The following is a 72,089-nucleotide window of genomic DNA, read 5'->3' on the forward strand; positions in this document are numbered from 1 at the left end:
ACTCTAACACCCTGGAACAGCTGGTCAGCAGGCCCACTACAGGTGATAACATATTGGACATGATCATCACCAACATAGGGTACCAGTGTTCCACAACAGACATAAACCCTCACTGGGAATATCAGATCCTGGTGATCACACTGGACATCCACATCCAGCCCCCACTCCCAGTCAATGAAACCACTGTGAAGACATCTGCAAAAGCAAACTGCACACTTCCCAAGACCAAAGTGAACAGTTCCGAAGACCTCTTGCTATAGGATAATGGTATGCAATCTGCAGAAACATTTACAAGTGCATCCTATGAGCATCTACAGAGATGCATGGAATGAGACATCACAAATAAAACCAAGATACACTCCTCCAAAAATTGGACAACAAGCAGGTGTTTGTTGTCCATAAATAAGCTAGACAAGAGAAGGAGGAAATAAACACATGATAGATCCAACTTCACTAAAGGAAAGGCATCACTGATCATTGTCAGGAAGAAATAATGATTGCTCATAAAATAATCCAAGGATGGTTTTTAAAGACAAATAGCCAAGGAATGTAAGAATAACAACCACAAAGCCTTCGGTCGCTATACCAGACATGTAGGTGTCAACTTCCAAATATGCTGTCAGCTACTGAAAAAAGGAATGAAATACACCAAACCAACTTTCATTGCCCACATCCAGGGGTACAGGTTCAGTGTAAACTCCCCCCAACACCCCCAAAAGGGCCTGTGTCCATCACAGAAGGATGCAGAGACCCAGATGTCATGGACATGCAGGTAAAGACAGCCCTCACCAAAGCTAAGAGCATAGCATCATTGTGACTGTATGTTGTCCCAGGCTGCATCTTACACTAGGCCCATAAGGAACTACACCCTCACTCACATACACTGTCCAGACTCAAGCGTACCACAGGCTATGTACCCAAAGAATGGCATACAGTAACAGTCATCCAGCACCACAAAGGGTGTGCCAAAACAGAACCTGGTAACCATTGCTCAATATGTCTACTCAGCCAGGTCTACAGAGCTATTGAGCAAATTGTCATAGAACCCATACACTGAGACATTGGAGATCTCCAGACACTGGACTTTACACAACTTTGCCTTGTTAAAGGCAGAGCCTGGCTCCCAAACCTAGTTGACTTATTTAAAACAGTTACCATGAACATAGATGGAGGTGAAAGTAGTCCACACAGCCCACCTGGACCTCACTAAGGGCTTACCACACCATTCCTCACACTGTCATCATGGACAAGTATACCAGCTTGAACATTAACAACTATGTCATAGGATGGGTGCCCAAGTGGCTCACAGATCAAACACATGTTCATAGTTGCGGGTGCCATGTCCAACTCTAAGCCAGTCACAAATGGCATCACACAGGTCTTGGTCCTGGGTTCCCACCTGTTCAGTAGATACTGCTCAGAGGTACAGGCGAGCACGGCAGATGTATGGCTGAACAGGTTTGCAGATGAATGGAAACTGTGGTCCATAATTGACTGTACAGCTGACACAGACATCCTCCACAAGTGTCTTACAGAGACAGATACCTGGTGTCAAAACAATGCCCTCAAGCTGAATGGCAAAGAATGCATAGTCATCCCCTTTGGGTAATACAAAGTGCACACAAATTACCACATAGATGGTAATGTACGGAAAAAGTCATAATGGCCCTGGGGACACAGGTAGATAGTAAACTCACCTTTGATGATCACATGGCCAAAATCTTTAGACATTCCTTCAATGTAGGCCATCTAATGTCACCTAATGTAACTTACTTCGTATAGTCTGATGATGTCACCATCCTACAAATATACCTGTGGAAAAGAGAACTCCCAGTAATATGTATAGCGCGTCGTGTTAATGCGTACTCCTCTGGTATCATGAAGTAGTTAGGTAGGGGTTTGAATCTTGTACTGGACAACTGTGTGTGTTTGTGTGTGGTCTCCTTGGGAAGGAGCAACCTTTTAGGAGAGTAGTGAAACACCTCAAAAGTGGTAGACTAACCTTTGTCAAGTCTGATGATGTCACCATCCTACAAATATACCTGTGGAAAAAAGAACTACCAGTAATATGTACAGCGCGTCATGTTAATGCGTACTCCTCTGGTATCATGAAGTAGTTAGGTAGGGGTTTGAATACTGCACTGGACAACTGTGTGTGTGGTCTATTTGAGAAGGAGCAACCTTTTAGGAGAATAGTGAAACACCTCAAAAGCGGTAGATTAACCTTTGTCAAGTCTGATGATGTCACCATCCTACAAATATACCTGTGGAAAAGAGAACTCCCAGTAATATGTATAGCGCATCGTGTTAATGCGTACTCCTCTGGTATCATGAAGTAGTTAGGTAGGGGTTTGAATCCTGTACTTGGTGAGTGTGTGTGCTGTATGTGTGTGACACTGTTGGTCAATGTGTTGTGGTTTTGCTTTTACTACTGTATGACATATCAGTATGCATTGCACATGTGAGCTAGCTGTGTGGCAAATACATATACGTACATGTTACCTCAATGATTGCATGTGTGGGAACCCTGCTTTCTCCAAGAACACAGCTGTCATATTTGCCAGATTGTGCTGCTGCTTCCCAGACCTTAGGTCACATCTGTATGCTTGTGACAAGCCCAGCCACTGCAGTGATCCCTGGCCTAGGTCATCTGTGTCACACAAAGTCATTACGGTTCCTATTTGAATGTGTGAGGGTTTATGGCTGAGGTATATGTCAGACCTGTTCAAACGGAGCAAAGTCTGTCAATGTTGACTATTCATAACAGGTGTTGAACAACCTTTGTGGATATGCATGCAGACCCCTTATTGCTTATGTGATCCACTGAGGGATCTGAAAATACCTTTGGAAATGTGATTAGCAAAGGACAGATGATGTAACACTTGGTTGCATGTACACATCGGTACCTGTTCATCATGCTGTTGGCTACTACCTATGTGGTACTGTGGGGATAATATGTTCCGTAAAGGTGGATGATTATGCTTAGTTTGGCTTATAGCTTTTCAGCATGGGTTTGACAACAGGCATCTGTCTGTATGATACCCTTGCAGGATGTGTGTGTCATCTGGAGAATGCATTATAGGCCACAGTATGCATTACCAGATGTGGATGGACATATCCCTACTGTGATTGCATGTACCTAAGAGAGCTATATGCCAAACAGGAGTGGTGTCAGTAATGGGTGCAGGTGAATACCAGTGGTTACTGGCATAGTATAGTACCTAAAGGATCCAAATGTGTGTCCTACATCTGTGTGTCGGTTGTCAAGACATCATCTAACGATTGGTTATGGTCAGGCTGTGGAAGTGATGTATACTACCAGAATTCAAAACAATGACAGATAGTAACAGTATCACCCACAGCACAGTGTCAAACCATGTTATACACACATGTGTAGTCAGGTTCCGAAATGTGTGTAGTGCAATGCATACTGGCCACCAATAGAAACTATGGAGTGTTACTGTGTAATACAGAGCATGTCACCCTGGCCATGTGTGCACTATGCACGTACATGCAGACAGTACACCTCCACCATGTTCACAACTGTACACCTGCAAATCTGTGCTACACACATCCCACACATACTGTCCACTCTCTAACACATGCTGCCAATACTGCACACATCAACCAAGTGGCACGTGGCCAGGCAATACACAATTGGAACCAACATTGGTGTAAACAACACTGCAATGACAATCATAGCATTAACGCATCATGCCTGCTCAGCTACACCTTCAGGCATATCATTACACTGTACTGCTGACAACATGCTAACATTGCTATACTGCTATAAAGACATCATGTGCATCAGCACCATGGTAGCCTGTTCCTGCATCGATGTTACAGATGACAGGAGGCAGCACAGGTTTCATCATATGCACAGGGTGTGTTGTTGGTTTGCCAGAGGCCTACAGTGAGCCACCCAATCGACATGTATGTGTGTGTGTGAGGGGCAAGAATACTGGAATGGGCTAATGTTGATGTAATGTGTGTGGGTATGTGTTAGCCCTAGGTGTCTGGAGTATGTGTGTGTTTCTGCATGCACACAGTTCCACCATGTGGCTGCCATATATGGGTATTTGTGGGACAGCCACAGACTGTATCTGCAAGGCTTCAAAGATCACCATCTCAGGCCACGGATATGGTACCTGTGCCTGGCAGGGGTGCTACTGACACTATCAGGTACTAAGCCAGACTGGGTACTATCCCCAGAGGTGGATGGATGTACACTGGACACAGGTCCCTGCTGGGACTGTCCAGAGCCACGTGCACATGGTTTTCTAGGACGTTCTATGGACAGCCCATCCCCAACATTGCTGGGGTTGGTACTGGCACTATGGGAGTGGCTGTGGCTTGAGGGACATCCATGGCGACTGCCAGCTGCTGATGTTGCTGGCATACATCCACGTCGATGACTCAACCATCCCGCACTGTCTTGACACATGGACAGGACATTGCGGAGGATATCTAATGTCTCCCCCCAATGTCTATCAGTGACCTCGGTGTAATGATGGATGGCACCTGCTAGGTCATGGATATGGTCAATGATGGCAGTGTTATGTGCCCTCTGTGCCCTTAGTCCCTGTCTGGTGTACTGTTCCATAGTGCCTGTGCCTCCATGACAGCCTGGAACATGCGTGACATTGTCAGACCTGTGGCACGTCTGCCAGTGGCATGATGAGCAGCAGTGCTCCTACGAGAACCCCTGGACATCTGCCTATGTGGTACCCTTCCAGACATCTGGGGATGGCTGCTGTGTTGGGATGCATGTGCCATGAATACCACACTGTCCTGGCCAATGCCAACTGTACGCTGTCCCTCAGCTATGGGCATTGGTGATGGATGTATTGGCAGTATGACTGTATACATGGATGGGGTGAACAGCTGTGTACTGTCGATTGGTGGCCAAACAACAGACCCTGGCAAACATGCCTGTGCCTTAACACACCTATCATCAGTATCATTGTTTTGCTCGGTGACATCAGTTTCCCTGCTGCAGTGAACCAGCCCAAGGTCAGCACCTGTGAGAGGAAGACAGGAAACACACTTTATGACCTGTACATGATGTCGGCACACATGCACACATGAACACATGCACACATGAACACGTGCACACATGCACACATGCACAAATGCACACATGAACACATGAACACATGAACACTTGCACACAAATGCACTCATCACTAAAACACACACACACACACACACACACACACACACACACACACACAAACCACCATCAATCCAGAACATACTCAATAGGCAGACAGTTATATCACACGTGTCAGCATGCAGGACGTGTGTTTCCCAAGAGCATGCAGTGCGGGTGTTGACAGCCCTTGCCATTAACACTATACATGTCTTTGATGCATGTGTGTTGTTGTTCAGTGATTGGCCTCACCCTGGAATGATCTGTGTACATGGGCACGACAGTGCTGTACAAGGATTATAAGCTCTGCATTGTTCTGTGCACCATCTCTCACAGGTATACATACCATGGCTGGATGTGTATCTGTGTGTCACATAGATATCCATTTCTGATTAGAGCATCTGTGTCTTCAGCAGATAATTGTGGACACAGGATTAGCACATGCATGCTATGTATACACACAGGATGAGTAGTGCAGGTTTACCTGATGGAATACCATTGCTCAACATGTCCATTGTACAGTGGTTATGGTGAGTGTAGGACATATTGCAGACATGCTAGTGCCAGACATGACATGGCATGCTACAACACAACTGCAGCATTAAACATCACACAGACACAGTGTGTGTCATGTGACCTATACACTCAATAGCATTAAAAAACATATATGTGTCACTTTGTACAAATAGTGATTGCTATGCATATTGTGTATAGGTGCCTATGTTTGCACACACACAACATTGAGATGCATAGCAGGTAATGCTATGTGTAGTACTGTGGTCACTGTAACTGGATGGGGTGTACTACCATGAGCCATCATCATGCAGCATCATGTGGTCACTCAAGGCTACTAATGTGTGCCAGACCAGCACATACCATGCTGTACCAGAACTGCAGTACCATGGCTACATTCACCATTTTACAGCCAGTTGTTACATCAGTTTGTAAGGTGCACAATACGGGGCATTGCCTAACATGAATGTGTAATGTGTCGAAGAGTGTCGCACAGCCACATGTGAGGCATCTACCCCTCAGGTATATTATGTGTGCTGTGTGGATGAAGTGTGGGATACTGTTGTGTGACCTTACAGTGGGCGTCTGAATACGCCATGTGTAGCATGTTAACGTGTACTGCGTATGACAGTGTTGTGTATGTTGTGTGCATGTGTATCGACTCTGCCTATCCAATGTCCACATCAGTGTTGCCACAATTGTGTGGAATGCTCTGTGTATTGTATGTGTTTTAGGCAGCTACCCATGTTACTGGGATGTGCATAGTCTCACAGCAAACATGCACAGCATGCATTATGCGTATGTGTGTTACGTTTACATGGCCTACACCTCACCTATGATATGCACATTTAATTAGCAGTATTAAAGGTAGAACACACTCACCAGCATGGGTCGGCTGCCTTGCTGTCACACCAGAGGGACCTACAAGGATATGAGACACTTTGTCAGTGGCAACAACTGTGGCATTGCTACTGTGTGCTTGCAATCGTACAGTAGTACAATGGTCGACAGTCACAGGCATACAGATTGTATTCCTAATTATTACCATTGCACAACACTAGGCACCACATCGTCTAACTACTCAGTACACATCTCACATAAGCATGCTCTAACAATTGAGGTAGCAGTAGTCTACAGCTATGCCATGTTACCAGCATGCTCCATGTCAGCTTGCTGGGTGACTCCAGCCTCCATGATGACACATGTTAGTTATTGGGGTTGTTGTTGGCCAGGAGCCACCTGGCTCAGGAGCAGCTCCTCCACTCTGGTGAGGGGGGTTGGGTGGCTACCCCCCCCCCCACCTGTGGCAAGCTGCTGTCTGCGGATATCAGACGCACGCTGCCGGACATGTTTAATTAAATCACTGCAGTGATGGCGTACCTGCTCATATGTCCAGTTATGCATGCCTATGTCATTTACCCAATGGACAAGCTCTTGCCACAGCGCAGTCCGCTCATGCTGGTCCTGGCTGGTTCTAGAGAACAGCAGGGCATACTGCTGCACCAGGCTGGATGTTATGACCTCTTCCTGCACCGTGCTATAGGCGGGATTACGATGGTGGGACATAGCCCTGGAAGACAATGAAACAATATGTGTGAGCAAGTCATGAGGCACACGTATATTTCTTATGTACAGATATAAATTAACTGTCATATATAGCAACCTATTGGCTGTCAGAAGATACACACTTTCAATACCACATGTCAGTACTCAACCCACAACTGCCTGACAGTGCCTGGCACAATCTATATATCAAACCAAGTTTTGCACAGCAACAAACTTACAACAGTATATAATACTATACAACAGTACATGGCACACTGTATGCGACACAATGCACAACCTAGACACAGGAGGTATATATCATGCTAATGCATCATGAAAAGTGTAATCCATTGCAATGATTGTAAAGTCCAGTGACAGTATCACTGGTATACCACACTAGTCGTTGATGGCAGACCCCTGCCGAACATATGTGCACATTCATGAATATAGGTGGCATACTGCTGTACTACACTATACATGTTGCTAGATACTCACCTATATCCTGTAACACACATATGACCGAGGCCATGGTACAGGCATACACACACACACACACATCAGACATACATATCAGACACATAGGTATGGCAACACAGGTGATCTTTACATGTGTACCTTACAGTACTGTGTGTCAGTAGTTACGAGACCGTATGCCTGAGGTATGTAATTTGTGAGGACTACAGGGAACACATGGAACAGTGGTTCCAATCAATGTGAATGTACACCATACTGTGCTGTTTAGGCATACAGCCTCAGGTAGTACTACAGTTTATACAGGGGTTGGATTCACCAGCAGTAACACTCAATAAGCATGCATGTACTGCTTTGGCCTACAATGGGCACACCAGTCGACAACAAGGGACTATGTCAGAACGTATGGCATACTGCTTTTTCAGCCTAGCAATTGTATACACATCTTTTGCTGGGATCACAGCTATGACACATAATACCATGACAGAAACAGTTTCCCACTAAGCTATCACACATAAACCAAACTCTGACACATTCACAAACACATTCACCATCACACTCAGTCAAACTCACATAGCAATTATTGCAACAAGTACATGTGGGTGTGTATCACTTCATAGGTAGGTAAGAGGCTATTGGCCCTAGGGCCTATAGAAGCCTAGCCATACGCTACCCTGGCCTTTGACACACAGGTCATTGCATTTCAAGTGGCCCTGTCAAGAAGAGACACAGAGGTTAAACACCAACGTAACCAAACCAATGCACAGACTCAGGAAATACGAAAAAAAGCAGCAGAGCATGACCCAGGAACACTGATTTAATAACACTTTATATCATCAGTAATCAATCAATTTAATTTAATTAGTACTCCTTATCTAATTAAATAAATCTAATTCTGAATGCAACAGTTTTTAAAAAGATAGCAGATTAAAACATAACAAACCTATGAGCCTGTTTTTAATGTTATTTTAAAATGTTTTAAAACTGTTTTTAATATATTTTAATCTATTTAAATCTATTTGATGCACACACACAATAAATATAAAAATATAAAAATAAAAATAAAAATATATATATAAATAATTTTAGCAAACAAAAAATAAAACTGATAAATTTACGCTTAATGTAACTGGTGGCCAACAGAATTTAGCAGGAGAACCTAATGACATTGAAGAGATGCCTCTTCGTCATAGCGAAAGGCTTACGAGCAACACCAGTAAATCTGTTAACATTAATGCTAACAGGATTGACAATAGTAACAACAATTACTTTGAGGAAGGTGCTGTCAACAATTGTGATAATGCTAATAACCAGCAGGGTTTTCCCAGGAACAACAAAAAAAACAGACAAGTCAATGGACAGGCGAGGAACAATCAGGGCAATTTCAGGAACCGCAGAGCCCAACACAGGAGATGACAGACTATTTCCCTGAGCTAGTGACACTAACTGACTCTAAAGGGGACTTTAAAATTTATAACTACACTTCTTTTGTCATTGACTCTAATCTTGTTGAGTTTTTTGCTAGTGGGTTATCATTTGTGCCTGATATGCCATTTGACTTAGTGAAAACCATTATTGATCTAAAGTTATTCGTAAGAAAACTCAATTTGAAAGTACTGTTGGGGGATGGAATACTTCCATCTGGTACCCTGAGAGTTCCTAGCACTTTTAACCCCCCACTACATGACACACTACGTCTGTTTGAAAAGATGTGTGAATATGATTTCACTCTTAAGGTGAACAAACCTTCCTATAAGCGGCACTATAATATTACTAGAGATGAAAGAGAGTTTTTAGTGTTGTTAAAAAATTGTAACATAAGAGTAATGAAGCCGGATAAAGGGGGTGGTCTGGTTTTTATGGATAATGTTGTGTATGTTCAGAAAATGGTTACACTACTAAATACTGTTAGCTATCAAACTGTGAGTATTAATGAAGTCAACACTGCTTATGTGAAAATTAGAGGTATGATAGAGGATTTATTTTTGGAAAGAGTTATAGATACTGACTTGTATCAATACTTAAATGTCTTAGCCCCTAGGCTACCGGCCTTGTTTGGCATTCCAAAAACGCATAAACGTTTAGTACAACCTCCTTTCCGTCCTATTGTGGATGGGCATGGTTCTATTACTGTTGCATGTGCTAAATATGTTGACAGTATTTTAAGACCTTTAATCAAACAAGAATCTCAGATTTGTAAAGATTCTTGGAGTTTTCTCCAAGAAATCAGAAAGATTCCCTTTGATGTTAATTCCTGGTTTTTGACTATTGACATTAAGGATTTGTATACTGTCATACCACAAGAATTGGGCATTCAATGGATACGTGAATTCCTTTTAGATAAAAAAATAGATGATAACACAACATATTTAGTTGAGACACTATTAGAAATAGTCTTAAATAACAACTTTATGTCTTTTGATAACAAAATTTATGTTCAAAAATCAGGAGTGGCCATGGGGTCGCCCTGTGGAGGGAGTTTAGCCAATGGAGTGCTGGCATACTGGGAGAGGAACTTTCTGTTCACTGATGCTGGTTTTAGGAACAATGTCACCTGGTACACGAGGTACCAGGATGACATGTTTCTTATTTGGAAAGGGTCTCCCTCTGAGGTGCCTAAATTTTTAGACACTATCACAAGTACGACATCCTTTTTGGAGTTCACTTATAATTTGCAGAAATCCAGGATTAATTATTTAGATATTTTGATTATTAAGGATGAGATCAATTTAAGATACAAGAGCCTTATTTATCGAAAGCCCACCTACTCTAATGCATTTCTGCATTTTACGAGTTCTCACCCTAGTTATCAGAAGAAGGCAGTGGTTAAAGGCCAGATGGTAAGAGCAGCCAGAATGATTTCTGAGTTGGATGACTTTTTGCTAGAATGTGAACATCTGAGTGATATGTTTGCAAATAGGTTATCCGGCATCTTTGCTTGTTGATATCAGAACAGAAGTAGTAAACAAAAGAAAATCAGGGTTTTATAAACCTATTCTTTCCTTTGATGTTAACATTCTGGAAACTGCTCCCTCTGTTTTACCTAGACCAGGGGCTGACAACAACAATCAGTCTAGTTCTGGAATGAGATTTCTTTGTACCTTCTCAGTGGATCACTTTGAAATTAGGAAGGTGCTCAATAAATATTGGGCCTTGATTACTGAGGATAGTTACTTGTCCCACAAGTTAGGTGAGGTTCCTCAATTAACCTTTAGAAGAGGGCGGAATGTTAAATCTTTGTTAGAGTTTAAACCACAACCCTCAAGTCAACGGCTTTCAGGAATGAATAAGTGTGGGGCTTGTAACCAATGTAAACATATCCTCACTGACCCAAAAGTCAGGATTAGGAATGAAGAATACAAAATATTAGGAAAACATAGTTGTGATACTACTGGAGTGGTCTATTTAGCCTTATGTCAAAAATGCACTGCATTTTACATAGGGAAAACAGAAAGAAAGCTTAAACAGCGCATTTATGAACACATTTATGCTATAGCTAGGCAAGATTTAAATAATGCTCTTGCAAGGCATATTCATAACTATTCTGGACACTCATTTAAGTTCACAGTTTTGGGTAGAATTCTGGTGGACAACAAAGGTGGCCCTTGACAAATTCACTTGGAAATAAATGAATTAGTTTGGCAGCTACATACATGTGCATATACTCATCCAGGCTTAAATGAATTTGTATCTATTGCCTGTGTTCTAAAATCATTATCCACTAAAAGGTAATAGTTTAATGTGTAGCATGTTGTCTTTTTGTATAAATTAATGCATATATCCCCATATATAAAAACATGGCAACAAGTTGTGTTCTTTGTTTTAAATGAATTAGGTTTATTAACCAATAGGTTTATTAACCAAAAGGACGAAGGTTGTTTGTTTTGGGATTATGTAATTATCTCTTTTAGATGGTTTTAAATTTAGTATGATGTTGTTATAATGATATTAATATATAATGTTTTTTAACACATCTCAGTTATTAATAAAGTGTATTTTACATAATATTTATACATTTATATACACATACTGCTATATTTATATGTGTATATTAGTTTGTTTTTGATGCAAGTACACACACACACATACATATATATATATATATATATGTATATGTAAATGAATTGAACGGTTAAATTTATCAGTTTTATTTTTTGTTTGCTAAAATTATTCATATATATTTTTTTATTTTTATTTTTATATTTTTATATTTATTGTGTGTGTGCATCAAATAGATTTAAATAGATTAAAATAGATTAAAAACAGTTTTAAAACATTTTAAAATAACATTAAAAACAGGCTCATAGGTTTGTTATGTTTTAATCTGCTATCTTTTTAAAAACTGTTGCATTCAGAATTAGATTTATTTAATTAGATAAGGAGTACTAATTAAATTAAATTGATTGATTACTGATGATATAAAGTGTTAGCTAGTTGGCTTGTAATTTTGTCTGAAGAAGGTGAGACACTGGGCTCGCCGAAAACGTGTTTTGTGCTTACAACATTTTTCTTATTAAATCAGTGTTCCTGGGTCGTGCTCTGCTGCTTTTTTTCGTATTTCCAGAGACACAGAGGTGATTGCCTGGGTGCATTCACTATCTCCCATACAATCTTCATGAATATTTATGACAACTGCTAATTAGGAGCTTTGTTTGCTATGGCTAGTTGGTTTGTTATGGAGTATTGGATGTCTCTGAGATGCGAATCTATCCCTCCAGCATGTGCTGTTTAATGTGGTCAGAATGTTTTGATCCCTAGAGCATGTAGCACGTAGAGATTGTGATCTGTTTACGTGCAGCATTTCCAACAGCTCTGATTTTTACATAGCTTAGTATGTTAGGCAGAGGTCACCTCTGGGTAGGTGGTATGCGACACTGTGTAGTTGTGGGTTTGTGAGGTGGTCTGCATAGGGCATCTGTTTGAGGCTGGTATTACTCTTTGTGAGGTATGTCTTTGTCATTTCCAGTTGCTGTGGATGTCTTGTGAGGTACATACCACATGGGGAATTATACTCTATAATGGGCTTTATGTGTGATGAGTAGAGGGGAACACTGACCTATATTTCCTGGATGACACACCTTTTGTGATGAGGTGTGGCAGGTAGACAGATTACATGACTAGTGTGTCATTGTGATTATCGAAGGGGAGACTACAGTCCACCTGTGTCCCATGGTCTCATCACATTTTTGGTGTTAAGTAGACTACCACCTATGTGGTAGCTCATGGGTATGGAGTTTTTGCCAGAAGGGATGTCAATGCAGTTTAAACATTGAGCTTGAGTCCATGGCTTTGTCACCAGCCATCTGTCACAGTAAATATGTCCCTGTCTCTCTCTCTCTCTCTCTCTCTCTATATATATATATATATATATATATATATATATATACACACACACACATAAATATGAACATACATTGGTGTACATACAGATATCTATATAGGCACATATATGGTCCACCTTTCATGGTGGGAATATCAATTATGCGAAGGTTGTGAGGTATACTGTTATGTACTAATATTGCACAGTGTTGTGCAGAATGCATTGAAGGTGTTCTTAGCACATGTAGCTTTAGCAGGCCTCACTGGCTGCAACACTGCAAACCTGATAATTCATACCCACAGCGTTTAACCACCACATGTCATATACCAGCACTGTATGCTGTCTTGTTTGCCACACACTACGACCTACATAGAAATATGCACATAACAACCTTCAACAACATATATATGTCCATCCTTCACAAACAGTTGCAGTATGTCCCTTGCTCTATGCACATGTACAGATGCTAATATATCTGACACACACAGATCTCTCCGTATGTGTGTGCCATACACACACAAAGTCCACACTGTTGTAAGTCCATGTACCTCACAGCTGACCTGCTGGGCCTTGCTGCAACATGAACAGGTGTCACATGTGAGCACACAGTAATATTAGAGGGTTTATATATAGCTGCAAATGCTAGAGTAGCATACTAGCCTGGTACAGCTGTTGCCAATGCTAAGATACACATTAATATGACTATTATGCATTTGTTACTCTGTCACATCCTTGTTTATATAATTGTATGCGCTACTCCCCCAAACAGCCATTGTACACACTACTGTACAGAACAGAGATAACATGGATCAGATGTTTGACATTTAATGCTGAACTACATATATCACAGTCATATCCCACTGCACACACCTACACACCGATTTCTCCAAGGCAGTAGTTATGCAGGGCATCTATGCATAGATACATACTGCTGCCACATATGGATGATTCAAAGTATGTAGAGTACTCTTCAAAAACATCTACTAAATGCCAGTAAATACATATCAGTTACATACCTTTACTTTGTATGGGTTTGTATTATTACGTTCCGTGTGTGTAGTAATACAATTTTTTTTATATTTATATATTTTTTTTTTTTTGTTGATTTTTTTTTTGCTGTTGCTGTAGCTGTTGCTGTTGTTGTTGCTGGTGTCTGTCTGTCTGTGTCTCTCTTTCTTGCTTTATTGCTTGCTTGCTTTCTCACTCTCTCTCTTTCTCTCCGTGGCTGCAATGAAATGATTGCATGTGTGGACAGCAAGTACAGCCTGCTTTTAGAGGTATCTGCACATGTGCATGTGATGGCCTCTGCACCAATTGGTGGTCACCATTTGGTAATTGCATGCAGCCTGCTGTGTGGTAATTGCAGTACTCACTATTATAGCAATCCAATGCTATAAATTGCTAGGTCAGGTAGGGGTAGGCCTTTCATCTTTCCAAAGTGGGGCCCATGCTTGTTTGCCGTAGACACCGTAGTGTAAGTCAAAAGGTTGGTATACTTCTAAATGTTGCTAAGGGTGTAGCCAGTTATTTGTATGTTGACTTCAGACCTGAATGTTGCCTCTTCCAGTACACAGTTGACAGTGTAGAATTGTACTCACCCCTAGAAATGCTAACACAAGATACATGGGAGTATGGAGTTTCCTTACAACATCTACAATTAGCTGCCATACATATGTAGTTATTGAGATGTTTCCATTTTGGCACATGAACTGTTTGGGTACATCTATACTGTGGATATTAATGTACTCACTTCTGCAGTGTTTGTGCTTTTTATTTTGTTGACATTATCACAGGATGCTCATGAAACTGGACAATTCCAGTACTGAGTATGCCTACCTACATCCTTGCTGTACCTTAAACACACTAGTATTTTGTACATTTGTGTAGGGATTGTCCTGCTATGATACTGTGTGGGAGCTGTGAAGTGCTGCTGTAGCAGTATTTACTGCAAGAATGTCTGGTTCTGTTATCACAGTCATGTAATGCAATTCCACAACAACTGCTGGTATAGTTACACAGAACAGGTTTTGTGTTATGGCATTCCTACCTTTCCTTTATATTCACACATTCTGATGCATGATATATATATCTACTGTGGCCTAGTGGTACTTCATGCAGTCTAGTGTGTCCAAGGTCTGCGGTTCGAGACTGGCAGTGGTGTTTTATTTTGCTGCTGAGCAGAACAAGGCCCCTCATATGCAGGGTGACTAAGGCACTTTTAAGCAGTTGTAAGTGGGTTTGCATGGGTTTGCGTGATGCTTAGCAATACTTAGCTAAGTGCACACTCACACAAGCCCGCTAGCTACTGCTTAAAAGTGCTTACTCCCGCTAACCCCCGCACTAATTTCTTTGAAAGAAAAGAAAATGGGGAGATAGGAAAGTGGTGAAAAAGGGGCACAAAGAGGGAAAGACAGTAGGGAAAACAGCTTGGGATGTGCAGGATGGGTGTAGGGAAGGTCCATAGCTGACCATTTCTTTAACAGCAACAGCTGTACATATACTAATAATTTGGATGGAATTTTGAAACCTTCCACCCCTGAGAGAGGGGTGAGGACAACAAAGTATGTTGTACTGGCAATTAAATTTCAGTTAATGTGTCCAGTGGACATGTGTGCAAAATGGGCAGCTATGTATGGGGCGTAATTTTTTTGTGGGAGCAGATTGCCCATTTTTTTTCAGGTGAGAGTGGTGTGTGGGGTAGGGTAAGTAGGTATATTTGGGGAGGTAGGTTGGGGAGGTAAACAGACAAGACAAACAAGATGCATACAGGGGCAGAATATGACACATTGGGTGGGTGAACACCATTGACGGGGAAGGGTGTTTGGAAATCGCAAGCCCATGAGCCCACAGATGGCAACAGTGGAACTGACATCCCCACCCATGGGCAGTCACCACTACACTTTAACAGCCCGAAGGGTGGCTGTGCTGGGGGCTGCTTAGGAGGGGCAGGCTCACCCATCAGTCGTGCCACTCTTGCCTCGAGCTGGCATAGAGGATCAGTGACTGAACGCTTGATCTCCCTACGCACCACAGCCCGGACCATTCGGAGGGTGATAGGTGGCCCTCCTCTGGCCACGCTTGCACAGGGGGATGAGCCCCTTCCCCTGCAGTGCTTCCACCTGAAGGTGGCACAGGGCCACCAGAGGAGGAGGTCCCGGGCTGGGCACCGGACATGCTGGTGCCAGGTGCCATCGCCAGCTGAGGTGGGAGAGGAGGGTCCACTGGGACCGGCCTTCCCATACGTTCTATGTTTAGTAGGATTTAATGACAATATGGGTTAGTAACAGACAACAGCATTCCAAATTAGTTGTAACAGCATGCATTAGTATTCCCATTAACCTAACACACAAGAATTCCAACAGTTGAACAGCAAGCATAACACATGCATATTTAGAACAACAGTGGACATTCCAACAGCATGCAGGGTTGATTGGTGGCAACAGGTCACCAAGATTGCGGTATGTGAACAGGGCACATGCATCAAAGTACATGCAGATATTTATAAACCAATAGGACATATGTTCCAACAAAGTTTGTCAGATTACACATACCCATTTAGGTGTGGAATGGCATTATTTATGACCATAAAGTAGGGTGTAAAAAGATCACTCCATTAACAACTTATATATACTTATAACTTTACTCTACATTCCTACTGACTGCAGGTATATATACCCTACATGTATTATTACACTAGGCAGTGTCCATTAAATTGTGAAATGGGTTTTGATAGTTGTTTATATACCTGACCTGTATCTGACATACAAACTGTTCAAGATGCAGATGTTACTGCTACATATTTATATATTTCATTTATATTCATATATCTACATATCTGGCTGTCTTCAGGTGACATTATCAGCTACATTTACACAGACCCCTACATTTCTAGCAGCACACTGACATTTGTGGGGAACACAATCACAAGCTACTCATGTGCCAGATTAACCTGTACATGCTAGCCATGAACCAACAGTTGAGGACTGTATATATGCTTAAGAGCTACTGGCATTCCCTTCATCCACTTTATATGGACCTACACAAGTGTGGATTGACAGCACTTAATACAACTGTACTATTTCCATAATGCAAGGGTACAACAACATATCAAAGAAAGTGACATGGACACAGTCCAGGAATTATACATTTATTAATTACATTACACACTTTTGTAGTGGGTCCCTCATTCATTTCATATTTTGGTGCATGCAGAATACTTTTATTCCAGACTTATTATACCTTTATTAATGGGTTACAACACTTTTTCACACTCTCTCACTTATTTTATATTACAATACATGCAGAGACTTTATTCAAGACTTATTATATCTTTATTAATGGGTTACAACACTCTTTTTCAGGCTCTCTCATTTATTTTATATAATAATACATGCAGAATAATTACTAACCTGCCTGGTGGTGCAGCCTTAGCAGCCTATCTGCATAGGCTTGCCGATTTGCAGCACGGACACCTGCAGCTGTGAAGTAAATGAAGGGATATTGAGACATACCTATCCATTATATAGACTACAGTAGCATTTCTTACATACTTCATTCCATGGCTACCTAATCAGTAGTGGGGCATCTTGCATTTCATGGGCCTCCTGTATCCATTGGTTCAGTTGGTCCTGCTTCCGTCTCTTCAGATCTGCATGGTGGTGACGGACCTGCTCACCAGTCTGATGGACACCTGTGGCACTGGTGACATCCTAAGCTAACCGGTTCCAAGCCTCCGCATTGTACTCTGTCCCTTGGAATTGGCTCTGCAGGAGTCTTGACTCATGATGATGAACAAGGAGCCAAACCATGTATTTTGACTCCTTGATGCCCCACCGTTGCGCTCGAAAGCGAGTACCCTCTCCAGCACCAGCCATTCTGACTGCAGATGGGAACTACAACCAGTTATTGAGAGTATTCCCACCTATGGAGCTTAAATATGCCTCATTACCCGCACTTATTTGTGATTGGCCATTTTTGAAAATTCTCAGCTAACAGCAAATCTGCTTAGCAATGGTTAAACTTCCATTTATAAGTAGATGTATGTTAACAGTGCATGTTTATGCTAAGCTGTCATGGCTTAGTGGTTCAGTACTTATGGTGCACAGTGTACCGGGTTCGAGCCTCGTCATTGCATTTTATTTTACTACTGTCCAGACAGGCTAGGGGGTGTGGCTGTTTTTAGGTGACTTTGCTCAGCTTTGCTCTACGTTGCTCCATGTTGCCCAACGTTGCCCGACGGTGCGCTGGTTAGTGCAGTGCACAGCTCCACACAAACCTATTGCACTAGGTAAAGCGCTGCTTAGCTATGGGCAACTATATTGCGCTGAGTACAACACTGCTTAGCTATGGGCAATTATATGTCAATATCCTTAATGCTGCTCACCTTCTTATATTTATATATATACATTTTGTTCACTAATACATTGGCCATTTCAATGCTTTTTACTAAAATTGCATTCATATGTGTCAGGAATTATTTTATATACTAATTTAAAACATAAAATAGAAAGGGGAATGGTGGGACTAGAACCGGGAATGCCTCCTCTTTGGGCGAAGGCTCTACCACTACGCTATTGCTATTGGGCTTAATTTGCATAAACATTTCTTATTATGCTCTTCGATGTCGAAATTGCTAACTGTAGCTAAGCAATGGGCACACCCACGCAAACACGTGCAAATACGGGCAACTATATCGGGAATTATAAATAAAAAAAAAGTTTACATTTTACAACTACAAAGGGGTTTAGTATGTGGGGATGTGTAGTATTTGCTATGTGTACATTTCAGTGGACTCACTCATTGCACTTGTCATTTTCACATTTATATAGTTGCAGGGGCGTGGATATTTGGACTGCTCGGCAGTCTGACACGCCCCCTGCAGTCTTACACGCTCCGTGTTAGCCTTCCAGTTGAGTCAGCGTGCTATCATGCATATGCATGATGCGCTGACATCTAACTCTTAGACGGCAGTCTCCAAGTAGGACTTCGTTCATCCTACACAGAGGATTACTGAATCCCCCCAATGTTATTGGCTAACAGAGCTCTAGTATTCCTCTATGGTCTTCCACATTTGCTGATATACTGATCATGCATATCAAACTTAGACTTCCCAGTCTTGCATAGTACATCAATGCTGATTAGGAAAAGCAGTGGAGAAAAGAGAATCTCTGTTGCTGTTTTTTTTTTTCCATGCCATTATGTGCTCAAGAAACCTAAACAAAGTTCAACATAATGGGGGGAACAGAGTTCCAAAGATATGGACACATTTTATTGCTCTTATAAACTTAGAAAGTTACTGGAATAGGTTTTATGTTAGCATGTATTTTTCTGAAGGATATGAAGCATAAACCTCAGAAGTCTGTCATTATTTAATGATTTCAATCCACAGTGCCTTGCAAGAAAACTACATTTTTATGAGGAAAAGACCAAAACTATGTGATAAAAAATGGACATTCTGTGAAAATCTGAACTGTTGAGAGATACCAGAATCTTCTGAGACTTTAGGAGCGACAACACAGAAATACAAGAAAATCAGGTATGTTTCTGTTCCTTTAGTTTTGCAAATTGTACCTGATTCTTTTTGTATTATAGTCTGTCCTCTAGGCATATGCCAACAGAAAAGTCTGGCCACTCAATGGTACTTCAGTGGCCAGACATTTTCTATTAGTAGATACTCAATTTACAACGGGCATGCTGATTGAGCGGTCCAAACAATGTGTACATTTTTGAATGGCAATAATTATAGGTTCATAGGTGTGTACTAGGCTAATGGCCCTGGAGCCTTTACAAACCTAGCCCATAGGATTACCCTGACATCGTGCCACCAGACCTTAATTCCCAGTGCTTCTGTCGAGTAGAGCAACTGGAGTGATCCCCAGGGTGAATTTTCTATTTCCCATCCAGTACAAACGGAACTTCATCAGATACAAAACCTTACACACTTCCCCCCTTTTTTATATACAATTCAATTGCTTAATCACAATCAATTAACTTAAATGAATTGGTTAGTTAAATGTGCTCTCAAGTTAAAAACACATTAATATGTTCTTTTAAAAATATATTGCTATGTATAATACATAAATATTTCTCCTATAAAAACACATATATAATAAACATTTCAACTGTTAAAAAAAATATATATATATAAATAATAACTATAATTTAAGTTAATTGATTGTGATTAAGCAATTGAATTGTATATAAAAAAGGGGGGGAAGTGTGTAAGGTTTTGTATCTGATGAAGTTCCGTTTGTATTGAATGTGAATAAAGGGAACGAAAGCGCTTATAAACTTACTCTGCCTGGTGTCTGGTTCTTTTCAAGGAGAAGGTATCCTGTGACATTTTTTTGTTGGATTATTTGCTTCATGTGTTTTACTATTGTGATATTGATGTGCATTGGTACACAGGATACTTGATCAAGGAAAGACTTTGACACTTTTTTGGAAGCTGTCTCTGAAGAGAGAGACAGCACAAGCAAGTATGTTTTGTGAACTATTAACTTTGATACTTTTTTGGAAGTTGGCTCTGTAGAGAGAAACTATAAGCAAGTATTTTTTTTTTGTGTATTATAGACTTTGACACCTTCTGGGAAGCTGGCTCTGAAGAGAGAAACTACAAGCAAGCGTGTTTTGTGAATTTTAGACTTTGATACTTTTTTAGAAGTTGGCTCTGAAGAGAGAAACTACAAGCAAATATTTTTTGTGAATTAGAAACCAGTGTTTACTGACAAGTTCCTGGCAATGGAAAAGTCTGTGGACAATATTAATAATGATGACAGTGTAAGCCTTACACAGCTTTTGGCTTTAATTTCCCAAATTAATACTAAAGTTGATTTAGTATTTTCCAGTAGAGCAAAAGAAATTCACACTGCTACAGAAATGAATGTTAGTAATTGTATTGCTGTTGAAAAGTCTCCTGGTGAGTTGCAGGAAGCTAGAGTAACCTACTCGGGGGCGGTACTGAGAGATGTGAATGCCAGTGGAGTAGGTGAAGTGAATGGAAAAGGCTTGCAAGCAATGGGTGATGGAGAATTCCTCTCCTGGCTGAACAGGGAACTGATACTATCGTGGGATGGATTCAGGGGCCAGCCAAGAGAAGGTGATGATCCAGTTTCCAATTATAAACATAAAATTTATAAATTGGAAAAAACTCTGAAAAAATTCAGGGGATTACAGCTTGACAACATGTTTTTCGAAGACTGTATATGCCTGGGAAGAGTACCGAAGGGGCTAAGAATCTGTATGTTCCCTAATAACATTCAGAGTGGTTCAGTTCTATACGGGGAACTTTTAGAACTGTTTGACCGGACAGGCATTGACTTTATGAGGTTACTAATTAAAGCCAATGCTAGAATAATGTGCAATTTGAAAGATGAAATTGTGACATTACAAAGAGAAATAACTGCAGATAGCCTCTTTGAGACAAACAAAGGGGTTTATTCCATCATCTTCCCGAGGGCTGAGCAACATGAAAATAACATTAAAAAGAAAAAAGAGAAGCAGCTGAAAAGAGACCAGGAGGAATACAAGCAGAAGAGGGCGTACCCGATTCCAGGTGCAGGTGGTCGGCCAAGAGTTTCATTCGTAGAAACGGATGAAGAAGTTGTGGAAATTTTGCCAGGAGATGAGGTTGATGAACCGGAGGTGTTTGGTGAGCAAGAGACTGGTCTAGAGCAGGATTCTCGACCATTGCCAAGAAGGTCTGCATGGCTGAAAAGCAAGTATGGTTCCTGGACACCCAGAAACAACAACAACAAAAAACAGTATTGGAGAGACTATCATGTGCAACAAGGGTGTCAAAACAGAAGGAAGGGGAGACCACCACCGCCACCACAACCATTCTACCAATGGTAAGACCACTTCAGTTTGTTGTTAATGACAACTTGAAGTATTTTTATAACTGTTTTAGTACTGAAGTGATGCATAAGACTGTTGGTGATAAATGTGTGGGGAAGATCGATTATACAAGAATCCACAGTGAAACAAATGAATGGTCACTTGTGTTTGGTGGAAATGACAGCACTGAGTGTTATACTGACTTCCCTTGTACTATGCAATTTCAAGAGAATGTTGCTGATACCTGGGACATTGGAAATGGACTGAATACTATAAATTAAAGTTTTAGTAATAAGGCCTCATTGTTACAGTATGCTGTAGAATCTAATGATTTATCTAATGAAGCATGTCTTAAGGAACTGTATAATGATTTTGATGTAAATATGGAAAAGCATTGTGTTGAGATTACACATGAGACATGCTGTGATGAATCTTTGGGGAACAAACAAAATCTAGATGCATTGAACCCAACTAATGAAGGAAATGATATATTTTTACAGCACGATTTTGAGTTTAACAATGTCCCTGCTGAAGCTATGTATAATGACAATAGTAACAATACAGGGAACAGTAATGACAATAATGAAAATGGAAATGTTTGTATTCTGGAATATAAGGGCCTTAAGATTTATAATTACAGTGGAATCATATTAAATAACACCCATGCAGAACTATTTGTAAAAGGGTTTACTTTTATCCCATAAAAACAGAATTATATGGTTAACACCATTTTAGATTTAAAAATGTTTGCAAGGGCCATAAATTTAAAGTTGGTAATGCAGAATGGGAAGGAGAGTGATGCAACCAGAGTAACCTTAAAAAGAAAAAGTACTTATAACCCCCCCCCCCCCATTACCACCAGTGGCCCTTTTCGAAAGATTGAATGAAACAGAGTACAGGAATCTAATAGGGAATAAGACTAGACGGATTAACCAGAATTTAACAAAAGATGAACAACAGGCATTAACAGAGTTAATGAGGAACCAAGAAGTAAGAATCATGAAGCCCGATAAGGGGGGAGGGGTAGTTGTAATGGAACATTATGACTACACCACTAGAATGATGAAATATTTGAATGACAGTTCCTACTTTAGTGCAGCATCACTGAATGAAGTTAACGTCTTTAATGCTAGATTGGACATGATTTTGGAAGAACTTTTCCAGGAATATACCTTTAGTGAAGATGAGGTGAGATACTTAAAGGTGAACAATCCTGTAACCCCAGCCTTCTTTGGGATTCCCAAAGTTCATAAATCATTAGGGGATCCACCAATGAGACCCATAGTGGCAGGAGGTGGGAGTAAAACAGAACCTTTAGCAAAAATGCTAGATTTCCATTTAAAAGGATTTTTTGAGGATAAAAAACATGTCTTGAAGGACTCTTGGCATTTATTACAGTATATGGCAAAGAATGAGTTCAAGGAAGAAGTTATTTTCTTGATTATTGATATTAAGGACCTTTTTATTTGTATCCCACATGAAGAAGGAATGGAATATTTTCAGGAAGCACTAAGGGAAGGAACCAGATTTTCAAGGGATACGGTGTATGTCTTAGCTACCCTCATGGAATTGGTTCTGAAAAATAATTTTGTGTGGTTTCAGGGGGAATATTTCAAGCAAACCCGAGGTGTAGCAATAGGTGCAGCAGTAGCCCCTATATTTGCTAATATTGTTCTTTGGTATTGGGAAACCAAATTTGTGCTAAATTCAACGGTTTAGGAAAAATATCTTTAGATATTATAGATTTTTGGATGATATTCTAATATTATGGGAAGGTGGGTTTGATGAGGCAGATGATTTTTTGAACTATATCAATGCCACTACTGATTTTTTGAATTTTACTAGTAAAATTGAGAAAGAGGCAGTTAATTATCTGGACATCCACCTATATAAAAATAGAAGGCGTGGATGTTATGAATCATGTATATATATATATAGGAAGCCCACCCATTCGAACAGTTATCTGCACTTTGAGAGTGACCACCCATTTTGGTAAAAAAGAAATCTGGTAAAGGGCCAAATGATTAGAATATCAAGACTAACAACAGATGACAGCAGGTTTAAAGATCAAATGGTAGAGTTAAGGACTATGCTGGCAATAAGGGGTTACCCAACTAGTGCCCTAGAGGGACAGGAGAGTTATGTAACAAGCAGGAGAGAAGATTTTTATCCCCCATTATTGAATAAACCTAAGAGTTTGTTGAATGTTAAGAAGACAGAAGAGGCAACTACTTGCCGTGTGCTAACATATAATGAGGATAGTGCAGAGGTCCGTAAAATGGTAGAAAAGAACTGGAATTGTGTTTTTTGGGGCATATGGATTAACTGAAAAACTGGGTAATAAACCAAAAATAGTTTTCAGAAGAGGACCTAATATTAAGAACTTATTTGAAAGGAAGAAAGACAAAGATAGGATTCCATTAGGTAATATAAACAATGCTAAAAAATCACGATATAGAACTGTGTAGGTTTCATTTATTTTTATATTAAAACTTCAGACAACCTCCTATTATTATCATCACTTTTATAACTTCCTATACATTAGGTAATATGAGGAAGTGCAATGGCTGCAGGGAATGTAGGTATATCTATGAATGTAGGAATATAGTGACAGAGGGTCACAATAGAATAATTCCAGTGACAGGGACTTATAATTGTAATACAAAAGGAGTTGTCTGTGTGGCCTTGTGCCAGTCATGCTGTGCATATTATATAGAAAAAACAGAAAAGAAGTTAAAAAAGCGAATTTACCAACACATTTATGCAATTAGGAGACAAGATAAAACAAATGCTTTATTTAGACATAGCATAAATTGTAAGGATTTAAAACAAATTCCTCTTCTGTGTATTGGAAAAGGTAGGTAGACAGGAGTGGGGGGTAATTGGCCCTGTTTTTTAGAATACAGGGAAACACACTGGCAGGGGTTGTTGAATGCTACAGTTTTTCCTGGTATTAATGACAGGATTTCTCTATGGAGCTTGCTTCATTTAAAGGCAGATGATATTAGATGAAAATGGTTTAAGTGGTTGAACATAGAAGCAATTAAGTTAGTATAAATATATATATATATATATATATATATATATATATATATATATATATATATATATATATATATATTTTAACAGATGAAATGTTTATTATATATGTGTTTTTATAGGAGAAATATTTATGTATTATACATAGCAATATATATTTTTAAAAGAACATATTAATGTGTTTTTAACTTGAGAGCATTTAACTAACTAATTCATTTAAGTTAATTGACTGTGATTAAGCATTTGAATTGTATAGAAAAGGGTGGGAAGTGTGTAAGGTTTTGTATCTGATGAAGTTTGTTTGTATTGAGTGTGAATAAAGGGAACAAAAGTGCTTATAACCTTACTCTGTCTGGTGTCTGGTTCTTTTCAAGGAGAAGGTATCCTGTGACACATTTTTTTTGTTGGATTATTTGCTTCATGTGTTTTACTATTTTCCATCTACTCATCAAGGTTTCTCTTGAAGAGGGTCAGTGAGGTGCTCTGTTTTACATGTATAGGAAGTCTACTACATAGCAATGGCAGTCTCTGGGTTATGAACCTGTCCCTCCAGCATGTTCTGTTGATTGAGGTAATGAGGTTGAGGTCACTGGAGCATGTGGTGTGAAGGGATTGGGATTTCTTTAGATGTAGCATTTCTAACAGAGCAGGATCAGACATGGCTTTGTATGTCAAGCAGAGATCGTCTCTAAGTAGGCGATATGAGACAGAGAATAGTTGGAGTTTTTTGAGTCTGTCCATATAGGATAAGTGATTAAGGCCTAGGATCCTCTGTGTGAGGTACTTTTGTGGCCTCTCCAGTTGTTGCAGGTTTCTAGTGAGGTACATGCCAATTGGGGCTTGTATCGATGATTGGCCTAATGAGGGAAGAGTAGAGGGAGACAATGATCTCTTTCTTCCTGGATGCAAAACCCTTAGTAATGAGATGTGCCACATATAAGGACTTTCTGACTGCAGTGGCAATGTGGTGGTCAAAAGAGAGGCTGCTGTCAATTTGTATTCCAAGATCTCTTATAACATCTTCTGTGTTCAGTGGACTACCATTGATGTGGCAATTCATGGGAACCGGGTTTTTCCCAAAGGGGATGATGAGACAATTTTTTGGCATTGAGCTTAAGGCCATGTTTCTAACACCAGTCGTTGGTCTCAGTGAGGCCTTTCTGTAGGATATCAACATCACTTTGGGAATTAATAATAGCTGCCAACTTGCAATCGTCTGTGAACTTTGTCAGCCAGAGACCATTTGTGTTGGCCTGGACTTAAGAGAAGTAGATACCAAACAGGAGAGGACCCAGGACCGAACACTGTGGGACTCCACTCGTGACTGGTCGGCAGTCTGATTTGGAGTCCGTTGTGTTCACACTGTGGGTTCTATCTGTGAGCCAATTTGCAACCCACCTAATGATATAGGGGTTGATGCCTAGCTTAGTAAGTTTTTCTATGATTCCTGAAATTGCAAAAGAACAGCAGACGGAGTAAAAGACCAGTAACCAAATACAAAATGCCATCAACCTCTGAGGGAGATCAAAATGACTTCAGGATCAAGTGCTTTTGTACACTTGCTTTTATATCCTTCACTCATTTATGTCATTATTACATTGACCTTTAAGGAACCTGTATATAAGGAAGTGATGTATGGAGCCTTTTTAGATTCTGATGAAGTTCCTGTTAGAAATGAAAGTGCTTAATCCTGAAAATTCTGAATAATGCATTTGGCTTTTACTTTTGATTACACTTGGTGGATTTATCTGCAGTCATTTTAGTCTCCCTCAGAGGTTGATGGTGTTTTGTATTTGTTTAAATATGAAATTCTTTAGAATACATACTATAGTGCAGTGTGGTGTTTTTCACCTGGTAGAAGGGTAAAAGTGACCAAAAGAGTTGTAAATTTTGGGGTAAATAATGGTTGTGGACCATATAAGTGTTTGCAGTAGGGCAAATAATGAATGTTTGTGACCCAAAACTGTGCAAATACTTTTTTATTGTAGTTAGTGTTTTGTTCAATTCAATCTGTTGCTTAACAATAGAGAGGAACCTACTAGTATTATTAAGAACAGGTTTGTTAAATGAACAGTTGGAGATAATATCAACAGGGGACTTAGATAAGTCCAGATTTTGCTTGCCCTTGGTGTCCAGGACAGTGGCTCTTGGACAGAGACTCAACCGAAGTGAGGAAAGCCTTCGAGGACACACTGGAAAATATTCCTTGCAAAAGAAATCCAAGAAAGAACTAAAGTCTAAGACTTTTTCCTAGCAATATAAGAACAAACTAAAGGTACAGGTTGTGTATTTCATTTAAAACCACAAGACTTTACTTTACTTGACAGAACCTCCCTAATCTACAGTTATATATAATAACAATTTTTTTATATAAAGTTTGATGAGCTGAAGATTTATCTTCCCCAATAATAAAAGTCTGTGACTGGTACAGGATAGTATCCCCCTTATTCTGAGGTACACTAATACTAGTACATATAAGTAGTAGTGATGTGGGTCACAGCACTCCACGATATAGGGTGAAGGTGGGGTAAGCACCTCTCATGAAAATACTTTCACATCTTTAGATTAACTTTATACATTCACTATAGTTACAGGCAAATTGTACTTTTTGGCTCTGTTCCCCAATACTACATAGCCTCAAACTGAACCCCAGCTCCCCACTCACCCATTCATACATTCCCCAACTCTTTTTTTTAATTGGGTATGTTGGAATGTATCTCTTCACCAGAACAGCCATCAAACTTCTTGGTAAGTTAACTTCAACAGTAACTGCTAGACTTGGTGGGCAAGGAGTCTGATGGGAAGCATCAGTTGTGGAGCCTGGGAGCTGTCCTTCATGATAGAGCTAGTCATTTATCCTAGCTGTTACAGATGCTAGTGCAATGACATTGTTACATTGTTGCCATCTTCTGCATTATCCTGACATTTATGTGAGGCTCGTGCTCTCCAACAGCAATCACTCAGGTACTGGGAATTCCCCAACTCTCCTCCTGGACAGGAGAATGAGCTGTCAGCCATTTATTTCTATTTCCTTTGGATTGCCCTACTAGCAGCTTAAAGCCATTCCCAGACTTGGGTCACCAACAACTTATGCTGCAAATCATAGTTTTTTCACACTTGAGGTACTTGAAGTAATGCATTTTATACTCTTAGTATGGAGCTATATTCTTTATCTAGGATTTGAGAATTGAAAAGATGTGTGTGGTCTATCCAGTTCACTTCATCTAAGGGAAAAAAAATAATCCTGCTACACTGTACACAGAAGTCTCATTTACAGATTGCCTAACATTTTGTATGCCAGATTTCTAAAAATTAAAATGAATATGATTCAACTGCAAAAGGTTCATTCAGTTTGTTTTCTATTCCTCAGAAAAATCACTTGCTTGCAATGTCAAGTTGTGGAGTCTAGAGAAAAACAAATCTGCATATCTGATAGAGTGTCGCACACCTATATAATGGTACAAGTATAAATATAAGGAGTTGAGCGCTGTGTTTCCCAGATCTTGGTTGCTGACTTAAGTGACTGCTCTAACCATCACTGCATCTGGTTAATGGAATTATCTGCAGTGGACTGAGAGGCTTCCTGTCTTGTGTATTATGGCTCTGTTACTTTGTAACCATCCGCTAGCCTTACAACATCTTGACATGTAAAGACATAAAGTAAAACAAGTAAAACTAAAAGTAACAGGACTGCAAAGGATTAATTTGGGAGAATGCAAAAAAGAAGTAAATCATTATAAAGTATGAAGCTAGCTGACTGAATATGAAAAAGGGCATATATATATATATATATATATATATATATATATATATATATATATATATATATATGTATATGGGATCTGTACTATTGAGCAAACGGCCATTTCACCAAAAGTGAAATGGCCGAGCACATTTTAGCGAAAGTGCTTTTCACTGTAAAAGCACTTTCGTGGAAGTGTGGTTAAGTAAGTGTGAAAATGTAGGGAGATGGCTGGTGTCGAGATCGTAGCACAGTAGGGATAAGGGAATACTCCCTTTTCCCCGCTGTAGTGCGATCTTGGAGTGAGAATATAAAAGTAGAGGGGTGTGGGGGGCACAGCTCCTCACATGGGAGTGCAGGGGGGCTTATCCTCCTGCGTAAACATGAGTTCTGTGTTTTTTTTTTTAATTTTTTATTTTGTTATTTTTTTAGATTTTTTTAACACACTTTAGTGAAAGTGCCTTTTCAGTGAGGTGGGTGTGCCTACTGTAGTGAAAGTGCCTTTTCAGTGAAATGCACTTTCGCTAAAGTGTGTTCGGCCAATGTGGTTTTGGTTGTTAAAGCTTTCACTCAATAGTACGAGATCCATATATATACATATATATATATATATATATATATATATATATGGGTCACCTTCATTTGACCTAAAGTTAATTTGCGCGACAGAAATTTCAGAATTTCAGACAGCCTAATTGCCTGACAGTTCATTTGTCTGCCAATTAGAAAAAGGCAAGTAAAAGTTTTTTTCCTTTTCCCCACTGTAGTACAATCCTGGAGTTAGAATATATAGTTAGGGTGTGTGTGTGTGTGTGTGTTTGTGTGTGTGTGTGGAGGGGGGGCAAAGCCTTTTTCTACTTGTCGGGCAAATGAACTGTAGGGCAAATGAACTGTCAGGCAACTGGGCTGCCTGAAATATCTGTCGGGCAAATGAAGGTGACAGGTGACCTACATATAGATATATATATATATATATATATATATATATATATATATATATATATATATATATATATATATATATATATATATATATACACACACACCCAGAATGGCATGGCATAGATTATAGTAGGAAAGTCAAAAACAAAACAGATTTAGTGCCTATTGTTAATAATACCAATATTGGGAGGGTGGCCTAATGGTTAAGGTGTTTGCCTTACAAACACAAGGTGCAGGGTTTGAGTCTCCAAGGGATAATTGGCTAGGCAGTTAGCTTAGTACTAACCTATGAACCTGCATTCCTGCTGTAGAAGTGAGCAACATTTAACACTGATAATTACATGCAACCATTCTATATAACTGAGGTAAAATGACAGACTAAAATGATGAAAAAAAATGGGTGAATGTATAGCAAGAAGAGCTGAAAAATAAAATTACTTAGAAGTAACAGATGTGCCAAACTGCAGAAATGTATTTCAAAGTTGTGTAAAAGTATTTGTGTCAGAGATGTACATGACCATTTCTAGTAAAGCTATTATAGTTTCATAGTTTCAAAGTATAATACTAGGCTATCTGCCCTGGGGCATTTGTATAGTGATGTGGCAAATGTACAGAATAAATCTAGAATACTGTGCCTCTGTCTAGTAGTGACACAATGAAGGTCCCCTTATATGCAGTGACACAGATGTGACCCAACTGGGATCCTGTTCCAAAGCATCCTCCAGCATGTCCTATTTATACTTGTGTGGTCCTGATGGATTTGGATTTTTGAGGTGGAGCATGTCCATCAGATTCTGATTGGACATGGCCAGGCAGAGATCACCTCTGAGCAGTATGCTACTGAATAGAGCTGAAGTTTCTTTAGTCTGGCAGAATAAGACATATGTTGGAGACCCTTGATCCTTTTAGTGAGGTACTTTTGTGGTCTCTCCAGCTGTTGCAAATGCCGGGTGAGGTACATACCAAATGGGGCATTGTACTCAATCGTGGGTCTGATGAGGGAGGAATAAAAGGGTACAATGACATCCTTGGATCTGGATGTGAATCCCTTCATGATGAGGTGTGCAAGGTAGAATGTTTTCTAACCACTTTGGCAATGTGGGTGTCAAATGAGAGGTCGCTGTCTACTTGGGTCCCTAGGTCTCTGATTACTTTTTCAGTGGGTTGCTGGCTATGTGATAATTTGTGGGTACTTTGTTTTTCCCAAAGGGATGACTATACATTTTTGGCATTTAGTTTAAGGCCGTGACTACGGCACCAGTTTTCAGTGAGGCCTTTTGTAGGATGTGTGTGTCTGCTGGTGTATCACTTTGTCAGCCACAGTCCTCCCATGTTGCTTTAACATCTGAGAAATAAATGCCGAACAGGGTCCCAGGACAGATCCTGTGGGACACCACTTGTGACTGGCTTTGAGTCTGACATTGCTCCAGCGATTTTAACTTTATGGGTTCTGTCCTTTAGCCAGTTTGCAACCCATCTAGTGACATAAGGGTTTACTTTTAAGCTGTTTAACTATTTCTATGATGCCTGAGTGGGGTATTGTGTCGAAGGCCTTAGCCAAGTCCAGGTATGCTGTATGGACTGCTTTGCCCTCATCAATGGCTCTAGTGACTGTTTTGAATAAGTCAACCAGGTTTAAAAGGCAGGATCTGCCCTTTACAAAGCCGAACTGGGTGGGGTCAAGTGTCTGTAGGTCCCCTATGTCTCTGTTTATGAGTTCCATAATGATTCTTTCAGCATATATGCATTTCCCTCTCTTTTGATCAGTGTTTTTTATGAAGGGAAAACACCAAAGGGAATAAAATAAGTAATTTACGGGTATGTTGATAGTGAGACAATAAAGAATTATTGATATGCTGAGTTAAGCTGTGACTAGACAAACATGTCTGAGGTGAACTATTGGATTTGACCTCATATACAATCCCACAAAATAAGGAAGTGACTTTTGATTGCTTGTTTTCTACTTAATGTGTGCTAGCCCTGCTTTTAGAAGTTCTATTCTCTGCAGTAGTAATTTTCTGCATTTGAAACTAGTGCAGCAGGTTACCTCCTGGTGAACAATGATGGAGCTACTACTATTGCTTCTAGGCAAATTTCTTATTGGCCTCAAAACAATGTTTTTAATTGGCCTGTGTGTTCATGATTGTTTGCTTCAATCTTGTATGTTTGCAGACCAAACACTCTGTTGTGCTGGCTGTGACTTGACAAATGTGTCTGAACTGTACTGCTGGATTTGACTTCAAGACTGATTGCACATGATGTGAGAAGAGATGTGCCTTGCAGAGGGCAGTTGATGACTTGTGAGAACTACTTTTGACAATTACAAGTATTTGTAACATCTACTGCCACAGCAGCTCTATTAAAGGTGGTGTCCATCCAGGTGACACTGCTGATTATTTGTATAACTCTCTGATTGCTTGTCCAGCAAATGATGTGGTATACCCTTGTCAGTGTTGCACATCATTGCACACCACTGCACATGGCTCTAGGATCACCATTGATTAATTGCACATCTCATAAATAAATTACCATTGGCACCAGAGACATACACTGTCAATGCTGTAACACCCACCTTTCATATCATAGCTTGACTGTGTTGTAAAACTTGCTGTTAAAACTGACTGTTGTTAATTCTCTGTTTTTAATTAATATTGCACCTCTAGAGAGTCTGGCTGTGTTAGTAGGTTACTGGTGTTTTACATACACCTTGTAGCATCTGAACCATATTGCTATTTTGTTTATTGCTCTTATACATTATTCTGTTATGCCATCAGAACCAGCTGAGCACCTTGTTTTATTGCTCCTTGTCTATTCCAGTATTGTGGCATCTGAGCCTGCTTACTGAATCTTCTTACTGCAGCAGCCTTGCCAAACTGCTGATTCACTTCATTGTACTAACAATACTATGCTGAGCCCTAAGCCAATTCAATTCATTTATACACTCTACTCTTGTGGCATCCAAGCCAGTTTGCCCTTTTGCTTTACAGTACTTGCATAGACTGCTATTGTAGCATCTGACTCAGGTTGCTGATTTGTTTCACTGCTCTTGTGTACTCTGCTGTTATGGCATCTATACTAGTTTGCTAACCTATTCATTGCCCCTGTTGTGGCATCCAGCTCAGTCTGCTGATTCATCTCAATACTCAGAGTAACTCATCATAGTTACTATAATTGTACTACTGCTACCTGAGTTTGTAATATTCAATTCTGGCATTACTGTAAGGCTAGGTAAAATTGTATAATTCCTACCTCGTTTGTACAGTAGTAAGTTCAATATTCTATACCAGATTCTGGAAACTATGACACCCCTTTTAGCAGTTACACCATCTGTTGCCAACCTGTTGGCACTAGGATTCTGAAACAGTAAATTACCTGCCTCATGCTTATGAAAAAACACTTACTCATAATGCAAAATAAATATAGTTGTGAGAGGTATAAAAACATTTACAAAAACTGGAAGCCAGCCTCTCATCAAAACATATTGTCAGCATTCCCAGGTTTACAGCACTGACACCCATTTCATACCAGCATGATTCCCATCAACAGAAAAAAATTTCTTATTCTGAGGCACTCAAGAACTCTCTCCCTAAATCACAGAGGACTCCAAGGTGAAGGATGGGACAACACCCCCCTCATGTTCACACTTACATGCCATCTGCATGTATGGAACCATCCACCACTAACACGGATATAAGGGGTCACTCAGCTTCCAGGTCAATGCTTTTAAGGCTACCTGGGCAAGCCACTATGCATGGTAATATCTTAATCATGGGTGATTGTATAGTGAACGCACACACACACACACACACACAGACAGACACACACACAGACAGACACATACACAGACACACACACACAGACACACACACACACACACACACAGACATACACACACACAGACATACACACACACAGACATACACAAATGTACCACCCAACAGGCTGAGACAAGAAAGATGATGGAGATTTGCCTCTCAGTTACCAGGATTTGACAGGTCAAGAGCACTCATGTCCCTTCACCCCGGTACACATATGACATTGTTGCTGTAGATTTGGGAGCCAATGATTTAAGGCATACATCTTTGAATTATATAAAGAGAGACATGCTGTAGCTCATGGAATATGTGTCCAGGGCTGGTATGAAACTGGTTTTCAGCAGCATCCAACTATCTCTGAAAATAATGTCAAAATATAAACAAAAGATAATGGACTTCAACAACTGACAATCACTGGTGTCAATGCACGGTGGTTCACTGTATATTAGCTTGGAATGAGATGATTGATATTCTTACCTGCTTTGCCAGGGATGGCCTGCATTGCTTTCTTCTCATGGCTTTTGTATAACGGCCAAAACCTTCTCCACTCCAGCAGTATCTTTTTTAGGTAACGTCAGTCTCCTCCATTTACAAACTTAGATTGACAAAATCAGCACTGTGTAAAGGCATGACTGCTAAATATGAAATTGCACTCCTTACAAGCCTTCTTGAACTTAGAAAATATTGATATCAACATTATTACTAAAATGTGGTTGTAATGCAGTGATAGCACCCCCTTCCCTACTGACATCCAATGCCTTCCACTCTTTCAGACCCACCTGTTATACAGGTGATGTCATGTCCATGTTCCTACAAATCCCCATAATTTCAAGAATTATACTGCAAGACAAAGACCTTGAGCTCTTACACATCCTAGTAAAAAGATTTCTTACCCTATCATACAAGTATAGAACCTCCACTATGACACCCACAGCCCACAAGGCCTACTTAAACAATCTATATTATCTCTCCCTTAAACTACACTATTCTTCTTGTGAACTTCAGCTATTCTTCCATTAATTGGGAAACGTATATTACTACAAATAAGTATGCAAAGTGTTTCCTGGATGTCATCAGTATGAACTCTCTAGATTATATAGTGTACTGATTCACTTGGGTTTCAAAAGTATTTAATCTGATTATCACAAATATAGCCTCATTATATTGTGGTTCTGTAGTGCAGAGGGATGGGGCCCTGACTGTGACTCAGATGGCTAGGATTCAATTAGCAGTCATGGCTAGCGAGAATGAGGAGGGGGATGAGTGAAGGGACAAGTGCTGCTCAAATGCCCTGTGGGTTGGGGAGAGTTGTGGGCACTCAGTGCAACACATAGTTGGTGTGATTTACCTGGTGGAGACAAGGAAAACCAACAATCCTGCTGTGAGTGGGGGGGATCAAGGCTGATTATCATGAATGCCTCTTGCTGAATTGAAGGTATGTCCTCTATAATCAGCTCATTACTTGGCACTCCTTGGTGTTCAGTTGAGTCCATACATGGATAGGGTTGTTATAGCAAAAAGTCTCAAACTACCCCTTATGGCTGTCTTAAAGATGGCCTCCTCCCAGTCAACCTTCACCATGATGCTTGGGAATGAATGGGCTGACAGGCCAGAAGGGAGTTGATGATCAATAGACAGAAGGACAAACAGGGAAAAAAGTAGCCCTATTATTCTTTATATCTATATTTACCTCATCAGTAGTCAGTTCTGACCAGCCTTCAGTAGGATTTACCCTGAGGGCCAAACTCTACTATCAACATTGAAGATTTGTCAGAGGTGAATCTATTAAACCTAGTTGATGACTTGATGCAATTTAAGAGTGCCAACTCACCTCAAGGACATAGTAGTAGATGGTTTAGAGAAACAGTCAAAATCTGAAGTACTCTGGCAGGCAAGGCAGAGTTATTGGCCATCACTGGGTTAGGAGAAACCATGTAGTTAGCTTGATGGAGTTGATGTCAGGATAAAGCTTAGCAAAAGGGTGAGAAATAATATCTGGTTGTATATCCAGAGACCATGAGATTACATCAGATAAGGCCAGAGTACTGGGAACCATATCTGCCCAGGCCCAAAGGGGACTATGAGATGCCTTGTATATGGATGTTTTCTGTACGAAAGAAATTATTGGAAAGGGGAAAGGCATACAGAAGACCAGGAGTCTTAGAATGAACAAGAGAATTAGTGGGAGCCTGTACCTGTGACAGGATACAGGTAAAGCAGTTTGTTGCATTTAATATTGTGGGGGGAAGTAAAGAGATTACAAAAAACCTGAACCCAGTGACTAAATATCTTGGTTATCTCTGTGAGACTAGGAGACCACTCAAGGCATCAGGGCACAGTGACCGAGTCCATCAGCTAGATTTTTGATCTGTGTATTGCTTTCAGAAACTGCTGTAAAGACATTACCCACTGCCACACTCTAATGACCTAGTATCATGATGGGTAAGAACAAGCTTATTCTCGTTTGTTGAGGTATCATGCCACTGCTGCATTGCCTGCATAGATGGAAATCACATCACAGATGAGGTTGTTCTAAAGTGGTTGTAACACTAGGGGGACTACACTCATCTCTGGGACACTGATGTAAAGATGAGCCTTTTGATGTCACCATGCTTCTTAGACTGTCAACCCTTCATAATGCTTCTCCACCCCAGATAGGAGGTGTCTGTGGTAACTGCAGCTGATGGTAATGGAAGAACAAGGGGTCATCCCTCTTGAAGAAAAAGGGACTGAATCCACCATTTAAGATGGTTGCAACAAACTGAATACAGCTTTATGGGGTGATAAAGTGGATGGGTAGATTGAGACCACTGAACACTGAGTGTCAACTGATGAACTTTGCTATAGTATGTGGCATAGAGAAATAACATTATGGAAGCTGCCAGGGTGCTCAGTGTGCATAGAATGATAGAATATTGAAGAGTGTTGTATTTCAGACTTCTTGTACTTGTAGCCTGAGGTTGATCAGCCTTGTATCTGGAAGCTTTGTTGTTTTGTGTAGTTATATCTAGACTGAGAAGGTTCCAGATTTGAGTTTTCAAAGTTTATGGAGATACCCAAGATACAACACAAGTGGAATTAATAATGTATTGTCAGGATCAATGATTCTTTTGCGTTTGCAGTTAGAAGTCAGTCAGCCAGATACAGGAACTCATGGAACCCTTACATTCCAACCACAGACCTGCATTTGGTGAACATGGGGTGGGGGTGTCTGGTAAGATTGAAGGGTAATGTTAAGAACTGATAATGACTGACAGGAGGAACCTTTCAGACTGTTATGTAATCTTGATATAGTAGTACGTATCCTGAAGGTGTATCAGGTACATCCAGTCCTCTTCCAGTAGGAGTGATAGAATGGACTGCACCATGGCTGTATGGAATTCTGGCTTCTTTAAATGTGGATTTAAGGCACTTTTTTTGGGCACTAAAAACAATCACAAGTATGCTCCAGATCCTGTCTGGTCTGGTCTGGTAGGACCACTTGGTTGTTTTTTTTTTTTTTTTGAAGCAGAAGAAGAAGAAGCTGCAAAATTTCATAAGCTCCTGTCTTTTTTTTTTTGGTAGGTTGAGACATCTGAAAGGGCTTTTGCACTCTGCTTGGGGTTAGAAATGAACATTATGATATAGCCTCGGGATATTATTTTCTTCGCAAACGTGTCCTCTGTAAAGGACAGCCAAGTTTCTTGATGAAGATAAAATAATCCCCTTACTTTCTCCAGAGGGCAGCAATCAGGCAACTTGCAAGGTTATTGGTTCAACCATCCTGGGCTCATGTCCTGCCTTCTCTGCTACCAAATTGCCAAGACAGTTGGCAGGAGGGACAACAACAAATGAGAGAGCCCAGATCTGAAGTCTTCAATAGATACTTCCTAATCTGTGGAAGGGGTGATGAGTCAGTTCCACTCCACCCACCATCATTTCTATAACTTCTTTGAAGGTGTTCTTTTAAGGGGAACTATCAGGGTGATTCCAGTTCATCAAGATTTGTGTTCTGTCTGTATTTAGTTATTTAGTTAGTTATTTAGTTAGTGTTCCTTTGTTGACATGGTTAGTCACACTAGTCTCACAGCATCTTTTCAGTAGAGACCTAAGGTGGTATTTAGACTTCTGGGGGAAATTTGTCCAGGGTATTGGATTCTTTACCTACCTTTTACAATAGGTGCCATGGGATCTTTTACATCCACCTGAGCTACCACTAATGCAGACAGAGCAGATGGAGCCTTAGTTTAACATCTCATCTAAAAGATAACACACTCAGGAATGCAACATCCCCATTATGCTACACTGCAGAGTTAACAAACCATTCACTGGTGTGAGAAAGGAACCTACAATCTTCTGTACCCTAGACAAGTGCACTACCTGTTTTGCCACTGAGAGATTCTGTTAGAGAATCTAAGTTTTAACACTTACCCTTCTTGTGCACCTTGTAGTGAGGGAGTCTTCCACAGAATCAGAAGTATCCCTATGTCCTTGTTGAAGGGCCCTCACAGAAGAACTGGGGAACTGAAGATGATGGCTAATGGTCTCAGATACACTGGAAAGGGATGGTGGAGCCAAAGCAGTAAGGGCATCTCCTTCTCACATGTAATGGTGGACTTCAGCCCTCTCAAATTCCTGAAAAGATGAAGCCAACACCTATGGCACCAAAAAAGGCAGCATCTGAGCCATCCCTAAATTTAAGGCAAGTGAGGCGACTGGAGCTGATGGCTGCATACCAGGCTCTGATGGGTTACTCAGGTGCGAGATTGAGATAGGAGCCAATGTATAAAGCACCCAAGAGCCCAAAGCCCCGAATAGATCAGAGAAGGTTGAGCTGGGGGGGGGGGGGGTGTCAAGGCATCAGTGTCAAACATTCAGCTTCAAGACATGCTCAATTCTTACAATTTCAGAATTACTGTCATTGTTGATGTACACGGTGCTGTTGGCACTGATAGAGGGATAACAGGGGTTGGCTTTGACTCTAAAGCCACTGACACCAATACAGATGCTGAGAAAGGAACACAGGTATAAGAGGGCCTTCTGCGCCTTCCCGAGATGTAGAGGGGAATGTGATAACTCCCATGTTTATATGAGCTTTCATAAGGGCTCTCATCATTCGGTTCTGACAGACCTAGTAGACCTAAATGGGGATATAGAAAGGGGTCAAGAGCCCATAAACCTTGACATCTCCCTCTAAGATGATCAGCCCTTCCTGGTGTGCCCTTTTTTGGATATCTACTTACTTACAGCCAATGACACTGGAGGTCAAGACAGTGACAACTCTGAAATGCTCTGAATGGATATAGAAACTTGTCCTAATGGTCTGGAAACTTTTTACACCAGGGAAGAAGATGGAGGAGTATGAGAACATCTCTTTTTCTTCTCTTTTGTTCATTACTTTTCCTTTCTCTTTACATTATTCAGATTTTAATCGGAATGTTTTCAGCACCTTTTGATGGTTGGAAAGAGAAGTCACCAGCTGAATATTCTGTAATGACAGGGAGAAGGCCTTTTAGTATTTATTTACTTGTCCTATCAGTAGGAACCCTGGGTCCAAAGCACTGACAAATGTCACACTGTACATTTAAATGCTCTAGCCCTGGGCAATACAGCTCATTGTTGGTGTGGATCCTGAGGCAGAATTTTCAAACCAACCACATTTTGTGAGTTTTTTAAATCCTAACTCTTTCTTCATATTGACAGTTTAAGGCTGTCAAGGAAACATACTGTAAAAAGTTGAAATATAAGTAGAAATACAAATATCCATGATAAGGAAAAACGTTAGATAAACCAGATAAGGTGAAAGATTCCTTTTGTAAATATACAGAATGTTTAATGGAACTGTAACATGTTGGAAAAAGTGAATCAAGTCAGTGCAATAAATATTATGTGAGCAGGAAAGGAAGGCTGACATTCTTTGTCAGCATCTAATGAAAAAAAAGAAGAAGAAGAAGAAGAGAAGAGGGAGACGCCAGTAAGGTATCTATATATTTGGAAAATATTCATATGACTAAAGCATTTAGTTTCCTAAAAAGGAAATGGCAGAGAGGAAAAGAAGATGACTGCAAATTAAGGAAACTAAAAGTAATCTTTGTAGAATAAGTACTGAAAGATTTGGCCTCATGGTAATGGTGACAAATGAGAACTAAGAAACAAGTGAAGCCTCATTGTATGATGGCAGATGGGTAGCTCGAGTGTTGGAGAAGCTTCTGAATGGAATTTTTTGCTGGCTGAGATTTGCCATGAAGATAGATAGCTTAACCGTCAAGATGGTTAGAGGGGACAATACAGTCTCTGCTATTTTAAGATACTCCTTTACTGTTAAAGAGGCTGGAAGTGGTGGAATTGGCAGCCATAGTATATATCCCCCCTATAACAACAAAATGAATTCCACTAATAGCAGCTGTCCCTTACATTAAAAATAATGCACTGAGGTCTCAGTGTAGCAGTATTATGACTGGCCATCTCAAACGTGAGAGCAAAGAAATGACCATAGTGTGCTCGTAAATTTTGTCATGAAGAAAACATGACTCCAGCATCAAACAATTCTTCTCACACTCAACCTATCCATGGCTGGAATCAAGCTGTCGATGAATCAAGCATCATATAAATGTGACATCCATTATATAGAGCTCAGAACAAGACAGATTCTGGATATTGTTAACAGCATACAGTAGCTGTTTTTCTTTTTTTCTGAAGCACCACACAGAAGGGGTAAACAGGGAAAGTGACTCTGGTCAAGGGAAGTATAAGATTCCCCTCAGGAAAACGTGGACAGGCAAGATAAGATGGGTCCACAGATGATTACAACAGATGCTGTAACTCATTATTTCATTGGGTTTCACACTTACAGTTATACTGATAGAATTATTACAAAGAATCATTTTTCTCTTTTTTTGAAAGGTTTGAAACTTGTCCCCTCACAAAAGTTCAATTTGGTAGACTCCCTGGTACAAACTAAGTTTTATATTAGAAAATTTAATTTAGCACCACTTTTTAATGATAAAGAAGAAACAGATAGAATTATAGGTTTGGAGACAGTTGTTAAGAAGAAGAGCGTTTTTAACCCTCCACTACACCCCACCTTGGTCTATTTGAGAAGGTAACAATATATGAACTGTACAAATTGGAGATAAATTCTAAAAAGAAAGATTTAATTATTCCAATTTAAGGGAAGGTGAGAGATTGGTATCAGAATAACTTAGAAAAGATAATTTTATTTTAATCATGAAACCAGACAAGGGTCTGGCTATTAATTTATTTAATTCTCTTGATTATTCAAAAGTCATGTTTGATTTGTTAAATGATAAAGAAACTTATTCTAATGCTTCTGTAAATGAGATCAGTATAAGTTACCAAAGAATTGATTCATTTTTCAAAGAATATTTATTGCAACAGTTAATTTCTTTGGAAATCTACAACGTACTTAGAGTAAAAAATCCCATGGTTGCTAACCTGTTTGGGATCCTTAAAATACATAGAAATCTTACAGACCTGACTATTAGACTAATAGTTTCAGGAAGGGGGTCCAAAACTTATCCCATTGGGGTTTGTACATTTAGATGGTTAAAGCCCATCTATGGAAAAGTTAAATATATTATTATTGATTCTTGGGATTTTTAGGGAGATTAAAAAATGACCTCTGGGATAATTTTTCTTATGATAACATAAGTCTCATTAATGAACTAATGTCTTTAGTTCTTGATTTCACTTGTATATATTTCTAACGGGAATATTACAAACAATCCAAAGGTGTAGTGATTGGGGCTTCTTGCTCCCCCATCTATGCAACTTAGTTTTCTGGGTATCCAGATTTGTGTTTGGTAATGATTATTATAAACACATAAGATTACATGTGACATTTTTGGAAGGGAATGTAAAATGGAATTTTAGAATTTGTCAATTATCCATCCACTTTTTAAAAATTCACATACAATTTTAACAAGAATGGTATAAATTATCTGGACACTTTTATTAAGCATACTAATAATGGTTTTAAATCAAGAGTATATAGGAAGCCAACTTTATATCCATTTGGATTTTTCCAGTAGTCACCCCTACAGTCAGAAGAAAAAAAGGATTTTTAAAATGACAGTATATAAGACCTGGTAGGATGACATCTCAACATGAAGATGTAATACATGAACTAACTTTGGTTCCGAATATGTTTTTATCTTGTGGTTACCCCTCCAGTCTTGTAGAAGACACACAGACTTATGTTCAGTCACAGTGGGGGGATAAAATACAAAGTCCTACTAGGTGTAGGGTTATCGAGTACCACTAATGAAATAAGTAGTGATTTTGAGAAAGCCCTAGTAATTCTATATGGGTCACATACACAATACATAAAAAATATATTTGAAGGAACCTGGAATATTGTAAAGGGTAACCCCCAGCTTCACCAAATTGTAGGGAAGGATCCAGTTTTTTGTGTTCAAAACAGGTCCTAATTTAAAGGACAAAGTTGAAAGAATAGAACCTCACCCACACTCAGGCATTAAAAAAAAGGGACGTCAAAGGGTGAGTCATGTGCCCAATGTCCTTTTATATTGAAGGGTGAAAGCCTACTGTTAAAAATTAAAAAAATTATTTAAATTCAAAAGTTTATTTTGTTAGAGGGAATTGTTAATCTAAACGTATTGCTATATTTTTGTATGCTCAAGTTGCGCAGGATTTTACATAGCAAAACTGAGAGATGTCCCAGAAAAATAATTTATGAAGATATATCAGTAGGCAAAATGAGAATAATGCCCTATACAAGCATTCAGGAGTTTGCACACATTTTAAAAGTTTTCATGTTGTAATATTAGAACAAGTCAGAACAAGTTAAGGTTAACCCTAGAGGAGATGATCTGAGAAATAAATTAGAGGAAAGAGAGGTTAAATGGCAGCTTACACTTCATGCCCAGCAATTTTCAGGGATTAATGAGAATATTTCACTCCAATCACTTTTAAACTTGAGATCCTGCATTTTTTTACTTTTTCAGGAATGTAAGTTATGATACCTTGGTTCTAACTTTTAGAACTGTTATTTGTTGTTGGGGAAAATAGGGTAGTTATTAACAAGATACATATTAGTATCGTTACGTCTTTTTACTATTTTGTATTATATTTTAGGTACTTGTGCGATTTTTGCTGGTTATTTGTAGCATGCAGTAGCAAGACAACATTGGTATCATCTGCACTTTCTTGACTAGTTGACTCTGTATATAAAGCTGCCTTCTCTCTGTATGGGGATAGTTCTGGTTGGAAGTTCCTGATGGTCGTGATGCTGTCCTCTTGCTGTGGTTTGGTCTTCCTTTAATGTCTTGTCATCAAATAAGTAAGTGATTTGTGGGATAGGAGTGTCTACACCATGTAATTTGGGCTGTCTTGCAGTGTCCTGCAATACTTTATAAGACACATTGTTGGTTTCTGTTCCTCTCTTGCAAAGTGTGTGGAAGACCTCTGCGTCTGACAGTATTTCAGGTTGGAGTCTTTGGAAATGTCCCATGAATTTTGTGTGCTCTTCCCCTTATTGCACCTGCATATTTATTGCCCTTTTTTTGTACCTGCTATTGGTTTTAGATCACATCATCTGTTTGATTTGCTAGTTTTTCTTTATCATATTATATATGTGGTTATATATTACTAGTTAGTCTGTGTCATTCTGAGACTGGGTAGTTCTATATGTTTCTGCTCTTCATTGGTGGTACGAGTTATACATCAACTGATATTCCTTTCTTAGTGTCGAGATCTTACCATGCCTGTTGTGCTGTGAATCTGCATTTGCTTACTTATGTCATTTTCATGACAGTATGACACTATCCCACTCAAACTCACCTATAGCCTGATGTCTGTGGCAATGTTTTCTACATTGAAGCTTTCCACATCTCCAATCATGTGATCTGTTTTTCATATTTGCACTTTGCTCTCAACTTGTCCTTCCCAGTTTCACCATAGCACAAATTAGTGGTTAATTGATGTGGGTTGAATCTATGCTACTGCCATGTAAAATTAGCTCAGAAAGTGGTGACATAATGAACTAGGGAAAAAACTGTCCTTTTGTACATGACACTCCGATATTATTTATTAGATCTGGGTGGTCAAAGAGCCTTTTGAATTTGATGTTGTTGGTTTTGCTGCTACATCTGATATTACTGATCTACTTCTTGGACTTTTTATCAGAAAGTTCTGACCAGAACTACATCTAGCCTTCATGTGGCAAACCATATAATTCGCGTTGTCAGTCTGTGGGGTGCTAAAGATGATTTTGTGGAAAAGATGGCCTTTATTGTACCATAGCACCTATATGGAAACAGCAGTAAAATATATAGATACTGTTTAAAGGAGGATGAGCATCTCATTGCATTATAGTACATATCTGTGTAGGCAGCAAAGGCAAGCATTTTTTATCTCACTTGCCTGTGTAGTCAGCAACTTTTACCTGGCACTCTTATGTTCTTTATCATAGCCCATCACCAATTTCAGGTTATTCTGAAGGACTCTGGGGTCATACAATCTGTAGCAGTTCCAACCCCCACAAGGAACCCTGCTCCTTTTATACATTTCTGTACGAATTAAAAAAATACTTCCTAATGTCTTGGCTGAACTGCATGTATATATTTCATTGATGAGGACTGCATCGATTTGCACTTCCAACAGATTTCATTGGATAAATTCTGTCAAAGCTATTGGGCTGGTGTTCTGTGTTTAAGTCAAATGTGACAGATTTGCTGTATGTCATTCACTAGTGTCCTGAATGAATTTTCATTAGTTGGCTTCTCTTTATAGAAAAATACGAAATTGTCCTGCTGTCCTAATCTAACATGCTTTAGTATTTCTGCCCCAATAATGGCTGTATTGTCAGAGCTGCTTCTCGTAGCTTTTCTCATGATTATAGCAGCTCATCTTTGGCTATTCAGTCTACTTGCTGGCCATGAGACTGCAGATGCTTTAAGCTCTAAAATCAACTGTTTTGTATTTTAGGATTAAATACTGACATTGCTAAACACATGCATCCGGTAGAAAAAGGTGAGACAGATGCAGATTAGTGTACCTTTTGTAGCCCACAATCACCAAGTAAAGTTATCAGGAGGGATCATAAAAATGAATGCTCAGTCAAAGCAGCAAATGTCAAACTGCACTTATTTCAGTCCATTTACCACATGAGAAGTATAATGATAATAAATATATCAGGTGTGATGCTAACAAATAGCACATCAGAGGGACAGTATGATGTGAAATTGTTTCGTAGTACATAGCAGTATGCCAAAGTTGTGGATATTTTTACATTGGGAAGATGGAGAGATCACTATGAAAATGTATTTATAAACACATCTATGCAACTGAACACAAGAATACTAGTAGTGCACTATATAAACACTCTGTGAAGTGTCCCCTTAATGACAAGTTTTTATTTGGAATAGTTGAAGTGGTTAATTCAAAGTTTAGAGGTGATTATTGGAAAAAGAGATTAGAAATTAGGGAATTGCAGTGGCAACTCAGGCTTAATCCCTATATGTTACCAGGTATTAATGATCATATTTCTGTTGTATCAATTTTGGGAAAAAGAAGAGCCATTGGTTTCTAATGCACATTTTTTCATAGTGAGTAATAGCGAGCAACACATTCTAGGAGGGTTCGAGAATTTTTTTTTATGATTTTAGATTTTGTAATTGTGATAGTTAACACACAAGCCTCATTTGATTTTGTTAAGCTTACTAATTGAACATTTGTTTTTATTTATTTTATTTTTACTAATTTGTATTAATGGTTGACTTGTGTCACGTGTTTGAATTATATTATTTAAATCATGTAACTGATTAATTAATTAAACAGTTTTGAGGAAATCCCACTGTGAGGGACAAAAGCACTTGACCATTTTTGGATGATTTGTTATGGTTAATAAACATAATTTTGTGAGCTGCACATTCCATGCCCTTTACTTATACTACATAGTATACCACTCTGTGAGCCCTGTTGTGTTTCTAGTTTTGTTGTGTTGGGGGTCTATGGTTTATACTGATTTGGTTTTACTCTAACTATGTCTGCTGACAGCTCTTGTATTAAAAAAATATAATTGTCAATAATTGAAAAATTACACAAGGTAATTCTGATTTGGTTAAAGTGTTGGGAGATTGTCTGATCTTTGTACATAAAAAAGCTTTTAATATTAAAAAATGTTAAAATTTGATATTGGTAGAGATATTCCAATATTAAGTTCAAAAGCTGGCATGCTTTGTTGCAATTCTTGTAAACAGTGCTGATACATTAATAATGTCAGTAGCTTTCACTTCGAGCAATTGAACTTTACTTTTTTGTTAAAACAAAGGTTTAATTGTCATGGTGAGAATATTATATATTTAGCTACCTGTTGATCCTGCACACATTTTAATTTAAGAAAAGTATTAGAGAATTGTGAATACACATTAGAGAACATGTTAAAGCTATCGGGGACAAAATAAAAACAATGCTGTGGCTAAACATATTATGAATTTTTCCAGCTTTAAGAAGTTTCATTTTTTAGTTTTAGAACAAGTGAATAAAGACAGGTTTCTGGCTGGCTGTAATAAATACTTAAATCCAGGGAACTGAAATGGCAGATCAAGTTAATAGCCGAGTAGCTCCCTGGTCTTAATGAAAATATTAGTATTAAATGTTTATTAAAATACAAAGTTTTATAGCATATTTCACCTTTATTAAATTTTAACTTACACTGTCATTCATTGAAAATATATTTTTAAATGATTTACTTGTTTGTTTCTTAGTATCCATTTTAAAGTCACATGATTAGATTTGATAAATTTGATTTGATGAAACTTTTTGGCGGATTACAGGGCTTGTATTTAAATGATTACGTTTATGGAAGAGACATTTTTGATGAAGTTCCTTTTAATAAAGTGGGACAAAAGTGTTAATTTTACATCTCTAAGTTTGTTGTTCTGAATTTGGAATCTAACTATTTGAGAGCTGATCTTACTAGGTTTTGTGTTATTTGTCAGGTTTTACCTAGTAATAGTCATATTATTTTCACATTGTAGTTTTTATTGACTTTATGGCTTCACCTTCAGTGAAATGAATTCCAAAGACAATGACAATGTTCCTTCCAACAGTGAGCCTAATAGTGCTTCTCAGAGATCAGATGCCAATTTTGAGGTCAGCATTCACTCTGTTCCTGATGAAATAAGATGTTTAACTCAGACTGTTACCAAAACTATTGAAATACTACAGGCCACTCTTATGAAGCTGAGTTCCAAAGGTTACATCTTAAATCATACATGCACTTCTGGGCATAAAAGACTCAATATGTTGGATGATTTTTCTTCTCTACTTAGTAATATGTCTTCAGGCAGTAATGTAACCATGGTGCTTGCAGCAAATACAGTGGATTTCAATTTTTGTGATAAATGTATTGAAATGCTTGAGGTTAACCCTTTTTTCAACAGTGGATTAATCAATGTAGACCAAAATTGTACTATGGTTTACAGACCTCAAGACATGACGGACAGACCAATGACCAACTGTAAGTCATTAATGTACGAATTAGAAAAAAAAACTTTTAAAGTATAAATCATTGGAATTAGAACTTTTATATCTTGAGAGATGCCTGCAACTGAAACAAATTTCTCAAGGGTTAAGAATAAAAAAGTTCCATAATGGCATTTCTGAAGATGACTATATGCAAAGAATTGGTGACTTTGTTTAATCAGACTAGTTTAGAAATTATCTGGTTCTAAGTTTCCATTTATTCAAGATGAAATTAATAACTTAAACAATTAAATTATTCAACATCCTTTTTTGAAGACTTTATTTATTTGTATGAATGAATCTCTGTTAAGACTGATCAGCATGTAACAACTCTTGTTAATAAGAAAAACAAAAAACTTTCCAAAGATGCCTCTGTATATGCCACTAATCAAGCATATCCTATGCGGTTTGTAACTGAAGAAAGTGTTGGCTCTAATATAAGAACAGTATCCAACAATAATAACTCTACAACTATTTCTAATGGACTAATGTTTCTGATTAACTTATGGCTATTGATAACACTAGCAACACTGGAACAGATACTTGTAACAATACTGAAAACATTGTAAACAACTTGGAAAGCCATAGTTCAGTTAATGAAAGGTTTAACCAAGGAAATAACTCAGTGGTTATGTTTTTTCAGAAAGGCAAAGAAAAGAGATTATCTTACATGAACACTGTAACCAATCAAGGCAAAAAGACAGGATGAGCACAAGTGAAAGAAAAAATGAATATTGAATGAATGGCATATTTTCAGTTTAAGCACTCAACATTTTAATGAACATAAATTAAGTGTACTTTTAAAAAGTTTTGAATTCATTCGTAGTCATCAAATGTCATATACTACCTTAATTACAGACTTTAAATTATTAGTGCACAAACTTAATGTTAAATATATTTTGCACGGTGTTGATTCCATTCCTCTCTGTAGTGTAAAAAATCCTAGGAATTTTAATCCTATGTTAAATCATGTCCTACAGGTATTTGCTAACACCTGTGGAAGAGATTTTGATTTATTGACACAAAGGAAGTCATTAAATAATAGATTTAATTTAAATAAAGATGAACAGCAAGCCTTAATGAACCTTAGAAAAGCAAAACATTTAAGATTTATGAAGGCTGATAAAGGGGGTGGAATAATGATTATGGATGAAACCAAGTACTACAAAGATATGAAAAAAATGTTGAACAGCCAAAGTTATCAGAAAGTTAGCTGTAATTTTGTAATAAAAAGGTTTAATGCCATTGATACTCAGTTATCTGAGTTATTCAATAAGGGTTATTTACCATTAGATACTTTAAAATATTTAATTGTAGAACAGCCTGAAGTAGGAAATATTTTTGGGATTCCTAAAATACAAAAAGATGAGCAAAATCCTCCTTTTTGACCCATAATTGTGTGTCCTAAACACAAAGCTGTTACCATTTCCAGTTATTTTGATCACATTCTAAATCTTCTTGTGGAAAAAAGTATTTAGTATTTAAGATATTCCTGGGATTTTTTTTTAAATTCACTTAAAAATTATTCTTTTAAAGGGAATAAAACTTTTTTATGTACTTTTGATGTCAGTGCTCTATATATTAGTATTGATCAAACTCGGGGCATTGATTTTGTAAAAAGCTACTTAATTAATCTTAGCAAGACTGACATTTTACAAGTTAACCCAATAGAGATGCTACTAGAATTGGTATTAAAAACTAATTTTGTTTTAAATTTTGGAAATATATACTGTGATGCCCGTGCACTGAGCCAGCAATCAAGGAGCCTCAATCCTCATCACTAGCACCAGTAAGGGACGTGTACATTGGGAAGATAACAAGTACACACACAGTAAAGTACAATTTCCCATAAGAGCACACAGAGATCACAGTCAGTCTGGGGCTGGTTTCTCTCTTTCTCTCCAGATCCCCAAGAAGACTCCCCACTGGCACAGCTACAGGGTCCAGATCTCACCCTAGTAGGCATGCTAAAACCTCCAGCACCCTGTCTGTCCAACCAGTGCTTTGTGTTCCTGCCCAAGTAGCTGACACACATACACTTTGAGATAAGAGTTTATACAATCCCACAGACGCTCCTGGGGAAGGCTGGCACAGGTTCTCCTGCCTTGCCCTTTTTACCTAGTCTATATGGTTGACAACACTACCACCACCCAGCTAATATTTATCAGCTCCTCAAAGGCCCTTATGAAAGGGTGTCCAATTATACTGTGCAATATTATTATCCAAATGGTAAGTGTGACTGAGCAGTCAAGACTTATTTGGAGTGACTTAGTACAGTATCACTATATACATGCAATGTACTCTTAGAGCTTAAATTATCTCTACATAAAACACCCACAGCTGAAAGGTTTCAAGATATTTAATAATAAATAATAAAAACACAAGACAATACTTCTTACTATACAGTGCTAGTAAAGAGTTCAGAGATCACAGAGAAATACTTAAAATAATACAGGCTACAAGTTCTGACATCACATAAAAGCAAACTAGTCTAATCTTCCTATTTCCTAGCTATATCTAAAAGAAAACACAGTTCTAAAATCCTACTTACATATATAACACAGGTAGAGTGGTGAGCTGGATGTTCTCAAGACAAAATGCTCAAATGCTCTCATTCTTTCTGTCCTTAAATTGATAACACATTACCACTGATTCATTTCAGATTACATCATTTCTTTCTGGTTCCCAGACTAACAAACTCTCAGAGGTTAATAGCCTTTGATCTTGCAGCTGGTTAGGAAGCCAGGGCAATAAAAGAAATTATACATGTAAATTCTAGCCATTACTCTAGCCTCAAAACAATAGGCAGACTGCCTTTATCTAGACATCTCAGCTCCAAGTTTTGACATCAAATAATTGACTTATCAGCTTTGTTACAGCAGAGTGTGCTGTTTTTACATTTTTGCAGTTCCACATTCAACATAACTTTTTTTCCCTTTAAGAGAATAAGCCTGTGGCTTATATTAATATTTACAAATGACAGAATTATCTACAAAATTCTATCTGGCTAGGCTGGCAGCCATCACTTATCTTCCCACATCTCCCCCCTTGGAGAACTTAAGCTAGTTTTCAAGTGATCCTTGAGGAACGTTACTTAACAGGGTTAGATCTATCTGAATATACCTTACCCCATTCCCTGTCTTGAGAGCACATCTGCATTGGCATTGCCAATCCTACTACGGTGCTGCACTGACATATATGCTTACAACCCTAGGATCAATCTAAGCAACTTGGCATTTTGCTGGCTGGCTCAGTGTAACCATGTTAGGGGGTTGTGATCTGTCACTACAGTGAATTTTCTTTCATACAGAATAAGGCTGAAGTTTCTGCAGTGCCCACACTATGGCTAGACATTCCTTTTCTACAGCTGCATAGCATTCCTCCCTGGGTTGGAGCCTACTACTGAGAAAAAATACTGGGTGCCCTTCTCTCTCTGAAGAAATCTAAGTACAACCTGCACCCCATGGTTTGAAGCACCCACCTGCACAACACATTATTTGCTGCAATCTGGACTGGCTAACACAGGGGGTTGTTCCAAAGCTTCCTTAAGCTTCTGGAATGCCTGCTCACATGCTGGGGTCCATACTACATTATATGGCCTGTTCTTCCTTGTCAGGTCTGTGATGGGAGCAGCTGTGGTACTATAACTGGGGACAAACTTTCTGTAGTACACTGCTGTCCCTAAGAATGCTCTCACCTGCTTTTTGGTAACAGGTGCAGGCCATGCTTGAATGGCTTCTAGTTGGGAAGGCTCTGGCCTGATCTTACCACTCCCCACTCTACATCCCAGGTAGGAGACCTCTGCCATACCCACCTGACATTTGCTGGGCTTAATGGTCAACCCTGCCCTCTGTGGTCTGACTAGCACCTCCCTGACATGTTGATGGTGCTCTTGCCAGCAATGGATGTAGATGGCAGTATCATCTAGGTAAGCAAGTGCAAACCCTCCTGCTCCTGCTAGGATATGATCTACCAGCCTTCAGAAAGTGGCTGTGGCATTATTCATCCCAAAGGGCATCTTTGTGAACTCATACAAGCCAAAAGGAGTCACAAAGGCTGACTTCTTTTAGCACTGGGAGTCAAATGCACCTGCCAGTAACCCTTGGTAAGATCAATGGTTGCAAGATACTTAGCCCCACCCAGCTGCTCTAAGGTCTCATCTGTTGTAGGCATAGGGTAAGCATCTGACTCTGTGTGACTATTTAATTTCCTATAGTACACACAGAACCTGGTGCCACCATCCTTCTTTGGCACCAGCACCACTGAGGAGGCACAAGGACTGTTGGACTCTTGAATCACCCCTAGTTCCAACATCTCCTGTATCTCCTCCCCCAGAGTCCATTTGACTCCCTCGGGCACCCTATAAGTGGCCTGCCTAATAGGCCTTTGGGATCCTGTATCCATCTGGTGCTGCACCAGGTGGGTGCACCCTGCTTTCCCAGTGAACATGTCCCCAAACTCCTGTAACACTGCTTGGATTTCTCAGACCTGGGTAGGAGGTAGCTGCTGGGACATTGCTACCCCATCCACTGAGGTGTCAGTCTGAGCCTCACTGAGGAGATCAGTCACCAGATCTCCCTCAGACTCCTCCTACAATCCACTGCAAATGCTCAGCACAGGGGCCACCTTATCATGGTAAGGTTTCATCATGTTAAAATGGTACAATTTATGCCCCTGCCTCCTGCCTAACAGTTCCACCATTTAGTTAACATCACTTACCTTTCTTACCACCTTGTAGGGTCCCTCCCAAGCTGCTTGCAGCTTGTTGTGTCTGACAGGAATGAGAACCATTACCTGCTGCCCCACAGCATACTCTGTAGTTCGAGCATTCCTGTCATACCACACCTTTTTCTGTTGTTGGGCTTCTGCCAGGTTTTCCTGGGGCCAAGCCCATTATTTCCCTCAGCCTTGTCCTCAGGTTTAGGACATATGCACAACAGACTCGTTGTGAGGTTCACACTCACCTTCCCACACATCTCAAATTAACTCTAGAGGTCTCCTCACCCTATGCCTATACATCAACTCAAAGAGTGAAAACCCTGTGGATTCCTGGGGAACCTCTCTGTAAGCAAACAACAGATGGGGCAAATATTTTTCCCACTCCCTCTTAAACTGGTCTGCAAATGCCCATAGCATGGACTTGATTGTAGAGTTTAACCTATCAACTAGACCTTTAGTCTTGGGATGGTAGTGGGTGATCTTCAGGTGCTTCACCCCATAGTACTTCCACAGACAACCCAACAGGGCTGACATAAAACTGGCACCTCTGTCAGTTGGTATTTCTTTTGGGAAACCTACCCTTCTGAAAATCTCTAACAAAGCATTTGCCACCTTTTCTGACTACATGGAGGACAAAGCCACTGCCTCAGGATATCTTGTAGCATAATCCACTACCACTAGGAGATACTTTTTCCCTGTGGAACTTGGGGTACTCAGAGGACCCACCAATATCCATATCTACCCTTTGAAATGGCTCCTCAATTACAGGAAACGGCATCAAAGGAGCACACACCCTGTCTCCTGCCTTGCCTACCTTTAGGCACTACTCACAGTTCCTGCAGTACCCTGTTACATCTCTGGAAATTCCAGGCCAGTAGAAGTTCTGCATAATACATCACTTTGTACATTTTATGCCCATATGACCTGCAAAGGGAATATCATGGGCTATGGCTAGAAGTGCCAGATGGTAGGCTCTAGGCACTACCAACTGCTGTACCCTTTCACCCTCTAGCCCTCCCTCAGGGGTCCACTCTCTATACAGTATCCCTTTTTCCCAGTATACAGATCCCCCTTCCCTTGAGAATCAGGTGCCTCACTAGCTACCTGCCTCAGGCTTTGCAATGTAGGGTCTGAGAGCTGAGCCTGTTTCAACTCTCTCTTTGTAACCCTTCCCAGCTCCCCTTCCAAGGAAGTCTGGCATCCTCTGACAGTGGTGCCTCACTGTCAGCCTGGGTACTACTACTCACCTCTACCTTTGCAGTCACTCTGTCCAAGGGAACATCAGTACCCACAAGCAGCTGTGGCTCGCATTCAGTCTCACTGCTACAGAATAGCTCCCTCACTGAAGTAACCACTTCACCAGTCCTGACTGCAAATATGCAGTCTGTCTGGGTCTCCCCCAGGCTACCAGACCCACTTGCTTGTCTCCTAGCCTGACTGCAGGTAACTGCATAAGCACGTGGTACTGCCTCATCCAAATCCTTCCCTATCAAGACATCTGCAGAATGGTAGTTTGATACCGCTGTTGTCTGAAGACAACCTATTATTGGAATTTTGTCTTCTCCACTGACTGGCTCTCTCACATTCTGTTCCCCACCTTGCCTCCATGGACATCTGTATGCCACATGGCCCCACTGGCTGCATTCAAAACATTTAACCCTAGGTCCTGGACGTGTACCTGGACTAGTGGTTTCCCCTGCTACTGGCAGATTCTGTTGGGGCAGTCTGTGCTGCCCAGCATGGTTTTTTTTAGACCCATGAGCAGTACTGGAGGACTCCTTCCTGTGCAGGAATGCCCTGCTTAATAGGTACAGATCTCCCTTCTTCCCCAACTCATATGAAGTAGCACATTGTCTATCAGCTAACCAGATCCTCGTGTCCTCAGGCAAAGTCCTAAGGCTTGTTCCATCACCAAAAGGTCTGCCAGCCCTTAAAAAGTGGTGACCTGACATCCACTCACCCACCTATGAAAATAAGTGCTCAGTTCAGCAACATATTCACACACACTTTCATCTGCCTTGTGTCTATGCTCACAAAACGTTTTCATATAAGTTTCAGGTGTTAGCTTAAAACATTTTAACAAGTGATTCTTAACAGCAGTATAATCAAAATATTCACAATCAGTAAGAAGTTTGGACAGCACAGTTACAGCTTTACCATGGAGTAAGGGGGTCAGGAACTGTACACACAGCCTTTGGTCAACATCATACTGTTTACATACCCTCTCAAACGTATGAATGAAACTATAAAATTATCCCCCTCTTTAAACTGTGGAAGAAATTTACTGACCTTTTGTGCTTCTGGGGTCCAGTTACTCCCTTCCTCATTACTTCCATGACTCTGGCAAAGAGTCAGCATCTCCTTCTCATGCTACCTCTGCCTCTCCTTTTCCTCAGCTTCCAGGCATAGCAGTTTCTCATTCTCCTCAACCTGCAGACATCTCAGTCTCTCAGCTGCTTTTACTTCCAAATGCCTGGCCTCCAACTCAAGTCTCTTTAGCTCCAGATGGATTTTTAAGGCTTCTGCAGAAAGGTTGAGCTGTCCATTCTCTGAGGGTGGTACATCTCCACTGCCAGTCTGATTGTCCTCCTGGTTGCTGTTTTTTGATGCAGCTTTGTGCAAAGCTGTACTCATATCTGCCTTAGTCAGGTTTTCATGCACCAGTCCCCTAGCTGGCTCCTTGTCAACTTTCCATACTCCTCTGCTGACATGTAGCCTGCTCTTCCTGACTAACTAAGCTAACAAAAGAGATAAAACAATTGTGATCTGAACTCTGAGTATTCACTGTGTGGCTGATTTAGAGTACAAAACACCTTCAGTGATCTCTGTACACAAGCTACAGGAATTCATTCTACCCACACCACTACAAGCCAATTAGTATTTGCCAACCAATTAATACGTGGTGTGGATATTCCACCACTGCCAAACAATTAATATGGGATACCCATGCACTGGCCCAGCAATCAATGAGCCTCAATCCTCACCACTAGCACCAGTGAGGGGCGTCCATATAGGAAAAGGATAATAAATACACACACAGTAAAGTACAATTTCCCTTAAGAGCACACCAAGATCACAGTCTGGGGCTGGTTTCTCCCTTTCTCTCCAGGTCCCCAATAAGACTTCCCACTGGCACAGCTATAGGGTCCAGATCTCAGCCTGGTGGGCAAGCTAAAACATCCAGCACCCTCTCTGGCCAACCAGTGCTTTCTGTCCCTGCCCAAGTAGCTGACAAACACACTTTGAGATAAGAGTTTATACAACCACAGAGATACTCCTGGGGAAGACTGGCACAGTTTCTCCAGCTGTGCCACTATTACCCAGATTATACAGTAGAAATCACTGCCACCACCCAGCTAATATTTATCAGCTACTCAAAGGCCCTTATGGAAGTGTGTCCAATTATACTGTAAAATATTATTATCTAAATAGTAAGTGCGACTGAGCAGTCAAGACTTATTTGGAGTGACTTGGTACAGTATCACTATATACATGTAGTGTACTTTTAGACCTTAAATTATCTCTACACAAAACAGCCACTGTTGAAAGGTTGCAAAATATTTAATAATAAATAATAAAAACACAAGACAATACTTCTTACTACACAATGCTAGTCAAGAGTTCAGAGATCACAGAGAAATACTTAAATTATATAGTAGAAAAGTGCTGACATAAGAAAACAAACTAGTTTAATCTTCCTATTTCCTAGCTATATCTAAGAGAAAACACAGTTCTAAAATCCTACTTACATACAGACACAGGCAGAGTGGTGAGTCGGATGTTCTCAAGACAAAATGCTCAAATGCTCTCATTCTTTCTGTCCTTAACTTGATGACAAAGTACTACTGATTCATTTCAGATTACATAATTTCTTTCTGGTTCCCAGTCTAACAGACTCTCAGAGGTTAATAACCTTTGATCTTGCAGCTGGTCAGGAAGCCAAAGCAATAAAAGAAATTTTACATGCAAATTGTAGCCATTTCTCTGGCCTCAAACAATAGGCAGACTGCCTTTATGTAGACATCTCAGCTCCGAGTTTTGACATCAAAGAATGCTAGGCTGGCAGTCTTCACCTATCTTCACATATACCGACAAGTTTCAGGTGTTGCTGTAGTGCAAAAGTGGCACCCGCCTTTGCTAATTTAGTATTATGTTGGTGACAGGTCCATGTTTTAATACAAATGTCATTCTTTTTTAAAGTTAGTTATTATAGACGTTACATAGAAGACTTGTATTTTGTATGGAATAGTACTGAAGCAGAGTTTCAGGAATTTGTTTCCTATATTAACATAACTGTTCCATGGTTAAATTTACTATAAGTGGTTTTAGGAAAAAGATAAGTTTTTTCGATGTGACAATTGAGTTAAATTTAAAAAATAAAATCTTCAAAGGTGTTATTTAAAACCAACTTCACTTTTGTAGTAACCACCCCTATTTTATGAACTTAAACATTTTTAGGGAACAGTTAATAACAATTGGTTACTTGATTGTTATTTAGTATCCATTTTAAAGTCACATGATTAGATTTGATGAAAAATTTTGACAGGTTAAAAAGCTTATATTTAAATGATTAAGCTTATGGAAGAGACATTTTCTGATGAAGTTCCTTTTTAATAAAGTGGGGCAAAAGCACTAATTTTACTTCCCTAAGGTTGTTGTTCTGAATTTGAGCTGATCTTACTAGGTTTTGTGTTTATATATATATATATATATATATATATATATATATATATATATATGTGTGTGTGTGTGTGTGTGTGTGTGTGTGTGTATGTGTATTTTTATATATTCTATGTGCACTTAAATAGGGACACAGTTATAGTCCCTAGACTTTAAACAGGCATTCTGCAAATTTTAGGCAAATAGGAGTGATCCTAATATCGACCCCCAGGGAACTATGCAACTTTGAAGCCAAGTGGATAATGTGTTAAAACATTATAGCTTGTTAGGTAAGTAACAGGCTAACTACCCTTGTGGGCCATTTTAAGCCTAGCCATTTGTTCTTTTTAGTGCTTGAATTAACCTATCCCATTTAGTTTGAGACAGGCCTTACCCATCCCAAGGTCGATAACTGTATGTACATATATATTTTATATATATATATATATATATATATATATATATATATATATATATACACACATATATACACACACATATATACACACACACACACACACACACACACGCACATACATATATAATGCCTTGTGGGAATAACTGGGATCATACCATAGATAATTAGAGGGGAACCATGCATAGAATAAAACATTTAGGATCTGCCTCTGTCCATTAGTAAAACAGAAGGCACTTCTCAAGTAAATTTTCTGTTTCTCGTCCATAAATTTAAATTGTGCTATGGACAAGTATGAGCTTTGTTTTACATAGTTGGGAGGTGTATTCTAGAACAGTGGTATCCTCTGTGCAATAAACCTGTACCTCCAAACCATTCTGATGATGCTGCAGGACAGGTTTAGATGCCTTGGACAAGTATTTCTGAGCCATTTGTCTAACTGATATGCAGTAAATCTGTCAGCATCGGGTCAGAGGTATCTCTGTGGGTGTTGGTGTGTATGCCTTTGCAGTTGCATTCTACTGGTCCCTCTAGGCATCAAATATTTCTTCTTCACATTTGCATTAATAATTCCAGCACCATGCTATGTACAAGGTATCAGAAGATTTGAGCAATAACTTTACTTTTAAAATGCTCATACCATACCCATCGGAAATTAGTGTACAAACTCAAAAGAGCTCATTTGGAATAAATGAGTTAAGGATAGGTGGGATCAAAGCCTCGTTCTCACAAGTCCACAAGATGAATCTTGAAGAGAAATGGACAGAGGATGCCCACATACAATATAAGTTGCTTGGGGAATCCAGGGTTGGGTTATTCCTATTACCCTTCATACTTTTCAATGTCAATAAGATCAAAGTCATCTCAAGGCCAGTATACTAAGTCTCCAGCTGAATCAAATATAGGGCCTATGAATATTCCCAGCAAATACTCTATGTGGTAGGGTTCACTTTGGAAAAACTCTAGCAACAAGTTCATAATCAGATGTAGAAAATGCCTTCCAAGTGTTAAGATAAGCTGAGCTTCACACTCTCCACCACTAGTAAGAGCTTAGCAAGTCAGATGTCTGCAGCAAAGATGTCTATAGACAACAGCCTTCTGTTCTGAGATTTCTTACAGGAATATGGAATCTTTAAGTCCATGTCTGACATATCCTCAATAATAACACCTACATGAATGCTCCACCCCCATCTATCTTTACTTACATTGTGGAGCTCAAGACTATTCCATACCTGCTGACTGAGATAGGGTGCTCTTCCATCCATTCATGCTTCACAAGTTACTAGGCAAGTAGAGAATGGAAATACATTGCCCAACCTTTCTTCCATATCATAATTTTGCACACACACACACACACACACACACACACACACACACACACACACACACACACACACACACACACACACACATCACATGCACATCTTGTGACAATTTAGAGTTGCCAGTTTTCTCAGCATGCATTTGGGAGGAAACTGGAATGCCTGCAAAAAAAAAAAAAATGCAAACACAGGGAGGACATGCAGATTCTGCAATATGCACTAGACAAGAATCAGACTGAGGAATCTTTTGCTAAAAGAGCACATTACTAATCCCTGAACCACTGTGCCACTCACAATGAGGTCCAAACTGCTCCAGACTTGTGATTATAGCAATGTCATATGCGGTCATCAACAGGTTGAGATCATCTACACTGTAGTCCAACAGGACATGGCTGTGGACTAGAGACCAATCACTATTAGTCATGTACTTAACCACTTTAACATCAAGTAGAATAAGGCAGAGTACCACAAGGTTAAATGAACCAGGTGTTGATATGATCAAGACCTTGTCTCTACAACCAATACTGAGATCAACACACAAGCAAAGTATCAGGCCTGTGCACAGTAGATGTAATTACCTGAACAACCCCGAATAGTTTAACTGTGGATACAGACTTATTCACAAAGGCCAAACATTATCAGCAATCTACACAACAAAATCACAGGAAGTTTAGAAAAAGGATGCTGACATCTTAACCTTCTAAGATTTTCAGTGACAACTTCGACTTTGCCTCAAGATCTTTCTCTGCCTCTCCTGACATTTGTTAAAAGTTGTCCTAGTGACATCCATATTACCTCAGATACTGAAATCAAATTGAATTATATTGAAAAGAACTATGCAAGCTGGATCCAAACAAAGGACAGGGAGGAGACAGAATTAGTAATAATGACTTGAGAACACTTCAGCAAGAACTTACATTAACATTATATCTATTATTTGCTAGGTCATATAAATATAGGGTGATTCCTCAAGATTGGAGATATGAGCTTATGAAACCTGCCTTTACGGGAAAGGGGATTAGGATAAATCTAGCATCATACCAACCCTTAAGTCAACTTTCATGTTGTGGAAAAATAGTAGGTAATATTGTCAGAACTGGAAAGGATAGGACTTGAAACCATGTATCAGCATGCATATGTTGAAAATAGATCTATTACCACCTGCAGCATCATGTTCTATGGCTATATAATAACATTTATGAATGAAAAATTATGCTGTGAGCCTGTGATCTAATTTATATAGATTTGACAGGGTCGTACACAAAACAATGAACAATAAATTAGAACAAGTAGGTATTGATGCACTCTTGATAAAGTGGATAGCTGCATGTCTTACAAATAGGACATGGCAAGTAGCATACAGCAATTGGACAGGTAAAATTCTTGGCTACAGTCAGAGTATCCCACAAAGCTCTACCCTAGGCCCATACTTGTTTAGATTGTATCTTTCAGACCTTTCTTTTTCATCTGTGGTGTTCTACAGTCTGTATGCAGATGACTAGAAATTGGGTAAACTGATTACATGTGTTATAGATAGGGCATGTCTACAAAAGAACTTGACTAAATTGACTATTTGGGCACAGGAGAATAATATGCTGATAAATACATCAAACATTAAGTACAGTACATGAGATTTGGGAGAAATAAATTGAAAGGTGAATATTTAATACAGCACACAATGACTGAAACTCTAGATTCATTTAATGACCTGGGTATATGAGTAGATACAGCTTTGAGTTTTTCTAATCATATAAACCAATTGGTTAATGATATTTATAGAAATATAGGTTGTATAAAAAGATTTATAAAGATTTGTAAAGTCTGGGAAATCAGAAATTATATAGTCATTGTTAATTACATTAGACTCAAACTTGAGTATGGAATAACAATATGGAAAACAACTATGAGTAAACTGGAAAGAGTACAGAGGAAATACACCAAGGGAATCCATTGATGTGAAAATTTAAGTTATTATGAAAGACTGAAATATCTGGACTTGTACAGTGTCTCATAGATATTTAAGAGGAGATTGCATTCAGGTATATATAGGGCATTTAGAGACAACTACCTCTGGGACTATTTGGGGTTATCAAAAAGTACTAGAGATTCATCAAACAACCATTGTAGAAGATTCTATAGGAATGAGAAGTGTACTAATTGGTTCTGAGAGAGCAGCTGATTCATGGAACAGCCTACCAAATTACATTAAAGCAAGTAATAATTTAGATATTTTTAAGAACAGGCTGGGCATTTATTATGGGCACAACTGTTATGGTATATTGGCAGGCTGGAAGGGCATGAATGCCTGTGCTTGAAATATTTGTATGTATACATGTAACTTTGGCGATTTTTGAGTAAAGGTGATAGATTTTGGGGAATTGTACTTATTCATTGGGTTTTTGATTGTTGAAAGCAGAACTAGCAAAAAATAACTGTCAAGTAGGGTAACTGTTAGTATGATAAATGGCATATTAATGGAACATATAAAATATCAAATTTTTGCAGGGGACACCCCCACAATGTGTGACTTTCCCACTCTCTCACCATCTAAGGATATCAAAGTTAAGGTTATACAACACTGAAACAAGTCTTGCCATAATCCATTTGAACGTATTTGGCACAATAGGACCCTACACCAGGCTATGATGGGACCATTTTGCCTTATGCAACGTACACAATTCACCTGAGACACTACAGCAAAGTGGGAGGCATTTTATTACTTGAAGTCTTGCTTCCACAGTAGCTACAATTCGCAATGGGGGAGCAGACTATACTTCCTGTCATGCACAGCATCGCTGACTAGTCTAGTACTATTAAAACTGCAGTTTAGTACCACAGTAATTCAAAGTGTTAAACATGCTCCTGTAACAGTCAGTTGATGCTGCTGACTGCTCAGAAAGGTTTTTAAACCACAATTGCGGTTTGATTAATACTAAATGGGAAGGGGAAGGCAAGAAGAAATTTAAAGATAGTAATGTATGTCATTAGTGTTACTGTTGAAGAAAATAATAAAACTGGGTATAATTTGAAGACAGAGAGTGGTACTGTGTTTTCTTTTGCTTATCTTGCTGACGTGGGACATATGATTCATTGCTGATAGATATCACTGTAAAAAAATAAATGTGGAATAGTCATCCTCAGCCTGTATGAAAATAGACAGTAATAAGAAAAAAAAGAACAGATATTATGATATGAGGCAATTTATGATCACTAAGACTTGTGACAGGATATTACCAGTTCAGTCGTGTAGCAAAGAAATACTTGTTGCAAGTATGAACAGGAGCAAAATAATCCGAGTGAAATGAAACGTGTGTGTGTGTGTGTGTGTGTGTGTGTGTGTGTGTGTGTGTGTGTGTGTGTGTGTGTGTGTGTGTGTGTGTGTGCGCTCATGTTGAATGAAGGGATACGGCAGAGGTGGATAGAAAAATTATTACACTTGGCTAAAAGAGGAAAAATAGTAACAAAAGTGGTTTGAATCATGCAGATACTATACAGGTACCATAATTTCAGTCTCATATACAATATGGGATGGGAGAGACAAGAGCAACATTAAAGATAATAAATGATTGCACTGAACTGGGGAAGATTGTGGGGGAAAGTGTGTTGTGGAAAGCTGAAAAAATATGTGTTTTTGCATGTTTTGCCTGCATTCATATGGGTTTCCTTCAGGCATTTTGATTTCCTCCCACTTACCAAAGCATGCTGCATACCGCCTATTGTAAATTAACCCTAGCTGTAATCTTTACTGTTACCCTTGGGGCCTGCGCTATGACCGGTATGATCTATAAGCATTAGACCACTTATCCAGTTTAGCAAGTTATTAAATAAATTCAACTAAATGTTAAAAAAAATAAATAGTTATAAGCTGGGTAGCATATGAGCAATGCTATTTCTAAGAAGAGTCAGTTAGCATAGATGATTAAAGCTATGAGCTGTTAATGAGCTTCTCCCTGAAGTCCAGGGTTTGATTACTAAAGTCTACATTTGCCTACTGTGTGATTTTAAGCAAGTAACTTAACCAGGCAGTGCTCTGGGGAAATTGGGATAGGCCCGTCAATAGTTTCTTGGACCACAAGCATAGTAACTATTTTGGAACATATTACTGTTGAGCATTTTGGGATACTTCAACAGGTTTACTAAGATTTATGAAAACACGCTGACTGTAACAAGGTATGAAAACTAACTTGACAAGAGACTCCAACAGCTCAGACCAGATGAAGTAAGTAGTTAGAGGCCCATGAGAGAAAAAAGGATTAATATGACATGAGATCTTTAATGGAGTTTATAAAATATTTATATTTTATTCACCTTAGTATCCCTACAACCACCACACCTATCCCCAGTGACTCATTTGTTTCACTTCCTAATACTTGAGAAACATGGGCATGGGAATCCAGTGTTGAGGACTGTGATGCATCTTAAGATTTTACAAGTTTTCATATTTCAAATGAGCTAACTTGAGAGCAGCATTGTCTGCATTACATTGTCTGGAACACCTGAAGATTGTGGTATGTGCAGAGTATTTAACTTAGCAAGACAGTTGATAGTTTACTTCTGGTTTAACTTGCTTTTGACAAAGTATAATTTAATAAATACAGATATTTCTTAGTTTTTAATATACACTAATAGCATTTATTCCTGATACCTAATTTTAAATCATTTTAAATCCAGGGGGCCAGCAAATAGAAGGGATTTGGGACAGGTAGTAGGTGAGGAGAGGGCCAGCTGGAGCTATACCAAAATGGTCCATATTTGACTCCACAATTACTAAGGCTGGCCCTGCCTTGAGCTAAAAGATCTTGGTACCTTCTATTAAAATAGCTACAAGTACCCTTACTCTGAGTTGATGTAAACTCACACTCTGTACATTTAGAGATTGGCTTATTAGTTTACCAAATAGTAACAATTATTACAGTTACAGACTCCTTTTATTTTAACAAATATCAACCAATGTATGCCCTTCTGTTCACTAAACTTTGAAAGTTACCATTGACAGCATATAGTATGCATGGTTTTGTCTCTGATTCTGGAGGTAAAAAGTTTAGAACTATGAATGAATGGAGTGAATAAGCATTTCAAGAGGGACAAGTAGGTGTCTCAGAGAGTCTGCCCTTTCTCTGAAACAAGCTTCCCATCCACGTGAAACAGAGTTCTTCCCTGCAGCTATTCAAACGTTGCTTGGATCAGTGGATGGGACATCATACGTTTATCCCTGGCCTGGCACCTCTATGTCAGTTAGAGAGAGGTACCCTATATATGCCTGGCCAATCATGCTCAAGTTATCTAAACCCCCATTAAAAAAAAAAAAAATATGGGACCAAAACCAAGCTAATATTTTTGGAAAGTATGGTTAGGCTTAAAAAAGGCCTGCTAGTGTCATTAGCCTAGGAATCCCCTATGATCCTACAATCCTAGAGATAACTGCAGATTTCATGCAACCATGTAATATTCTTAAAGTAAAAAGAACAACAAGGAAAAACGTCACACAGAACAGCCACACATTAAAAAACTTGGGCAAACTGGAGTCCATACTGTCTAATAATGTAATCTCCTCTGAAAGATGTCCGCAGGAAATATGCAAAAGATCCTCATGGATACATAAGTGTTTCAACTCCATGACATCTGAATATCCACTGATTTTGTTTTGTAAGTTATTATTTCATTCAGACCAACTGTTGTTTTGGTTCTTATCTGGGAATTTTGCATTCGCTCAAATGTTAAGGACATCAGGCTTTGTATAATATGAATGTTTTCAGAGAATAGATGGACAAAATACTTAATAATCTTGTAATGATGAGCCCATAAAAAGGGCTAAAACATTTCATATCCACAGCTAGTGGGGTATGACTTTGTTTCTGTGTAACAACACAAAGTTATGAGTGGAATAAATTATAACAGAAGATAAAGGTCATGCTGAATAACTGTCTGGATATTTGTCATGTTGTCAGGCACTTTTTTTTAAGTCATTGCAGTAAAGCCTTCCTAGATTTCATGCTGGAACATTGTGCAGTTCTGATTTAAACAAAACACTTATATCTATGAAAATGCAGCATGGATAGGATATGCACACTTTATGTAAATCATGCACAGGCACTCTTTCATGTTGAGTACTTAGGAATGCTGGCATTTGATTGCATGCTGGCTACATAGTAGAAAAAATACAGTCTGAGAGAACTGGATGTGAAAAAACAGTCTGAGAGAAATGAATACATAGTAACAAATGGAAAATCAGCACTCATGTTAGAGGATTTTAACAAGCTTCTTTTATACTTCAGTAATCTATGAATACCAGTATGTGAGAGAAACACATTTCTATCTTTCTAGAGAAATAGTAATTGAAATAAATTTGTATTGATTTTTCAGAAACAAGCATATATACAGTATATATATATATATATATATATATATATATATATATATATATATATATATATATCAAAGAAATATTTACATAGTCAAAGCTTAATGTCATCTGATCATTTGTGTGCAATAAGAACAAAAGGTTTAACATTGCCTGGCTAGCAGCATGTTGTTTTGCTATGGATCAAAACTCTGGTAAATTCATTTCTAAATTTATTAAGAGCACTTGAAGAAAATTATTTGGTCTTGTTAGCTACTAGCTACATCTGTGAAAGATCATTTTACAAATGAAATGTCACATTACATTAAAACTGATTCTTATACATGCCAGTGTCCAGCATCAAAATTATGACACTGATTTTCTGTTTAATAGTTGTATATAATCATATATATATATATATATATATATATATATATATATATATATATATATTTTTGAATGGTGAAAGACCGGATTAGATAAAATTAACAGGAAACAAAAGTGGCAAGTTCTTTGTCCCCTTAAGTAGATAATGTGCAATTTACAAGTGAACAACAACCTATCTGTATCGCTTGAAGATGTGACCACACTTGTAGCCTCTGAGAATAAAGCTCTCTTCTATCGTTTATAGCAAAAAGGATGACTATTTTGCTTCAGGAGTGAAGAAACATTAATGACTCAATTAACAAATGGTACTTATGTCTTGAACAGTATTAAGTGAAGCACTCTATCATGATTCATCATTCCTGGAATACACTCTGTATTTATTATGCCATTATACAATGGTGCAACTTTTCCTAAATGATACAATAACCTACTTATATTTGGCTCCATTGTACAGATGAATAAAGTCCTGAGTGTGATCCAAGGTTAATTAAAGGCCAGAGAGTTGCACGAGATGAAGAAAGAGGACCTGAAAAGCTAATAACAGCTCACCCATCCGTGGGTTTAGAGGTAGTCATGTCTACTGCAGTGCAGGCACCTGCAAGACAAGCAGGTACATAAAATGCAGGGTATGGTCTCAGTACATTCATCCAACTTTGCTAAACCATCTCTACATGTTAAAATTCATGGAGGTTGGACAAGAATATTCTCACCAATGGGGAAAGGCACAGCAGTCCCTTGCAGTTGTGAGTATGCTTGTCAAATACTGGAGGACTGATTAGGGGTGAAAAGCAAAAACTCTGATGGCAGCCTGAATGATGGCTTCTAATAACAGTATTTTGTTCATCAGACAAAGAAGGCATGTTGGGCAATGGGTGGAAAAAAGATAAAAAAAGAAACAATGACCTGCTTTTATTCCTTCATCTGTGCAAAAGAATAATGAATCAACAAAGTAATCAAAGAAACAAGTTACCACTAACTGTAGTTTAAGAACAAATCATGGTTTACCACAAAGTAGTGATGCAGCTTCTCATAATCTTTATGTGTTGAACTGTCTTAGCAGCCTAGTGATACATTTTTTTTCTTTTAACATTTTTCAGACAGTTACTTTTCCTTGTAGGTTTTGCTGCCTTTCAAATATCTAGGCCACGTTTTGGTCTACAGTACTGTACTACTCCAATCTTTTGTCTTTTTATTAGACATGGAAGTATGTATTTGATGGTGGATAAGGACTGCATAACTTATCTGTTCTGCCCAATCCCCTAGCTGCTACCAACTTAACAGTTCTTGATCAATCAAAAATGTGTAATTGCTCTGAATCTAAATGAATTTAATTAAATGGCATGCCTAATTTTTCCAGTGTGGAATATTTGTTTTGTATAATACATTTGTCACCAATGAACTGTAAGGTATACATTATTTACTAATAAAATCCCCTCACTAAGATGCCTTGATTCATCTCCTATACTTCAAAATCACAATCTAGTTTCCTTCATATGCAGATTATTGAAAGGAAATGAATGCATACCCTGCCTTGTTTCCAGAAATCCAGTATCACACCATCATTTTTATCTCACTATGATTCATGATAAATTATTAGAAGAATTTCATTCTCTGTACAAAATTAATATTAATAGTACAGTCAAGCTTTTCCCATGAAGTAGGGTGATAAAAACCCTGACCGAGATCCAGGAAATCCAGCTTCAAATAATATTCCTGGTTCATAAGCTCAAAAGTTAGGTAAAGTGTTCAAGCCTTTCAGCTTTCAAGGTACACTATCTGAATAGTTGTTAGATCACATACCAAAGCCACAACCCAATCATCCAAAAACGTCTTAAATTTTACTAGACTATTCACACACCTCTGATATAGTCAGGTAGTTTATTCCATAATTGTGCCAACCTATGTGCTAAATCTGAAGTTCTTTTCTTTTTATTACCTAACTCTACACATAACTTTAAATTATGATGTTTATTTTTTTTATTATTATTAGATATTTCCAAAGACAGAAGAAAAGAATCATTAGACATATATCTATAATATGAGGTATAAAGACCTGTGAAATAGATCTATCCATATAGCGTAACTGCTTAATATCAAGTATTCTTTTTGTAAATTGACATTGTACTAATTCTATACAATTAAACTATCAATTATTAAGAGTACAGAAAACTATATTATATTCCAAAATTGATCTGATATATACCTTAAACAAACTTGCTAAGATCATGGTCTCTCCTATTGTAAAGTTTTGAGAGTCAAATTCATAGGTTCATAGGTTAGTACTAAGCTAACTGCCCTTGCGAGCCATTTTAAGCCTAGCCAATTATCTCTTGTGAGACTCAAACCCTGCACATTGTGTTTGTAAAGCAAACACCTTAACCATTAGGCCACTCTCCCAACCCATTTGTCTCAAGGCCTTATTACAGTCGTTTCTCACGTGATTTTCAAAATAAAAAGAGTAATCAATCAGTAATGTCAAAATACCTGATATTATACTTTTTTCACTAAATGTGAGACCAACTATATTAGCCCAGTTACCTAAGCATAGTAAATACATATTAATATTAGTGAAATCATTTTCATTATCAAAAAAATTGTTTTACAATCATCAGACTATTTAACCAAACAGCAATGATCATAGTGTGGAACAGAGACAGAAAACAATTTTAACAACAAAGACCCAAGCATGGATCCCTGAGAAACATCTGATCTCACTAGTGTTGAATCTGTTTTTTTCCCCTGAATCATTACTCTCTGAAAATTTCCTATGAGCTAATTATCAGTCTTTCTACATAAATACTGATTAAGTCAGTAGTGTGGAATGGAAGTAAGTCAAAAGCTCTGGTTAAATCTAAATAAATTACACCTATGTTAATTCCCATCTCCTTAGCCCTAGAGATATAATCATAAAACCATGACAAATTAGTGAGTGTATAATAGCCTTTCAAAAAAAAAATTTGAAAAATATTAAGCAATGCAAGAGTAGTTTTTAGTATGATCTCATTAATAAGTCTTTCAAAGTATTTGCATAATAGTGGTGTTAGACTTACCAAGTGATAATTATATATTGCCATTTTATCTCCAAATTAAAAAAAATGGTATAACTAATGATTTTTTTTCATGATCTTGGTACATATTCAATATAGATCATAGAATTTAATATCCTAGTTAATATACTCACCAAATAATCTTTTATATTAACCAAAAAAATGTCATTAATACAGTCTGGTCCACTCAGTGTATCCAATTTAATTTTATTTAAGGCTCTTAATATCTCTTCAGTAATATTTAGACATTTTATCTAACAATCAAGTCTTTCTTGCATGAATTGAGAATAACAATCACTCATATCAATGCCAAAAAACAGTAAAATATTTACTAAATGTATTAGTTATCAGTCATGATCATAATCATTGGCCCATCTACAAAAATAGAATTTAAATGATCTGTTTCATTCCTGAAGGAATTAATATATTTAACCTGTGATCCTTTGCCAATAATTCATCATATTTTTTTCCTTTCTTATACTTAAAGATGGTTCCTTACTTCTCAACATTACATCTTTTTATTAATTCTGTCTGGAAATGCACAGTAAACACAAAGAACCCTCTTTTCTCTATTATATAATCTGTACAGATTATAATTCCACCATACTGGTAATTTATTTTTGGTATTTACTGTTCCAAATGTGAACATGTCCTCTGTCAATGTTTGCAAAGTTTATGCAATAAATTCTTTCTGACTCCATTATCTCAAACAATTTAAATGTGTCTTACATGGTTCTATGGGAATAAATGAATATGTGCAATAATATTGATTCATTGATCCAAAAAGGCTAGTGGGAAGAGTGTTAAAATCTGACTTTAAGTACCATTTGATCTGCTTCAATGACATAGCTTGTATCACCCAATTCATCCTATTCACACTGCTGCATCCCTAACTATGCTGCAATGCAGATCATTATGTTTTAGTATGCATAGCCATAGCTGCCAGTCTCTCTTTTCCAAGGCATCCCTTGGCATCCTTTGGCATATTCAAATGTCTATAGCAAACACATTCTCCTTCCCCTGCAATTATCTCTACCTCTCTTGATTTCATAGGTTTATAGATAAATACTAAGATATCAGTCTTCAGACTATTACAAGCCTAGCCAACAATGAGGTCAGAATCAAACCATGTACCTTGAATCTGTGAGGTAAAGACCTTAACCATTATACCAGCCCCTCCCCATTAATGTTACTGCACAATTGCACAATGTTAGTTATACAATCCAAAAAGGCTGGCTCATTAGATGTGAGCAGAGCACAGGTCTGTACATCAAGCAAGAGATGACTTATTGTCTAAAACATTTGCCTCATAAAAGCAGAGGTTCTTATTACTCGTAGTTCAGCAAAGCACCAAATAAGGATGGAAACAGAAAGGAGTTTTCTATATACTTTTGACATATGTGAATACATGCAGTTTCACCTTACAATCCTGAAATACTGAAATTCAGTAGCTCAAGACTGTAAAGCCGAAAACCTAAAAACCCAAAACCCCAAAAGCACGAAATTTTAAATAGCGACTGCCCACATACACACTCCACACACAAACAAGCACACATACACCTTCCTCCCTACACTACAAACCAACATAACATACACAAACACAACAAAACAAATGTGAGGACCCTACATACAAGTAGGGAGGCAAGCCCCCTCCTCAAGCCCCCCTGCACTCCCCATGTGGAGGGCTGCATATCCCACACCCTAGCTACTTATATATAATAACTCCGAGGCCCTACTAAAAACATAAACACACAAAAACCACCACTACACATGCTATACTCCCCCTGCACAAACACACATCACATACGTACAAATACCACCACTCTCAACAATAACACACTCACAATCTTACTTACCTATCCAAACGCACACCTCAAAACTCCAAACACAGTCGCACATACTAAAATCCCTACCCAAATCCCCTAGTAAAACATGACATACCTGAATCTCTGTCTGCATCCACATACCAGACAGCACATTATGAACACAGGGAATCACACGTCATGTATGCACCTCCACAACCACAGATTCGACATTTCCACATTCAACATTTTCACATTTGGCATTCTGCACTTTCACACAAGTGCAGTTTCGACACTTCAGTCTCGAGCTACTGAAGTTCAATATTTCAGTAGTTCGAGATTCTGAAGTGAAACCATGCCTGCATATATGAACATGGGACCGCACACACACACACACACACACACACACACACACACACACACACACACACACACACACACACACACACACACACACACAAAGAGGAATGATGTCTTAGGATTTTTCCTCTTACTGCATAATGCATTAATTAATCTTTTATAGCAGGTATTTGTTACAGTAATACCAAGTAAAAGAGAAGTAAATTACAGCAAAAAAATGATTAGCCTTTGAATTCAGGTATCTAATAATAACATTTCTGTAGGTGATTACAGAAAAAAAAGAAAGGAAAACTAAATATAAAATAAAACTCATGCAGCAGAATACAGAAAAGGATAATGATAGCACAGCAGTCCTAGTAATCCTCTTTGCTTGGAAAGAAAAGCTTATTGATCATCACTTCAAATATAAGAGAAAAGAAAAAGTAATACTCAGTACAAAGTGACATAGCACAGATGCATGTTAGTTCTCTAAAATGGTGGCATCTGAGACATTCTGATCTACTACTTTGTGCAGTATCTTGCATAATAGGTAGCAAAATGAAAGAGTGCAACTTCAATACCTGAAATGAAGGAAGGAGGGAAGCTGCTGGAAATTATTAACTTAAAAGGAAAGTTATAGCAGTGCTGACAGAGCTGTTCATGATCTAGAACATTTCCACCGAGCCTGACTAAACATCGGTGCAACATGCCACATGACCAGATTAGCTGAAATATTTCATCTGGCATCCTACAGGGTACATCTTGCCATATAAATAGCTGTATTCATAAAACAGTATGAATTATTATTTGTGTTAATTGTAAACATGAATAACAGCATATGCACATAATCGTAACAAGGCAGTTGTAAAATATTGCAAGCAGCTCTCCCCACAAGATGTTTATTCTCAAGATTAAACACTGCTCCAAAATGCTTAATGTATAGCAAGCATGACAGAATAGTGTTATCTAATCAAAATGCAAATTGTTGCAGTAACATATAAGTATATGTTAATGCAGATCATCAAGCACTAGTTAGAAACAGGTTGAATGAAACCTACCTGAGCACCCTTCAGATTGTCATAAATATCTGTGTTTTGTTGCAAATAAATACTATTTTGGTAAAATTTCTTTACCAGTTAACGATAAATTTTATTGTGAATGGCATATATTTTAAAGAGACAGTAAAACGTATCTATTTTTATACAGTCTAAACAAAAATGGAGACACAGTCTAGGGCAAGTGCAATTAGTAAGGCAGGATAAGGTAACAATGAGAGGGGCCTTTGAAAGTCAACAACTGCATTACACCCATAGGTGTAATAAGGCAACTGGCAAATAAAAGATCTGGTATTTCTATGCAAGAATAATTAATACATACTTTTTAACATACTTGTAAACCACTTAAAGTAAATGATTTCAGGTGAAGTGAAGTGAAGTGATGTCCATAAATATATTCTCTCATTACATAGCACAGCCATAAAAAGATTAATATCTATACTATAGAATTCATTTACATAGGAAAAGTTCTTATGAATTCATTGAAAAATGAGTAATAAAACTAAATGGAGACAGGATGAGTAAGCTAGCACACCCAGGATGTTGGATCACATGTTGCATTTCTATGGGCTTTAAGCACAATGTAAGCATATGTAATAGTACCTTTATCCATTCTTACAGTCTTGATGTGCTACGATTATGTAGCCAGCCTACTTTTATCATTATGTACATGTTGGTGAAGTGGGTAATTACGGAAGCATTATGAAATTGAAGAAGGACAATGACCCTTTTGTCTAACAGTTGATGATGGAGATTACTGGAACTTGGAAGTTAATATCTGTAGCTGTCAGAAACTTACATAAGTACTGTAGCTGTTATATTATTCTTACTGCTTTGAGAGGCTGGAGGTGTGGTAGTTTCCTAGCAACAGTAAACACATGGCACTTTTTAACAGAAGCCATATAAGGATCGTCATTACAGTTTCTGATTAAAATATACAGAGAATAAGCATATTTCAAAAAATATATTAAATTTCATAAGTATATTAAATAGGAAAGCACTACTGTCATTGTAGGATTTTATCACGTGTTTATACCTACTGTGTTAAACAAAAGCAATAAAGGTGGCAGTTATTCCACAATTTAACAGGGGGGGGATCCTGGATTTGGACCTTAAAAATATGGGACAGTTTTGCTCATAAC

The sequence above is a fragment of the Protopterus annectens genome, chromosome 7.part0 (genome assembly GCF_019279795.1).
Source record: "Protopterus annectens isolate FY-2018-M chromosome 7.part0, PAN1.0, whole genome shotgun sequence".
In the NCBI taxonomy this organism is placed as follows: domain Eukaryota; kingdom Metazoa; phylum Chordata; order Ceratodontiformes; family Protopteridae; genus Protopterus; species Protopterus annectens.